The 72,089-nt window shown below is 37.3% G+C and overlaps 2 protein-coding genes across 2 annotated transcripts in view; one reads left to right on the plus strand and one right to left on the minus strand.

The window, feature by feature from the left end:
* The window catches only part of LOC125235434, a 12,255-nt gene extending 4,308 nt beyond the window's left edge, over positions 1 to 7,947 (plus strand). The window contains exon 2 of the mRNA XM_048142005.1: positions 3,679 to 7,947. Coding sequence (XP_047997962.1) covers positions 3,679 to 7,947 — 4,269 coding nt within the window. The remainder of the gene's footprint in view (positions 1 to 3,678) is intronic.
* Positions 7,948 to 19,176: 11,229 nt separating this feature from the next.
* Positions 19,177 to 21,264, minus strand: LOC125237893 (homeobox protein Hox-B5a-like). Its single transcript, XM_048145134.1, has 3 exons — positions 20,653 to 21,264; positions 20,155 to 20,620; positions 19,177 to 19,912 (listed from the first exon to the last, which is right to left on the minus strand). Exons 1-3 carry the CDS (start codon positions 21,034 to 21,036, stop codon positions 19,506 to 19,508), a joined length of 1,257 nt encoding a protein of 418 aa, XP_048001091.1. The 5' UTR covers positions 21,037 to 21,264; the 3' UTR covers positions 19,177 to 19,505.
* Between the last annotated feature and the right edge of the window lie 50,825 nt (positions 21,265 to 72,089).

A 72,089-nucleotide genomic window follows, 5' to 3' on the forward strand; every position in this document is an offset into this window, starting at 1 on the left:
CGTTATGTGATTTTAGTAACACGGGAAACCAACCTATTATTAGACGGACACGTAATCTCGCTTGCCCGTATTATATAAAAATTATTACCTTAATGATATGATAGATCATTTTGTCGACTTCTAATGAAAAAAGGATCTTCGTAAGTTCGATATTATTCAAGGCGATATAATGTGTTATTTAATTAAAAAAAATAAAGGGTAACTATATATAATATTAATTGAACACAAGTACATCTCTATAATGCATGCATAAATTCTGGTCTCATGGCTTATAATATATATGCAGTTCTTGGTTTTTCTTCAGAAAGCTTAAATCGCTCAAACTACATTGCGATGATGTTTCATAAAGCGGTTATTAATTAGTTTTATTCACATTATACCGCGAATATCGCTGCATTAGATAAGTTTTGATTTATTTATTTCATTAATATAAAAGTACACTTCAATCTTTAATAATTTATATTATGAACGACAATGTCAAATATTACAATTATGGCGACTTTTTGATTGGTTAAGTAGTACAGTAATTACATTTTTCTCTTTTGGCTACCCGTATCTAGTTCTTTATGTGTAATATAACCTTGGGTGCTCATTCTCAAAAATAAAGTAACAAAGAACATTATGTTTTAAATTATTATGCTTGAATCAGAAGTAACAATAAATTTGAATAACATACGCAACTTATACTTATTACTTAGCATATTTTGTTGGTGATATATTTGGTACATACTAAAAGTCAAGTACATATACCTCGTATCGGTTATGAAGAGACCTATCCAAGTATCTGTTATGACTCTTCGTAAGACAAATATTCTGCGATATACTTACATTCGTTAAGAATAATATAAAAGGTTCAATTGTATAAACCCATTTCATAGATATCAGGAATAAAACTAAAATGTAGAAACCCAACATAATATTCATTGTCTAAATTCGCAATAGCCTTTCATGGAAAATAAAGTTATACTTGATGTATATGTGGATAGACCTCTTGATAATTATATGAAAACCCCACAGCTTGAAAGCAGTACGAATAATGATTATTCATATACCTTATCTATGTCATTGCAGCCACATTGCTTATGTATATAATATCTAACGGCTGTCGCTATAATAAATAGCAATTCGAATAGCAATAGAAACATGTGACAATCATATTAACTTGTTGACAAAAATGAATTTCAAAAGTTCTTTGACAAAACCTTATTTTTACTACACCGTGTTTCACTTAACACTAAAAACCTGAAAACAGTTTGTTCAGAATCGAGAGTAGAATCGATTGAGCTATATCTTGATGGGGGTAATATTTTTATTTAAATTAGTATTATTAGTTATTTTTTACGTGCCCATTCTATTGTACTCGTAATACAACATTGTGTATATCGCATTGCTAGAGGTTGTTTATTTTTTTCAGTATTTAGGGGTATTAATACTGGCTGGTTACATGGACGATTATTTTTTCCGCTACTAGTTTGACGTTGTTTGTCAGTTCAATCTTAATGTTTATCATAAGAGATAACAAATTCAACTCTTACCTAATTACAACCTTGTCATTTTGAATATTGAGTTTATTTGCTTACTGCGATTACCTGTCCAATTTGAAGTTTACTGTGACAAAGCTTTAAAGTGTTTTACAGTGACATCTTAGCTGTCTATTGGTAAACCTTATGTCGTTGCAGTAACGTACACAAATAAATAGTCTTATGGTTTATGATGGTAGTTAGCAATTATTTTATTGACTGTAGAGCTAAAAGTCAAGTAGAGCTGTACATAAATCTAAAAATTCAATTAAAAAAAAGTAACCATCAGAATAAAACATGAATACTCTAGATGAGTTTAAAAAAATAAAAATCAGTTGGGGTGTCTGAGGTTTTGAGTGATACCGGAAACATCGTGTATAATCAGAAATACAGATCAATTTAATTCCACTTATATGGGCCTATAACCTAAATAAAATAACTTGGAATTAACTTACATTAATTATATCCCCAATATATAAAGAAGTTTTCTATTTCGACATACTATTGCATCAATCTTAACTAGAACCTAAAAAAAAAAGTAATAATGATAACAGAATAAAAAAATAAATAAAGACGTACACCGTGCACCATAGTCGTATTTGCGATGGTGCTTAAATAGTTGTTAAATATAATATGTATAATACGTTACAAATGGTAAATAAATAATTAGGCACGATATTTCATTAATCACGGGTTATTTGAGTATTTAAAGATTCTGCAGATGTGTATACTGCATAAATCAGAAAAATCTTAAATATAATTACTCAGTATAGCGATATATTAATAAGTGACGACAATAATTTATTTAATCATCACATTGGCATCACGACTATCAATACATTGTGACTTATTAAATTGATTACCGAACCATAATAATTTTACCATAATTTCGAAGACAGTCGAAATTTTATGTTTCTAAAGAAAGTGTTGCAAGTTTCAGATCAAGGACCCAGGAGCGTCCAGGTGAAAGGGCCAGGGTCTGGTATTCATTTACCACCCAGGAGTGCCCAGGTAGAGGGTCGGGGTGTAGATTCACTTCCGACCCAGGAGTGCCCAGGAGAGAGGGTCAGGGTAAAGATACCTCTTTCGATCGTCGACTGAGTCCTTAAATGCTGGCATGGTATGCGAGCTTGCGTCTGGCGGCGCAATATCCAGCGTCCATGATGAGCAGCTGCGGCAGCAGGCTGACAGAGCTTGGGTGGCCCATGATGCTATTGCCCCGTAGCGGCACGGGAATTCCGTTCAATCATGTGATGAGGTGGTGATATCATAAAATCGTGTAAATATGTTCTTTTTGCTTATGTTTCGCGAGTGAAGTGTGCAGTGAAGTGTTGCATTGTTTACTGAAATATGTTTATAACTTGTGAATGCCTTCTAATTAATTTAATCATCATAATTTAATTGGATGTAATAAATTCAATTGGATGTAATGAATTTAATTAAATGTAATGAATTTAATTGGATCTCAATAATTTAAATCGAAGTAAATCTTATTCATATATTTATTTTTCACAGGCCTATGTCTGATTAATGCTCTTTCTTTACACTTGATAAGGTTTATAGAAATATTTAAAAATCCATTTTTAGTATACGTAAGTTATAGTTTTATTATAATTGAGAATTACTTTTCCATAAATAAATAATATTCTGCTAATATCAGTCTTACAGCATATCGTAATTATGTGGTAAAGGTATCGGTATGAAGTGTTATATGTTTTGTATTTCTATTGTTTAAGAATTATTTCAAATGCATATTATACTACACTTTTTTGTTGTATAAACTGGTATTGTCTTTCTTTTGAATTATTTCACATTAAGCTTTGGCGAAGGGTCTCGCCTCGAACAGGATGGCCGAGCTGTAAGAGTAATTATTTATTAATGCCTTATATTTTGATTTATCTTACTGTTATTTATGATGAAAGTATTAAAGAATATCAATTGACTCATACTAGTCACTGGTTTCCGCCATGTTGGATTGTTATAAAAATGGCGGACATACAGTGACGGTGTCCAGTTCGAGTACAGACGAGTTGTAGTGAAGAAGTCTTGAATTATTTATTGTAAATTGGTTGTTAATATGTTTGTTATAAGCGAATAAAGTAAAGTGATGGTACAAGTAATAGTTTTCATCATCAACCCGGTAATGTCCCCAACACAACCATGTACCGCCGTCTCCGCCGCCGTAAATCCATCGCGCGAAAAAGGTGTTAAGTCGATTCAACCGCGTAGTGCCGCACCTAAACTACAAAGCTACGTTGCTTTCGCGAGCACTACTAAATGTATTTGTGACAATATTGTCCATGAACATTTATTCAAATGTCCTTCTTTCAACGACTTAACGTCTTCTGATCGCTTCAAACGCGCTAAAGAGCTTAAAGCATGTATTAACTGCTTAAGCATTAAACACCGCACCCGCGAGTGCAATTCCGAGGTGAAGTGTCGAGTTTGTCATCAAAAGCATCATACTCTGTTGCATTTTGACAAGAACAAGGATGAAAAAGCTACGACCTCTGATGAGTCAAATGCATCTACGAGCAACGCAGCTATTAAAACATCCTCGCCGCCGGAAGGCACGTCCTGTAACACGTCTATCGTGACGCAAGCACTTGCTGCCTCTAACAATAAAATGTCAAATCAAGACTCAGCATCTTCGTGTGACACGGTTTTGCTGTCCACCGCAAAGGTCATCGTTCGCGACAGTAAGGGTGAAACGCAGGTTGTCAAATGTCTGCTTGACACCGCGTCACAAAGTAACTTCATTACTGAAGAATGTTGTAGGCGCTTAGGTTTAACTTTTGATAGGAAACCAAGCTCTGTATTTGGCATTGGAAAAACCAAGAAAATTGTTAAGGGGAACGCAAACGTAAAAGTATTTTCGCGATTCGACGATAATATCAACTTCGACGTTTCGAGTTTGGTGGTCGATCGCATCACCGACGACCTGCCGTCAGTGCCCGTGGACATGTCAGCACTGACACATGTTCATGGTCTCCCTCTAGCTGACGACACGTTGGATACGCCCGTCGCCATTGATGTACTGGTCGGTGCAACTATATTTCCACATTTGCTGCTGCCGCACATCGTCAAAAGCGAAGTGGACTATATGCCACCAGCTATACAGACGGTACTGGGGTATATTTTAATGGGTTCGGTGCCTGCTTTACAGCCACCGCGTAAATATACTTCAGCTTGTTGTACTTCCGTGGATTCCATGGACCACCTCCTCAAAAAGTTCTGGGAACTTGAGGAAGTATCCGCTCCGCCCGCTCAAAGCCAGGATGACTTTGAATGCGAGGAATATTTCCGCGCCACCACTACGCGCGACGCTAGTGGTAGATATACTGTGGCATTGCCTTTCCGAGATGACGTGTTCAAGCTCGGAGAGTCGCATTCGGCTGCTAAGAGGCGCTTTCTTTGTCTTGAAAGAAAGCTAGAGTCATCGAGTGTGTTACGTGCTGCCTATGACGATATAATTCGTGAATACGTCAGTAAGGGTTATATATCGGACGTGACTAACTCTCTCAACGCGAACACCTCTTCAGCCCTCGCATACATAATTCCTCATCATGCTGTCGTGCGTGAGGATAAGACCACTACCAAAGTTCGTATGGTCCTGGACTCGAGTAGCAAGACAACTACAGGCCTGTCGCTGAATGATGTCTTGCACTCAGGGCCCAATCTTCAAGGGGATTTATTTTCAATCCTCTTGAACTTTCGCTTATTCAAAATAGCGCTTTCAGCCGATTGTCGCCAAATGTTTTTACAGATTGGTGTTCGCGAATCGGACCGCCAGTTTCAACGAATCTTATATAGATTCCGCCCGGCAGATCCCATTTCGACATACGAATTTAACCGTGTGTGTTTTGGTATGAAGTCGAGCCCATATCACGCGCTCCGCGTCGTTCGCCAGCTGATTGCAGACGACGGAAATAAGTTTCCAATGGCAGCAGCGATCGCATCGTCCTGCACATACATGGATGACGTATGCTTCAGCATTATGTCAGATGATTCGCAACAGCAGGATGAATCTGTTGCTATCGCTGCGGCTAAGGAGCTTATTGACCTATTCAAATGCGGTCAATTTGATCTTGTCAAATGGACCTGCAACTCAGAGACCGTGCTACGTGAGATACCTGCTTCTCATAGGGCTTCCGTAGACTTGGAAATAGACCCAGGAGTCTCGCAAAAGGTCCTTGGCTTGTGTTGGAATAAATCTGGCGATTATTTCCATTTCAAGGTGACAGAGCCAGATCCAACGTGCACTAAAAGGACAATCTTGTCTGCAGTGGCTCGCCTATGGGATAACGTCGGCTTAGTAGCTCCAGTTGTCCTTTACGCAAAACTCCTCATACAGGAGCTTTGGTTGATCAAATGCGACTGGTATGAGACTCCCCCGACCCATATTGTAAATTTATGGGAACGATTTTGTTCTGAGTTGCCAAAATTGAATGAAATTCATATACCGCGTCATCTCGGGGTAGTACAAGGTTGTACTATAAACCTCTTAGGCTTCGGTGATGCTTCCGAGCGGGCATATGGAGGTGTAGTTTATCTTCAGGTCATAAACGGGAATGAAGTGACAGTTCGATTGGTGTGTTCCAAGTCGAAGGTCTCTCCCTTGAAGACAGTCTCTGTAGCGAGATTAGAGCTGTGTGCTGCTGTCCTCCTGGCAAAGCTCATGCGGAAGGTGCAAGATAATTTCGAGCCCCGTTACAACATTAACGAGATCTACGCCTTTACTGACTCGAAAGTTGCGCTCTGCTGGATTCAGTCATCACCACACCGCTGGCAAACATTCGTTGCCAATCGCGTTGTTAAGATAATTGAAGCTGTACCGGCCAGCTGCTTCCATCATGTGGCGGGCTTAGAAAATCCCGCGGATTGCTTGTCGCGTGGCCTGACGCCTACTAAGCTTGTGGATCATCCTTTGTGGTTTACAGGACCGGCTTGGGCATCCAAGCATCCATCAGAATGGCCTTTAAGGGAGCTCGATCGAGAGTCCATCGGAGAAGTGCCGGAGCTTAAGCCTCTTGCACACGCTACTACTACGGATGTGTCAGAGTCACCACTTTATTCCCTCGCGCAGCGGATATCGTCGTGGTCTCGATTACTGCGCATCGTCGTATACGTGTACCGCATCCTTAACCCGAAACCGCTCCCCACGGCCCTTACCCGATCCGACTTAGAGTTTGCTGAAGGCAAAATTCTCTCATCGTTGCAAAACGAACATTTTTGTGACGATATTGAGAAAATTAAGAGCAAGAAATATTGCTCACCTGCTTTACAAAAGCTCAAACCGTTCTTAGACAAAGACGGTCTAATTCGTGTTGGAGGCAGGTTGACAAATACAGACTTGCAGTATTCTCAGAAGCACCCAATTGTGCTCCCGCGACGTGATCATGTAGTCAATATGATCGTTGACTACGTTCACAGAAAGCATTTGCATGCTGGTCCCGAGTCAATGATGACTATACTTAGGCTTCAGTATTGGATTCTGTCGGCTCGTCGTGTCATTCGCGACCGCATTGCCAAATGCAACACTTGTTTCAGAGCGAATCCACAATCGTCTTTTCCGCTCATGGCAGACTTACCGGGCTGTCGCGTGAATCAAGTGGATAAACCGTTTACGCATACAGGGTGTGATTATGCAGGCCCTCTGCAATATACGCCTACTCGTGGCAGAGGAGTGAAGAGTCGCAAGGCTTGGTTATGTATTTTCACTTGCCTCACTACGCGCTGTCTTCACATTGAGATAGCGACGGAATTGAGTACCGCCAACTTCATGGCTGCATTAAAGCGCCTTTTGGCACGCCGTGGTCCTGTCCAATGCATGTATTCGGACAATGGAACCAATTTCGTTGGCGCCAATTCTTATATGCGTGACCTCTACAAGTTCTTGGATGCTCATCGTCCACTTATAGAGATGGAACTAGCGCAGAACCGCATTGATTGGAAGTTCATCCCTCCTGCTTCTGCTCATTTTGGAGGCGCATGGGAGTCTATGGTGAAAATAGTAAAAAATCACCTTTTCAAGGTGATCGGTACGCAAATACTGACGTACGAAGAACTTCTAACGACGCTTGCTCAGATAGAAGCGCTCGTTAGTTCCCGGCCTCTAACAGCCTTGAGCAGTGACCCCGCTGAGCCATCAGCTCTTACTCCTGCTCATTTTCTCCATACTGCTCCACTGTTGTCGTTACCTACTCCATTGGTCGAGTCAGGTAACTTACGTGAACGACATGCCCTCCTAGATAGGATAGTGCAGTCTTTCTGGCAACGATGGCGAGCAGAGTATCTGTATCAGTTGCAATCTCGAGCTAAATGGACAACGCCATCAGTTCCCATCGCAATTGGCACAGTAGTCGTCATTAAAGTAGATAATGCGCCGCCATTCTCATGGCCATTGGGTGTTGTAGACGCAGTGTAAACTAAAACAATACTTTACAGGAACCTAACGGGTAAACAATAGACGACCGTAGCGGTCGTGGATTACGCAATAAAATAAATGTAACTTTATGGCTATACAATAAATGACCGTGTACGGGTCCAACTTGCTAACCTAACTGTTGCTTATTTACCTGAATGTTTAATTTATTTATTACTAAATTATTCTATATTTATAATCTAAAAATATTGTAGTGGACGGACACGTCGGCTACACATCCTTCAAAGGACGGCTCAACCCGCGTTGTTACTGTCAGGACAAGTAAAGGAAGTTTCGTCCGTCCTGTCGTGCGGTTGTGTCCTTTGCCTAACCAGTAATGGAATGGGTATTATGTTAGAATAATATTATTTTTTTCGCTATTATTTTACTCGAAGAAAAGGGTCATTATTTATTTATTTTATTTAGTACTTCTTTCCTTTAAAGGAACCCTTTAAAGCCGGGGAGAAATGTTCGCGCCCTTTTCATTCATTATCATTCATATCGTCCATTCCGCTCGCTCTTCCTTATGATAGGTTCAACCTCATTTTTAATTGTCATGTCACCCGCCTCTTTGCCAAACTTCTTAAAAAATATAAAATACGTCAAGTGTCAATCCGCAAAAAGAAAGTCGTTGTCAATGGTGAATAAAAATATCCGCAACGAATTAAGTTATTAATTAATTATATTATAATAGAACGATTCGCGAGTGTGCAGTGCAAGGAAAGAGAGAACCAAGCTTTACAAGGGTGGCCACCCGATAAACTCTCGAGACGACAACATCGGTGAGTTTGGCTCCCCATCAATCTCCATAATTTTATTTTCCGTTTTGTTTTATTTTATTACAATAGTTCGTTAGGAACTTCGTATCCGCAGGTCCTTCAACATTTCCGCCTCGGGGCGGGATTTGCCCGCCATGTCGCCGGACCCGGTGCCCGAACCCGACCTGACACCGGAGGCGCCGCGGGTTGATTCCGGTAACGACGGCGGGGACTTCGCGAGTCAGAGCGAGAGTGAGCCTGCCAATGAGCAACTGAGGAGGTCTTTGGAAGAGGCGATTACGCAGTATCGCTCCACAAACAACCCTAGGCCACGATTACCACGTCTGCCCATGAATAGACGCAATCTAGCGCTAATAGGAGCCTTAAATGCTTTACTAGATCCATATATGCGGACTAGTAAAGATCTAGATGATACACACTCGATCATGTACTGCGGGGCCATCGCGGCGTGCCGTGTTGCTCGAGTCAAGTTTCCGGACGCTGACCGTGCAACTAGGACCGCCGGAGGTGTCCCTGCATGGCAAGTACGGATCGAGCGTCGTATCAACTCGTTTAGGACTCTCATTGCAAAGCTGATCTGCTTCAGAGGGGGTAATAATCGCCCCCGAGTAATGCGCTTTGTGAACCAGGCGTTCGCGGGGACGGGCATCAGGCCCCGCGACTATTTGGCCAATGTCACAGAGCGCATCGACTTCCTGAAGCAGAAAGTCTATGCATGGGCAAGCCGTATTCGCCGCTACAGAAAGCGTGTGGACCGATTCCAGCAGAATCGTCTTTTTCAAAGCGACCATAGGAAAGTATACCGAAGGTGGGAGGAAACCGACCCTCGTGTGTCCGACGTGCGGCTACCGGATGCTACTGCCATGTCTGATTTCTGGCGTAGCATCTGGTCGGTGCCCGTTGAGCACACGGAGGGCGAGTGGATGACCGTTGTCGAACGTGAGTGCGAGAACATCGAGCCTATGGGGGCTATCACCATCAGCCCCGACGACGTAAGTTGTGCTACCCGTACGGCCCAGAACTGGAAAAGTCCTGGACCGGACGGATTGCACAACTTCTGGCTAAAATGGTTTCGATGCTCGCACTCGCGTTTGGCAACGCAATTTCAACAAGCCCTCGATCTTGGTTCTCTCCCACCTTCCCTAACAACTGGTGTTACTTTCCTGCTCTATAAGTCCGGTAGTACCACGGAAGCAAAAAACTACAGACCCATTACGTGCTTGCCTACACTTTACAAGCTCCTTACATCCATTTTGAGAGCAAAAATTAACGCGCATATTGTCGCTAACAACATTCTGGCTCCCGCTCAAAATGGATGTAGGGTTGGGTCCCGTGGTACTAAAGAGCTCCTCCTCATAGACATGACCATCTGCCAACAAGTTCGGCGGAACAGGGGAGCCATCTCGGCCGCTTGGATTGACTATAAGAAGGCCTATGATTCGGTGCCTCATTCATGGCTGAGAAGGGTATTGGAGCTGTATAAACTTGATGCAGCTTTAATATCCTTCCTGGCTGCATGTATGAGGCAGTGGACCACAGTCCTTCGTCAACCAGGAGGCAGGGATGACCCCCTGGCCCGCAGGACTTCATAAGGATTGAGCGAGGAATATTCCAGGGTGACAGTTTGAGTCCATTATGGTTCTGCCTAGCTCTGAATCCCCTCAGCACGCTGCTGAAGGATTCTGGGCTAGGTTGCCGGCTTCGGAGAGAGGGTGAAGTCATCTCTCACCTTCTGTACATGGACGATCTCAAACTATTTGCACCGAACACCCAAGACCTGATGGTGCTATTGAAAACCACAGAAGTTTTCAGTACCGCCATCAGAATGGAGTTTGGTGTCGATAAGTGTGCTGTTATGCATGTACAGCGGGGGAGGTTGTAAATTCAGAAAATTTACAACTTTCTGAGACGATGTCGTTCAGATCTATCTCTGAATCAGAAACCTATAAGTACCTTGGTATGTCACAGTCGTTGGGTATTGAGGATGTTGGCATTAGACGGTCGGTGAAGGAGCGCTTTTTCAGTCGGCTCACAAAAGTCCTTAACAGTCTTTTGTCAGGAGGCAACAAAGTGCGCGCCTTTAACGCCTGGGTAATGCCTCTACTCACATACTCCTTTGGCATACTACGGTGGACCCAGACTGAGCTGGACGCCCTGGATCGGAGGGTCCGTTCACTGCTTACCACACATCGTATGTTACACCCGCGCTCGTCTGTTATGAGATTGTACATCCCACGGAAGTGCGGAGGTCGAGGCTTCCTAAACGCCAAAGATCTCCACAACCGTGAGGTGTACAATCTCAGGAATTACTTCCTTAACAACGAGTGTGGGATGCATCGTGATGTGGTAGCAGTTGACGGAAACCTCACGCCGCTCTCCTTGGCGAAAGAGAACTGGCGCAAACCTGTGGTACTAAGTACTGCGGACCGCAAGGCGGTATGGGAGAGCAAGCAGCTACACGGGCGGTTCTACAAGGCCCTCACGGGACCCGATGTAGACCTGCTCGCATCGGTGAACTGGTTACGATTCGGGGACCTCTTCGGAGAAACCGAGGGTTTTGCCTGTGCAATTGCGGACGAAGTTATGATGACGAACAACTACCGGAAATATATCCTGAAGGACGGTACGGTCGACATTTGTCGGGCATGCCGCCGTCCCGGAGAGTCACTCAGGCATATCATTTCCGGTTGTTCTCATCTTGCTAACGGCGAGTACCTGCACAGACATAATCTCGTAGCTAGGATTATTCACCAGCAACTTGCTCTTCAATACGGCCTTGTGGACCGCGAAGTACCGTACTACAAGTACTTGCCTGCGCCAGTTCTTGAAAATGGTCGTGCCACGCTCTATTGGGATCGATCTATTATCACTGACAGGACTATTATAGCCAATAAGCCTGACATTGTGATAATAGATCGACCGCAACGCCGGGCCGTGCTCGTTGACATCACCATCCCCCATGATGAGAATCTCGTGAAAGCCGAGAAGGACAAGTCCAGTAAGTACCTAGACTTGGCTCACGAGATAACCGCCATGTGGGATGTTGATTCAACGATCATTGTTCCGATAGTCGTTTCAGCGAACGGTCTCATAGCGAAGAGTCTCGACCAACATCTTAAGAGACTCTCGCTAGGTGGCTGGATCAAGGGCCAGATGCAGAAGGCGGTGATCTTGGACACGGCGCGGATAGTCCGACGGTTCCTCTCTCTGCAGCCCTAACCACCGGCAGCTTGGGCCCTGCCCCGCTGCTGGCGGCACCCTAGGTTAGGTTTTTTATAATGTGTTTATATGTTTTTTATATTGTTTTGTATGTGTTTCTGTATTTTACTTTTATATTCATATTATAAAAAGCTTAACCTAAGAAGCAAAATAAATAAAGGAAATATTAAATAATAATATTTTGACTTCACTGGCCAAGGCCATAACGGCCGGATGACGGGATTTTTAGTAAGATTTAGGTGTTATGGTGACCAGCGTACGAAACTGTTGCGTACGTCAGATCGCTACATTTTTATAAATACTAACCTGTAAAGGCTGTAAATGTTAATTACAACTTATAATAACCTTGCTCAAACAGGCAACGTTCTAAACAAAAAGCCAACATAAATAAATAATAATAAAAAAGTCTGTAATTGATTTTTAGGACCAATGGTCAAAAATCTCAGGGAAAACTCGGGCAATTAGGTACTACAACTACGTTGCAATTTCGGAATAAGATTCTTTCAATATTCTGCCACAAAATATTTTTTCATGCTTTTTTGAACTAATCCAAAAGTACGAATTCCATTTGTACAAAAAAATTGATTTGCATTATCTATCAACAACGCATTTCATTAGGCTCGCACTTTAGCCGACGTTTGTAGGATACCATTTAAACGTCAATTCGTTTCATTTCATTTCATTTCTATGTTTTCATTTGCATGAAATAAATCCGGCAAAGGTCCGAGTATGTGTTTGAAATTTCATATTAGTTTCTTTACTGAAAGAGCTAAATAATAATAAGCTCTGAAATATTATTTCTTTAGCTGTAAGTTGTATTGGAGTCCTCAAAATACCCGAACTAAATCATCATGTAGCTTATGTCAAATCAATAATTAACACTTTCGAAACCGGGCTCTACGCGGCGCTACGACATTTTCGCTGCATACGGGGAAACCCATGTAATCGGCTACGCTTCTACGAGCGGTGTGCCCGACAGTCGGGTTCTTGGTAGCGAAAGTGTTAAACATCAAAGAAAATCTACAAATATCTATTCCTTTGAAACGTATTTAGAGGCTAAATTAATTGTTTATCACACATAATTACTCTTAAATTACGAGCACTGATAACATGGTAATCAAAGCAAGCCGAATAGACCACGTGTTGACCTTGTCTACTTAAGATAAGAATTATTACTATTATTTCCAAGTATTCTACTTCAAACCAAATTTAGTATGATCTCATAATCACTTTTAACCATTTATAGATGCTGTATGCTACGAAAAAAGAACGGTAATGGTAAGTACGTCACGGAAACTAATTATGTGTAATTTTTGGTTCTAGTAAAATGGCGCTACTCATTTTCTTCATACTATGTAGGTATGTAATTTTCCCTGATTTTCAAGCTATCGAGGTTCGTAGTATAGTAACCTTAATTCAAAAATGTGACGTCACGTACCTACTACCTAGCCAGTGGCGGGGCGTCGATACAACTCGATTCCCTACGGGTTCCCTAAAATTATTCAGTATCTGTAGAAGTTCATACAAAACAGATCCCGAAAACCCCTCCGGCTTTATCAACGAAAATTTTCACGCCCCGCCACTGCTACCTACCTAAATGTTTTGGTAAGCCTAGTTTTGTATGGGGGTTTGAACAGCGCTCCAAGCGGGATATTAGCGAGTGAGTAGGCGAGTATATCTAAACAAAATTAATAAAATTGAAAACGTAATATTCGAATGAAATATTCAGTAGGGGTTCAGATCTGTAATGTATCCCAAGATCTCATTAATATTGGCTGACTTGCCTTACGAAATAAAAGTAAAAAACGCTCTATGCAAGTGTTTTTCTGCTCATTCGAATACGACACTATAAGGCACTTGAAATAAATACAGTATAATTAATAGCACTGTTCAGATGTATTACTAAATGTAACTGCTTTTACTTCGCAAAGTGGATTTTAATTAATTAAGATAACATTTTAAACTACCTTCGATCGTAAAAAAATGATCTGTCAATTAGGATTATTCAGGCCATTATTAAATGCTTTTTTTTATATAAAATACATGTAATATGTATGCATACATACATACGATATTATCCTAGACATACATGTATGTCTAGGATAATATCGTAATATATTTTGTAAGAATTGAATTTGTATTGTGCTATCAGTTTATTTATAAATAGACTTATTAATGGCGGTCCATATTTCACTGTTTGTGGACTTTGTGGTGTTAATTTTTGTTAGATTATGTCAACACTATTAGAACTAAAGATAAGGCAAAGTTTTGAATGATTCACGGTTATTTTCGTTAGACTTATATTGACCGGGATATAGACCGTGGTTTGATTTTTGTCGAGCTCCCGATATTTCGAACGCAGTTGTAGGCATCATGATCACGGAAATATCAGGAGTTCGACAAAAATCAAAAAGTAATCACGGTCTATATCCCGGTCAATATAAGTCTAAGGCAAACCTTATAGTCCAAAAGCTAGGCTAAAAGAAACTTGACAATCAAAAGAAAACGAATAAAGCAAAAGTTTCTTAGGTACCAGAGTAAAATGGTGGAAGTTTACTTAGACAGTAATTTAGAGACAGCAAACTGAAGCGATAAGGAACAGATATACCTACACACATAATTTTCTAGTGAAGAATGCAAGAAACAAATTCGATAGGTAAGACGACAGACGTTAACGTGCTTCTTTTGTTTCTAAATGTTTGTGAGCGAATTGAGTGACCTAAGAAAACACTATTAAGAAATCATTAATGTATATTAATGATTTCTTAATAGTGTTTTCTTAGGTCATTAGGTACCTAATGGGAAGATAAAGGCAAGGCAAGACTTTGTAACAATTGTTTATTACAAATTAAAATAATTTTGCAAGTTTTATTAATACATTAAAAGGCAATGGTAGTGCATTTAAATAGGCAGGTAATTTGAGACTTAAAAAAACAAGCAACGTTGTCAGTCCAATTCCTAAGCCCTGACGCATACGAATCCGGGCCCAAAGAACTATAGCCGTATTCAAATATCCATTAGGAGGTTTCTTTTGATCCGTCCTCAATGAAGGCAGCCTCATTCGACTAGGATTAATTAGAGTCTACATTCAAGGGAACTGCTCAATGTGTTGATCCACAAACTTATATTTACCATCGGGGAATCAGAGCGACTCAAGAAAATAGTACTATATCGTTGGGATAAGACGCCAAGTTGATTACACGTGGATTTTATCAACAGAAACGGTAATGTTGTAAATAATATTGAGGTGTTGTTGCTGTATTGATGGTAAGACGAAAGAGAAGGAACAAAAAAGAAACAATTATTGGAGAACTTTTGATTCAGTGGAATAAAATAAAATTAATTCGTATATTATTGTTAACAATGTGAACAATTAGCTGAAGAAACGTCATGAATTTAGTTGCAATGGAAAAATGTAGATGGCGCTAATTTTAATGAACATTTTTGCACCGGTTTACAGTGAAATGGGCTACAGCAAATGTTTATAAAAAGTTATATCTATTAACAACAACAAAATAAAATAGCTTTCATATTCATTTTTGATTTAATACGTAATTTTTGAAAGAAGAAAAATAACACGAGTAACTCACCGTTGTCGTTCGTTGGTTGCCTTCAGACCTTCTTAAACTTGTTATAAAATAAAACTCACTTAAGGTATGTAATAAAGATAATCAAATAAAAAATACTACTATGTAAATTGTTTCAGTAATCTAACGAAAAATAGAAAATAAACAAAAATATCAAAACAGACACTGTGCTCAAGCAGCCATTTTGGTAGAATGTCCACGCAAGCGTACTGTACTGAGGGTCTACCCCTAAACAAAGGGATGCTGTGTCCCTCTCTGTCTAGCACGTGTCTGGGTGATGTTGTCGTCCCTCTCGCACGCTGTATTGTGTTTGTCTATTGAATAGATTAGAGGGTCAACTTTCTAAAGAAGGGTCCGATCGCTGTGAAGTTAGGTGCGGATTTTGCAAACTGTTGCTCTTATGGCCTACATTTTTTATTTGCAGGTTATATTTTAACCGATTTTAGATAAAGAGGCTGTTCGACGCTACAGTACGATTATGACTGTAACTTAAAATTACATAAAATGACGAGTTTATTCTTCATTTCATGTTATCTATTATATTTATATTTTGTAAAGATTTTGCTTAATATTTAGGTATGATTTTTTGCCGGTTATGATTTTTTTATTAAAAATTAGGAAGGATAAAACTTGTAAAAAAAAATATTTTACTTAAGTGTAAACTGATATTATTGTATTTCATACACTAAACTTTGGTGACTAAAGAAATAATGGCCAAGTCTACAGTTTCAATAACATAATTATTTATCTTTGAATTTGTCTATTTGGCCCATAAAAAAATACGATGTCTAAATAATTTTTCCTTTCCTATTTACGCCATCATTTTGCCTAGACAATTGAAATCATCTAATAAAATCATGATTTTTTTTAATAATCTATCGTTTGACATTGCAATTTAAAAAAATGATTTCACTAATGATTTTTTTTACTGATTTGAGCATCATCATCAAATGTTAAGTTAGGGTTTCCAATGATATTTTTGACAACCTATTAGCTCAAAAATACATTCCTTATGATGGGTAGGCAGTATAACCATGCCTTTTGAATACCTATATTATATCCGTGTCGTGTCACGTAACACGGTATGTAATCAATCAAGCAGGCAATTAATTCATTACCTACCTATTACAATCCATACTAATATTATAAATGGGAAAGTGTGTGTGTCTGTTTGTTTGTCCGTCTTTCACGGCAAAACGGAGCGACGAATTGAAGTGATTTTTTAAGTGGAGATAGTTGAAGGGACGGAGAGTGACATAGGCTACTTTTTATCTCTTTCTAACGCGAGCGAAGCCGCGGGAAAAAGCTAGTATCGTTATAAATTCTATGAGTATCTAAAACCAGGACCAGAAATACATAATGACTTCGCGCCATGTTGCGGAATTTCATTAGAATTATTTTCTTCATACTATATTGAACTGTCATCCCATACATCAGAATATTAACAGGATCCTTTTGACAATATTCTGTATATACGAGGGCGGGATGATAAATAACTAGCCTAATAAATAAAAGGGTATAAAAGTGTAAAAAGTATTTCTGGTCAGGGTCCTGTAGCCGAATGGCATTTCTGCGACGCGAAACGAATACGAAAGGTGCCGCCGCTCTGTCGAGCCAATACTCAAGAGCGATAGAGACAGATAGCTACGAAAGAGATATTATCGTGAGCGTTTTTGCATTCGACTACGCACACAGGCTTTACGTACGGTACGTATCATCATCAATAGTAGCGGATGAAACAACGCACCAATAAGTATCTGAGTCTGAATAACGTTTTTAAATGGAGATAAATCTGTAGGTACAGTTCGCGGTCAGAAATATCAAAGGTAATTTTATGTAAGGTACAGCGTTCAACTGGAGAGCAAATGCAACTGATCCATTTTCTCCATGATTTACAATGTTTGCATTATTAAATAGTGTCCAACGGTTAAATATGCTAGGCGTAATATGTATTGTCTTCGGTTACCGCGATAGTTACTCATGAAATAAAACTATGGAAACGGATTAAATCGCGTATAATGAATTTGAATGAAGTGTTCTTTTTTTTTTCATATGCTAGGCGTGTTCAGTGGATACACGTGGAACTCAACTTAATAGTGTAGTAATGGAAAAAATGGATCTGTTACATTTGCCCCCCGGTTGCCTTACTAGTATTATGTATATGTTCAAATATACATTTATTCTTGTTTAGCTGTTACAGTGGTTACTTTTGATGTTGACTATACCTAATATTATTCACTTAAGTACATTATTAATCAATGTAAAATCAAAACCCTAAAATATACAATCATGCAATTTACACTACGTGGTTTTTTTTTTCAAGATCTTTGCGATATATTTTCCCGCAAGTCAATTCATCTTTGTATAGGTAATACGATTAACTCAACATAAACCGCTTAACAAAAACACAATTTTCGGGTAGCCAAACCCTTTACAGGATTACTAAGCAAAATTCAAGTCGGCAGTCAAAACATGTCAAAATTGCCGTCAACATTCGACATCCCTGGGGAGCAATGAACTTCTGTTTAAACCCTTTGCAACTATACCGAAAGGGTTACTGTTATAACTAGAACTCGATTTTATTCCTTAAGTCTATAGAAAAAGGTAACTTTTTGTGCCTTATTGTCTAGCTGGCAAACACATTGTTCGGAACTTCGATTTCAAATGAATGCCCGTTAGAAGTAGGTAGGCAGTTTTGGGAAATTCGCGAAAATAAGTTTAAGTCTCATTTGTTTTACAATTGGCAAAAATGAAATGAGTTCCTACCTAATGAGTTTTAAAAATGTTGTGTTAAATTTTAAGAAATAGGTGTACCTACAAGGTAGGCATTTCATAGGTACACGATGTGAAAGAAGGTTTATTGATAGAAATCCTGTGTGCATTTAAACCACCTACCTATATATTTTATTTTGTAATAGATAGATTAAATAGTAAGGATTCGATTTATTTATTAATGAATAATATTGCTTAATAAATAATGAATATTGAAGAAATGAGCCTGAACTATTTCCATATTGTAAGAGTTCCAAAATACTACAGATAAATAAATGCAACTTTTTTTTTCATTCAGGAATCAAAACTCCTCTTTTATTATTAGCGCCCTTTAAATGACTAGAGAAGTACAAAAATATCATTCATAAATAATCATCCTTAAAAATACTCCATAATATATCTCACTAGGATATGTAAAATAACTTACATTAATAGGAACCCTTTTTCTTAAAATTATTATTTACATCATTATGTCGAAAAGTTACAATTATATGTACAAAAAATATAAAATATGTACCTATGTTAAAAAGTAAAGACTAAACTAAGAGATTGTTCTTACAAAAAAGCGGATTCATGCTGAAAAATAATTAAAAATATATTTTTTTTGCAATACCAAATCAAGAATATTAATTTTACAAATCACCAACTTGAAAATATAGGTAGGTATTGTTTTCATAACTAATTAGACAATCAAATATGGCAAAAAATATCTTTCTTAATGATTTTAGTACATAAGTCATAACATACGTTGCAGTCATATTCATATTATCATACCTATGCCCTATTATACATAATCTTCGTTTTACTACATATTCCGAGAACCTAAGGTTTATGACAAAAGATGAGTGCTTCGCGCTAGCAATTTATACATTATATTGATCAAGTTTTTGCATCAAATTAAAATATGTCCTATTATAATTGAAATTGGCCAATAACACGTGTTACCGTGTTACCAACTTGATGACAATATTGACAATACGCCGCGTTTAGCGCGTGCACTTGCGCAGTATTGTGCACGCGTACGCGAGCACTACCGCTGATTAAAAGAAAACTAAAATCTTTATATACCTCTACATCGTTCGAATATGCAAGTGTGATATAAAAAAGAACCCTCTAACATTGGTTCAATGTTGGATTGACTTTTTACGCCAATCGCCAAAAGAGCGAAATAATAAATCAACTTTTACTATAAATATAAATCGTGTCACATTTTAGGTAAGTTGTATGGAGGCATCATACAGTTCTGCGGTATCGCAGGCATATGAGCTAAGTTTGCCTGTGGGCCCATATGGTATCCAGGATAGTCTACACCTACAGGCATTTGCCTAGTGTCCATATATTCAGGCATATTTCCCAAAGATGTAGCACCAATATCTTCAGCGCCATATGGGTCTGGAGAAGCGTTCAGTTTTCCATCTTTCTTCGCTTTCATTCTTCGGTTCTGGAACCAGATCTTGATCTGCCGTTCAGTCAGACCGAGGGCGTGGGAGACCTCTATTCTTCGTCGCCTAGATAGATATTTGTTGAAGTGGAACTCTTTTTCCAATTCCAATGTTTGAAACCGGGTGTAGGTCTGCCTGGTTCTCTTTGATCCCTCTTTTTTGTCGTCACCTAGAACAAATGACATACAAAATTAAATCCCAATTTTCATTGTTAAATCATTGTCATATACCTACCTTTTGAAGTCATTATTAAATAAAGTCAGTACCAACATAATAAAAAAATATAATACTCAGTAAAAGTTTACGGATAGTCTAATAATCTTATAAGTTTAATGTCTCTTGTTTAAATATTAAATAGTTTAATTATGGAAGTAAAGTACACAATTGAATGTATCGAATAGTGTAACATACCGCCAATAGTCTTCATCCACGGGTAGAATCCTTGTACATCAGCAGCAGCGGCCATCTTTGTATCGGCGTAATCCGCATTGTCCCCGCCCGCCTCGACCCTCGTCACGTCCTGACAGTCTCCCGATGACGGCGCTTCTTTCGCCCCACCAGCACTCTTGATCGACGTCTGACCTTCCTCGTATCCACCATGAAATTGCGACAAATTGCATTCCTTATCCGCTTTAATTTCGTTCTTTTTTTCCCAGTCCGTGATTGGATCCGCTTGGTTCATCATTCGTTGCAATATTTCTTGCGTGTATGATTTGTATGGTTCGTTTTTCTTTGGTTTTGACAGCAGGGCGCGTAGCTTCCCTGAATCTGCCTCAGGGCTGGCTGGCTTAGCACTTGTTACACTTTGCGGCGACCCGTAGCTGGTTTCTGGTATACTGCACTGACCTGGAGAATTGATTGATCGAGTGTCCTCTCTCTCACGGTATCTAAAGGCACTTGATTATTAGCCATCGCATTACTTCTCTGATCATATCCATAAGCATTCTGATGTTGCTGTTGTTGTCTATAATAGTTCATTTCTCTCCACCTGTTCACCATTTCCATATTGGCGTGACTGTCGGTGTAATTCGAATGATAGTTTTGCCAATTAGGCTCGGATTTGACTACGGTATCAGTTTGATCATTCCCGTAAGCTTTATAAAAGTCAGCACTTTGCATATACGGGTGATAATAGTCTGCGTTACCATTGTAAGCATTGTTTTGGTAATTATACAAGCTTGGCATCATAGGATGTTTGTAATTGTATTGCTTAGTTTGCAAGTCACCTTGATTCATGTCGGCACAATTGTTCCACATTTCATGCGCACGATTAGTAGTGGCCGCTGACGTCATTTTGCACTTATTCACTCACTGTCACTAGATCACTGCATAGATTTAGCACTACACCGGACTGCGTGGGCGACGATCCTTCTTCTATGTTGACTGCGAAACGAATGCAATAAGTGAATGCAGGCAGCACGTCCCCATCGAATGTAATACTTTTATGTGACCTAAAAAAAAGTTTGGGGTACATTCAACAATAGCGTCGCCATTGTCCCTCTGTAAAGTTGTAAAGCCGCTCTCCCCATCTCGTTTTCACTATCTCCCGACTGATTCACCCTCGGATGTAAGAAAGAGATGGGTTTAGTTTTAGCATTTGCCGAAATACTTTGCAAATATCCTATAAATGTTTACAATGCCAATATTACCGATAGCCGATTTTGGATTAGCTATGTGCGCGTGTGTAGGGATAGGAAAATCATTGATTGGTATGTGGTGGTGTGCGTGGAGAGGGTGTATAGATTGATTTTATTCTATTATTGGTTTAGTGTAAAGCCGCGTTTTTGCGCTGCGCTGGCGATTGCACATTATACAGGGTGTCCAATATGTATTGCTCAATTTTGTGGTTGAGTCTAGTAGGTAACTATAAACTTAACAATATTGAATTCAAATATTATTGATGTGCTATAATTTTCTATAGCTTAGGTATTTACTGTGTAATTTCTATTATTTGACATATTATCTTTAAAATTGGCCCACGGGAAGAAAGGGGGTGGTGAAATTCTTAACCCGTCACCACACGGGGTACAAAGACAAAGTACATGTACATAGATATTGTATGTACGTATGGTAATTGAGTATATTTCTCTATTTTGTTGAGTTCATGGGTACAATTATGCGCCAAGATTTACGTTTCGCACGATCACGAAGTAGAAATTTAATATAACTACTTATACTTTACATGCACGATAAGGTGACCTCAGAAAGCGATACGCGATACCCAGTACCCTTTCACACTTACAGAACCCAGACAAAGCAAGCACCCTGTATACTTCGTGTAGAACATATCTCATCTCGTAACAGTTCAATCGGGGGTCGCACAAAAGCGCAGTATGCGGCCGTGCGCGTGCGACGAGGCTATTGCGCCTTCAAATATCACTATGTGACGAGTGACCAACGATTTGGAAGTCAGAGGGCTTGACTAACTGTGCTTGATACTGTTCTAAAAGTCCTACTTTAATCTAAATTTTAATTCTATTTTGCAGGTTTGCAAGTTTTGCAACCCACCTGACGCAGCATAAGTATGTTGCGGATCTGAGTTATTAACAATTTATGACTAAGTGTTCTTAAATTCCATCGTTTTTATTGTCCAAATTCTTGGTAAACGGGGTAAGAAAACGAATCCTCTTCGGTTATAGTTTTATTTCACGAATCCATCTATTATTTATTAATTACTTAGCCAAGTTGTTAAATATAAAGACGTTTACCTTATCATTAAATTTAAAATTGTTTAAATTCATAACTAACCTCGTAGTAGCCTAGAACTCCTAGAAGCTTATTCATTCTAATTTCTAATATTTTAAGAGCCCAAAGTAACCAGTGTAACAGCACTCTCTATTTCAGTACAATTGATTAATGATCTGTAAGTAGTCGTTTATGTTGGTCTTTCGAAAACTCGGCTAGTTTGCTTTCTCCTTAGCGGTGAGATTAGCCACTTTTTACCGTTAATATTTACCATTAGAAATTAGATTTCTATATCTCTCAGAGTCATTATTCTGGGTTATTTTGATAGTACAAAATTGAATAAATCTCTTACTAATAGTCAAGTCAGCCTAGCCCATTCTTAGGTTTATCTATATCGTTATTTGAACCAGTACCTATACTACCAGTAGTACCAGTATTACATATATTTTCTAGACGAAAGTCAGGGGTAAACAACAAATGGTCTCATCACAAAACAATTACGATTTCAAGTCAGTTTAAACTTTCCTCCCAACATCCCTACATGATCTTTGTACCTAACACATACTTAAAGTGCAAAGTCACGCCACGTTCGCGTTTTTCAACGCCCAATAGCGTAGCGACATATGCGCGCATTGTCGCACACCTCCCGACCTCGCATCTGTCCACAATACAATCCTACATGCACACACCCACGGCTTTATGGAACGGCCTTTATTAGTTTTCATCTAAATTATGTGAAAGGAATTAGAAAGGGAAACTGAAATAGTCCTTGAGTGCGAGTACATACACCTACAGGACCTAGAAACTTGCTGAATTTGAAATTATTGATACCGGATTGCAAGGGCAACTTGTAAGGCTCATGTTGAATCACCTAAATCTGAGTTCTGATCGTACACCCACATTGAAACACACTTTTAATAAGTATGTACAAATCCTCTGGTAATGGATGTCCATGAGCGACGATTAGTGCTTACCTTCAGGCGCTTATCAAAAAAGTCTGATGATAGCATACAAAAATGTAAACCAGTAAATAAAAACTATGACATCTTATACCTTTTTATAACATATTATAAACGCACGAATATGTATCACAATTTATGATAGTAAAAAAATCTTAAACTTCAAAAATTTAAGTCCAATTTAATATAACTAAGAAACAAAACATTTAGTACATCTATAAATTAAACTTCCAGGTTCATATCAAAAACTTGCTCAGCAAATAAATCATGCACATTTTGCAAATAATTTGCCCAAAATATTTGCTTCGATCCATTAACTTTAAAGGGCATTAAAATTAAAGCTCAATCTAAATAAAAATATAGGTTTATGAGGCCTAACAAATAAATATTTAATGATCAGATTAACCGTAGCAATATTCCACCTTGTGCCCTACTGGGGATAAAAAAAGTTTAATTTCAATTTCACACTGAATTCTAAAACCTATTTCAATCGTAGCATTTTAACACAGATTCAAAACATCATACGTTTCAATAACTACTGCGAAGGATTAAGAACTTGATCATTTGTAGGATAAAGTTGGATTTAGTATTAGAGGTTATAGGAACACTGCACCATTCATTGCTCCGTCAACTAAAAAGATTTCAAAAATAAGCCTCGTTAGTTCTTATGTAAAGAGGCATAAAACACATTTCACTTGCGCAAATTCGACCTTTCCCGTCATACAGTGCCGCTGACAATGTAACACCATTAATCTTACGAAATCAATCGATGGCTTATTCAGAATATTGTATTTGGTTTTGCCGCGGGCCTTTTCGCTGGTATTTACTTTGGATCTTTTTATTTAATTTATGGTTTGCGCAAAAAAGGTTTTTGACATCTGTCGCGTCGGCTTTGTACTGACTGGGTCAGCTTAGACGACGAACCAAAAAAAACTTTCTGAGTGTGAAAATTCACGTAGAATTTTTGGACAAATTATTATTCCTAACTTAAAATCAGTTTCAACAGTGGCATTTATTTAAGCTTGTATTTTTCTAAGTCGTTCAATCAAAGGTATTCCGACTGCAGGTCAGTCTTATCGTTATCTAAACAAAGATCAAATAAAACAAATGCTACTACACAATACTATCGAACAGCATGCTCTTTTCTAATAACTTAGGTTTTATGCCCACGTGCACTATTGTACTTATATCTAAGATGTCGGCGCGTCAAACGTGCCGGTAGACTAGGTAGTAAACAGGAGGCGGCTTCTTCAAGAAATACAAACATGTTTTGCCGTTTTATTGGGGGTGTTAAAACAATAAACTTTCTAAAAATCGCACGACTTGTGAAGATGCCGCTGTCGTAAACGGCTCTACCTGCTTCTGGGGTTTGCGAATTCCCCGACTCTCGGTTATCCGTTTGTGAAGTTGAAAGAATCTTCTAGAATTTATACTCACATAATATAAATTGCTAGACAAAGTTAATGAGGTATGGGTCACGTAAAACAAATGTGTTAAAATACCACGACGTTTTTAGATTTGGTGACAGTATAAACTTCGCACACATGGAAATGTACCATGCGGAATAATTTATGTATTGAAAATAACTTTTCGCCTAAGATGGTTTATCGTTGTTTTCAATGTTTAACGTGAATTGGCAGTTTGGTATTAATTACAAAAAGTATAAGATTATGAAAATATACAAGCTTAAAATCGGACCACCTTAGCCGCAAGTTTTGTACAAGCTGTTCAAGACATTAGGTATGCTTTTCACACATCAATAAGCGTTCGTCTCCAAGACACACGCATCCGCTTATAATATGTATACAAAGAAAAACAAAAGCAAGTTAGTCTCACCTAATGTTGACAATTGGATAATAATCGGAACATTGTTTCGTTCCATTATTTTGTCAACTTGGCAACGGTTCTCTCGCTGATCGAAGATTTATGGTCGTAGAACGGGACGGGAGTACCGTTGAAACACTTGAAACGTTGTTAGCACCAATATCGTAAACTAAAATTTACATAAAAGTACGGCGTCGTTAGATTGTGCTACTGCTTTTTGACATAGTTATAAAAGTAAAAGGTGCTGCTGTTTTTAATGTTGTGTTTAAATATTTAATCCGGAAATTAACAAAAGAATGAATAACATCTTTTAGATATTTATAAACTGTTTTTTTTTATCAAGGATTTAATATTTTATATTATGTCTAATTTTACTGCGAGGAAACTTTTTATTGTGAGTAATATCACCATGTGGCCGATTCTGACACCATAATATGGAAAAAACTACTTAGTTAGACTTAGGTATTAATAAAATAAATGTTAATTTTCTTGCAGCAAAACCATACGTTTTAATATTTCCCATGGCTTTAACTGTCTTTTTTTTAATCAAAAACAACAGTACAAATTTAGAAAGTTGTCGTTTCCGAAAATCCGTTCCTTTTACAGCATCCATCGTTTTCGCAAAAACTCGACATCTTTGTTTTGCACAACCTTGACCAATATTTCACAACAAAGCTAAAAATAGGACAATGCGATATTTACGGATAATTATGACTTTAAAAAAGAAGTAAAACATCGGCATCGTAAAGGAGAATATTTTTAAGAGACAATGGAGACACGCTCCTCATCCCTTTGCTTGTAATGCCATTATGCAACTATTGTGACTCCCGCTTTTTTAATTCTGTAAAAAAAAACGGGCATTTGCTTTATAAAATACGACGGCTAATTGGTTTAGACTAGAAGAAGGTGGTTGTATGTAACTCTTTTTAGGGTTCCGTACCAAAAAGGTACAAAAGGAACCCTTATGGTGCGACTCTGTTCATATGTCTGTCACATTGCTAAATATCTCAAGAACTACTTATTTTAATAATAGATAGCTAATAGCAGCTACTCGTCTCTAACTAAAGTAAAATATATACATACCTACATATTTGTTAAATTCATAGTCGTATATAAAATTATAAACTATATTAAGTATAAATTCTAGGAAGTAATGGTTGATTTTATATAGGAAATAAATCAGATACGTTTATTAGCTTTATATGACATTTTTTAAAATCCATACTAATATTATAAATGGGAAAGTGTGTGTGTGTCTGTTTGTTTGTCCGTCTTTCACGGCCAAACGGAGCTATGAATTGATTTTTTAAGTGGAGATAGTTGAAGGGATGGAGAGTGACATAGGCTACTTTTGTCTCTTTCTAACGCGTGCGAAGCCGTGGGCAAAAGCTAGTATAGAATAAACAGATAATCCAATCACCGTGAAGCACTTTGAATACTAAGCTAAAATATTTTCAGGATAATAGAGATTTTAGCTCATCATACACAAGTAGAGAAATGGATTTATGAACTATGTACTTGTTTATACTACAAATATTATGAACTACTATAGGTTTCAAATAATCATATCAAAAATTTAAAGGATTCATAGATCAACTGTTATCGGAAACGGAAGATTTCAGCTCTGTCCATTAGGTAGGTACCTACTCGTATTGCAAATAGTCGAACATTTCTCTCCGTTTTGGTACGAATACGAAATTAATTTCCAAAAATATTAAAGCAGTTTTTAAACGACCCATATGACACGGAGGGAAGAGTAATTATTGTTATTCTAATGGTTCTACATTCCCCATTGTAAGGAGTCCGGCATCGAAGCCTTGATTAATGGTTGTGCAGTGAGGGGCAGCGCGAGTTGGGGCGCACAGGGAGCAGGAACATTTTAAACAATTTGCCTAATTTATGTTTTATTTTTGCGCCTGTATCAAGCTAGTTAATATTTGTCGTTAAATGATCCTGGCCGAAAATCAAGTCTATAACTGTGGTTTAAACACACACTTTTTTTTTAATTACGACACGCGTAAAATATTAATGCCCAAGACGGTTTGGTATTTTCGCTTTTGCTCCAGCGTTGTATAGGTATTAAGTAAATGGTACTAACTTTAATAATAATGTACAGTTAGCATCAAAAGTAGCGGAGCGAACTACGCTTCAAAAGTGTCTACTGTTCTGTAGCCGCTAAACAAAACGAGAGGTTCAAAGCTGGATTCGAACCAGTGTCCTCCGTTATCGCGACGGATGTCTAAACCACTCGGCCATTCGGACACGGTGGCAAGGGTCGAAATTTTCAAGTGTATATGACAATTATGACACAATTACCGAAGGCTTATGTGATTTAGGCATCAATCGCGATATACTTTAGATGCTGACTGTACCTACATTGCATGTATAATTGTATATTGTATATCGCATTTCGCACCATGATACACATTTAATTCTTATTACAAATTTTCATATTTTTTCCAGGGTAATGACAGTTGGCTCATTCTTACTAAATTCGTAAAAATGTAATACCTAACACATAAAATGAGTCTAATACTGAAGAATGTTCTCCGTGTAATTTATTGTAGGTACTCTTGAATAATTTTATTTTTTGACCTCTACGCCTGTTATAAATATATGTATCCACTAACGTAGGTAAAAAACTTTCCAATTGCTGTATAAAATTAAATTAAATATAATATTTGCGTACCAATTTTAACAAAACTACATAAAAAGCTAAAACTTTTCTTCCAGAGTTCTATAACCTTGATCTGTGCGTAGAATTTAATTTGGAGCATGCTCCCAGTGTAGCGCGGCAGTGATGGTATCGCCGCATGCGCCGCGAGAGATTACTGCGCATGTTTGCAGCGGCCTATAGAGCTGGACCCCTCTGTCTCTGATAACAGCTGATCAACGAATTCTGTTCATTTTTATACTGCGTCAGTGGCAAACAGGCATAATGACCGCCTAATGGTAAGCAGGTTCAGTAGTCAATCAACGCTTGCAACTCCAGAGATGTCAAGTTTTCCGTCTCTAACATTCCTCATCTTCGTTGAGCTCTGACAACGTCGCTTACTGGCAGGGTGAACACCATGAGCAGGATATTAATTTCAGGCATGCTTTCGGTATAGCCGCACAGGAAGTAGGTACGCCGCGACAGATTACTGAGCGTGTTTGCAGCGGCCTACAGACTCTGTAATTCTGTAAAGTGTGGCCCGTGCATTTCTCAAATCTACACTTAGAGAAAATACAACCAGTTTTCATGTTCGTTCAACAAGTTTTTTGGTTAAAATAGCGCCTACGTGCTCTTTGGTTTAAACTTGTCATTTGAATCGGCAATATATTTGAATCAACAAGTCGATTTTATAAAAACAACCTGACACATATTGTTTTAAACATACATTTGGCTGATTCAAACGGATAAACCGCAACAAGTCGAACTTGTTAAATTCACAATGCAAATTTCTCACAGTGTACAAATTGCAAGTGGAAGTCTCTTTCAAATATAAAAAGTTAAAAAGAGATTTCCTTTTGTAAGTTGTACCACTAACGAATTCAATGAATCGGTATTTTCATACTGTTTTCCGTCTTATTTTCAAGAGGTTTACATGTCTTATAACTGAAAACATATTCTACATACCTTGAACATAATCCCACTTTAATTCCAACTAGTGAAACTCAGTTGTAAATCACAATCTGAAGCAACAGTCCGCTGTGCGTGATCCTAAACAAAACACGGCGGCTCCAAGAAAAACAGCGCCGACTGATTTACGACACAATATTCATTCGAAAATGTGGCCAGGCGAAATTAAACACGAAAATAGAAGATTAACATAGATTTGCATACCAAGCTAAAAAAAATTATCTACCGATATCAAATTACCAGAGTAGGAAAAATATTCAAAGCAAACCTGTGCACTTATCTATAATGGGTCAAACGGACAAAACATAAAGGTGGCTCCAAGAAAAACAGCGCTAACTGATATACAACAAAATATTCATTCGAGCAATGTGGCAAAAACAGGCGAAATTAAACACGAAAATATAAAATTAACATAGATTTGCTTAAAAAGACTACCAAGCAAAAAACTACAGACCCATCACGTGCTTGCCTACACTTTACAAGCTCCTTACATCCATTTTGAGAGCAAAAATTAACGCGCATATTGTCGCTAACAACATTCTGGCTCCCGCTCAAAATGGATGTAGGGTTGGGTCCCGTGGTACTAAAGAGCTCCTCCTCATAGACATGACCATCTGCCAACAACTTCGGCGGAACAAGGGGACCATTTCGGCCGCTTGGATTGACTATAAGAAGGCCTATGTTTCGGTGCCTCATTCATGGCTGAGAAGGGTATTGGAGCTGTATAAACTTGATGCAGCTTTAATATCCTTCCTGGCTGCATGTATGAGGCAGTGGACCACAGTCCTTCGTCAACCAGGAGGCAGGGATGGCCCCCCTGGCCCGCAGGACTTCATAAGGATTGAGCGAGGAATATTCCAGGGTGACAGTTTGAGTCCATTATGGTTCTGCCTAGCTCTGAATCCCCTCAGCACGCTGCTGAAGGATTCTGGGCTAGGTTGCCGGCTTCGGAGACAGGGTGAAGTCATCTCTCACCTTCTGTACATGGACGATCTCAATCTATTTGCACCGAACACCCAAGACCTGATGGTGCTATTGAAAACCACAGAAGTTTTCAGTACCGCCATCAGAATGGAGTTTGGTGTCGATAAGTGTGCGGTCATGCATGTACAGCGGGGGGAGGTTGTAAATTCAGAAAATTTACAACTTTCTGAGACGATGTCGTTCAGGGTTCACCCTGTTGTGGCATAATTTTTTTATGAATAATTCTATTGTGCATAATCGATTTAGTCATAATTGGCTTTGTGCATAAACTGCTATGGCATAGTCAAGTTTAGCATAATCTGTTTAGGCAGATTGTGATTTGTCCGAATATTCTTTGTACATAAATTTGGTGCTCCGAATCATTTTTACGCATAAATTTTATGTGCATAAACTTAGTGTTCCGATTCAATGTTTTGCCGAATTTATTTTGGCATAACATGAGTATAGGTCGAATCTTACCATTATACATTCTTTTGTATATAATTAAAAAAATGGTTACTACCAATATTACAGTAATAATATGACATTTAGAGACTTTATACATCTCTAATTCTATATCAGTGTATAGCTACTTTGCTTATGATTAATATTTTTAGTTAATATTTCTATTAATTTCATTTGTTTAACTTTAATGAATACTCTGTAATGTTGACATGTAAAAGTGCCCCCGTGGCCTATTTGCTGAATAAATGATTTTGTATTTTGTATTTGTATTTTGTACAACATTATTGGAGCAATAACGATCTAATTCGTCTTTGCTCAGTAATTATCAGGTTAAAATTATAAACGTTATTGTTTTATTTTTGTTTCACTTTTACCTAGCAGTGCGTTTTTGTTGTGGTCGCAGTTGTAACCTAACCTAACCCATGAAATAAAACTATGGAAACGGATTAAATCGCGTATAATGAATTTAAAATACATCCCGACGTTTCGAACTCTTTACAGCGTTCGTGGTCAACGGGTGACTGAGGAAAAATTAAAATGTGCAAAAGCTACCCACTTACAAGAAATATTAACGAACCATGACCACAAATAATATAGATTTCTAAGGCAGGTTCACACACTATTAATAAAGCTAGTTATACAATATTCAAAAAATTTTACCATTACTCTGTTAAACTATCTATGAGTAACTATCGCGGTAACCGAAGACAATACTAACCTAACCCACTTTTTCCTAGCGGTAATTTTCTGTTGTGGTCGCAGTTCTAATCTAACCTTACCCACTTTTCCCTAGTGGTGCTTTTCTGTTGTGGTCGCAGTTCTAACCTAACCTAACCCATTTTTCCCTAGCGGCGCTTTTCTGTTGAGGTCGCAGTTCTAACCTAACCCATTTTTCCCTAGCGGTGCGTGTTTGTTGTGGTCGCAGTTCTAACCTAACCTAACCCACTTTTCCCTAGCGGTGCTTTTCTGTAATAGTCGCAGCTCTAACCTAACCTAACCCACTTTTCTGGAGCAGTGAGTATCTGTAGAGTTCGAAATTCTAACCTAGTGTAACCATTTTCCCTAAAAGCGCATTTCTGCTTAACGAATAATGTATGCGAAATAAGTTTCGGATAATGGGATGTATGCCAAAAATATTTATGCTCATCCAATTTCTTCCTAATCACACTCGGCCTCAATAATAGTAGGCCAATATATTTTCGGACAAAATAATATTCGAAATATCGTGCATTATACCAAACAATGTTTATGCTACATTAACATTCGGCAAAAATCGATTATGCCAAATCTGTTATGACAAAAGCGTTTCGGACAAATAAAGTTATGCCACATAGAGGGAACCCGTCGTTCAGATCTATCTCTGAATCAGAAACCTATAAGTACCTTGGTATGTCACAGTCGTTGGGTATTGAGGATGTTGGCATTAGACGGTCGGTGAAGGAGCGCTTTTTCAGTCGGCTGACAAAAGTCCTTAACAGTCTTTTGTCAGGAGGCAACAAAGTGCGCGCCTTTAACGCCTGGGTAATGCCTCTACTCACATACTCCTTTGGCATACTACGGTGGACCAGACTGAGCTGGACGCCCTGGATCGGAGGGTCCGCTCACTGCTTACCACACACCGTATGTTACACCCGCGCTCGTCTGTTATGAGATTGTACATCCCACGGAAGTGCGGAGGTCGAGGCTTCCTAAACGCCAAAGATCTCCACAACCGTGAGGTGTACAATCTCAGGAATCACTTCCTTAACAACGAGTGCGGGATGCATCGTGATGTGGTGGCAGTGGACGGAAACCTCACGCCGCTCTCCTTGGCGAAAGAGAACTGGCGCAAACCTGTGGTACTAAATACTGCGGACCGCAAGGCGGTATGGGAGAGCAAGCAGCTACACGGGCGGTTCTACAAGGCCCTCACGGGACCCGATGTAGATCTGCTCGCATCGGTGAACTGGTTACGATTCGGGGACCTCTTCGGAGAAACCGAGGGTTTTGCCTGTCCAATTGCGGACGAAGTTATGATGACGAACAACTACCGGAAATATATCCTGAAGGACGGTACGGTCGACATTTGTCGGGCATGCCGCCGTCCCGGAGAGTCACTCAGGCATATTATTTCCGGTTGTTCTCATCTTGCTAACGGCGAGTACTTGCACAGACATAATCTCGTAGCCAGGATTATTCACCAGCAACTTGCTCTTCAATACGGCCTTGTGGACCGCGAAGTACCGTACTACAAGTACTTACCTGCGCCAGTTCTCGAAAATGGTCGTGCCACGCTCTATTGGGATCGATCTATTATCACTGACAGGACTATTGTAGCCAATAAGCCTGACATTGTGATAATAGATCGACTGCAACGCCGGGCAGTGCTCGTTGACATCACCATCCCCCATGATGAGAATCTCGTGAAAGCCGAGAAGGACAAGTCCAGTAAGTACCGAGGGTTGGCTCACGAGATAACCGCCATGTGGGATGTTGAATCAACGATCATTGTTCCGATAGTCGTTTCAGCGAACGGTCTCATAGCGAAGAGTCTCGACCAACATCTTAAGAGACTCTCGCTAGGTGGCTGGATCAAGGGCCAGATGCAGAAGGCGGTGATCTTGGACACAGCGCGGATAGTTCGACGGTTCCTCTCTCTGCAGCCCTAACCACCGGCAGCTTGGGCCCTGCCCCGCTGTTGGCGGCACCCTAGGTTAGGTTTTTTATAATGTGTTTATATGTGTTTTATATTGTTTTGTATGTGTTTTTGTATTTTACTTTTATATTCATATTATAAACAGCCTAGCCTAAGAAAGAAAATAAATACTGAGAATAATAATATAATAATAAGCTACATATATATTGGGAAAATCTAATACCGATATCCATATCACCAGAGTACATGAAATCTTTTTCCAACTAGCCAAAAATTTTGTAATGTGGTAGAATTTTTTTGGCCATTGGTCACATATGGCACGCGGGTCAGTAAAACATAGAGCACATAATTTAGACTGGTTGAAATTACTCTTATTAGTGGGGTAAATTGTGGCGTAGGCGAGAGGCTGGCAACCTGTCACTGCAATGTCACCGTTTCGTTTTCTTTCAACCCCTTATTTGCCAAGAGTGGCACCTTAACTTTAGCAGTTTCATGTGCTCTGCCTACCCCTTTATGGGAAACAGGCGTGATTGTATGTATGTATGTATGTATGTATGAAATTACTCGCCAGTCGACATTGACCCCAGGGTACGTAGCCGAAACGCTCGTAGATATCTATCTCTATCGCTCTTGCCTATTGGCGCGACAGAACCAGACTACCTTTCGCGGCGTTTCGTTTTCGTTTCACGTCGCAGGAATGCCATTCGGCTACGGCACCTGTGCTTTACCTATACCGATATCATTCCTTAGAAAAGAAAAGTTCTTATTCTCACACAAGTTTACCTACAGAGAAACGGACAAGATGAAAATTAATATATTTGTTCTATTTAGTATCTAATATTTTTAGGTTTATTATTTATTCCGCCTTGGTGCGATTGTCTCGTGCATTCGGAATAAGGATCCCATAGAGACGCATGGGTGCAGTAATTTGAACATGGCCATGCGCTTGGCGAGGAATAGATGCCTATGGAGGGAACTAGTCTTCAACAGAGTGACATGATGTCACGATCCTCAGCATTGAGGGACCGACTGAAGAAGAAGAAGAAGAGACGTAAATAAAAATTTAAATATAAGTTACTATGGTGAATAACCTGTATAGCAATGGTGACTATAAATTAATTCTATAACACAGAGTCAAGGTATTTTTTGATGTTCCTGACATTTAGAACCACATAGAGATTTTTAAAATCTACCATACATAACATTTACTTACGATTTACATGCATTTTAGCCTTTGTTTTGTTTTACTGCCGTTTTGTTGAAAACTAACGATCAAATGACATTATTTACAAAAAAAATACAAGTAGCTAATGTTGTACTAGGTAGGTACTCTTCATAATTATCTCCTTTTGTATGCGCAATACAAATTAATTATGAAATGAATTAAATTAACTACATATTTATATAAATCACTTATCTTTTTTGAAAATGAAAAAAATGAAATGAAAATGAAATATTTATTTTTCAAGTAGGCATATTACAATGCGCATATGAACGTCAAATAAAGCTACGCCGGCTCTAACCCTACGCCTCAGCCTCGAGAAGATTTCAGTAGATTCGAGAAGGTTGCAGTTTTTTGTTGTATTATATCGCCATTTATTAATATTACAAATTGCTAAATACATTGTTACTAAAAAGTTTAAATAGAAAAAAGTCATATCTTAACTCCACACATTTCTCTGTCCAATAATGAAGTAGGGGTGCAAGGAGGTCGTGAAAACGATATTACCGGAATACACTAATGTACCCGATATCTCCACTCGCTGGAACAGTGATCAATCATAATGTGTGACGAGTCTGCGGTAATAAATGAACATCGGTGTCACGAAAGGCAAAGTAACATTAAATAAGAATGGGAATTATATTGTTACTATTCCACTGTACTTTTCTTGGGGATAGTCCAAGAGATGGACACGGGAAATGTCGCTTGAATATGGAACAACCCAACTGGGGAATATTACGAGTATTTAAAATATATACAATATTTCCGATTCAACTCAATTATAATCTTAATAATAATAGATTAAGAGTTTTAAATGTAAAATTCTATAAAAATTACTGAAATAAACAGTTTATTTTTTTTTTATTCCGACTTAGCATCACCCAAGAATAATCTAGGTGAAGCCAGTTCGATTTCAGTACGTTGAGCTGGAAATTAGTCTTGTGTTGACTCAAGAAAAGTTGATAGCTGGGGCATACTCTGAGTAACTCAGTCTTTTAGCAGAAGAGAGTTAATATTGCATACTTCAAAAATCCTTCGGTTCACTTAACACGTTCCCTGTGCATGTATCATATACGTAGCATTTTAGGGTATACATGATACGTGCATGCATCATGGGTGATGCACGACCCCTCGTGAACATAAGGCATCGCCAAAAATTGCACGTGTGAGCTAGATGTTTTTTATTTGCGTGCACATATTGGGTACCAAAACTTTGACAGAAAACACGTGCGTCCGGAGGACATTTTCATAATGTTGCCAGGTGATGGCTGTTTAAAAAAAAATATGTTTTTTATTTTAAATAACTAAACAATATTAATTATTTGCATTAATGTCACGTTATATTGAAAACAAAAGACTAATCAAATAAATTTGTAAACTGTAATGCAAGGATTCAACTAGATAAAGCTCCAGGTTGTCGGTTGTCAGACGTCAAATTTGGTACTGGCAGTACACATTCTGCATTTTGAACTAGAGGCGGTAAACCTGGTTCAGCCTATGTCTTAGTAAGTTTTTGCAAAGCCACGTAATCTTCAATTGTTTGATTCTGGAATCTTTAAGATAATCACGATTGATAAAGTATTTTATGTCATCAATAGTCCAAGGACGATACAGGTCCTATCACCAGAAATGTTAGAACCATCAATTTGCTCCAATTCGTCCATGATCTTTTCTATAATTCCCTCTAAAATTATCTATATTTATTCATAAGTAGGTATATGGCAAAAAATAACTGATCGCATTTAGTTTTGAAGAGTATTTCATGATTAACATCCGTCTTACCAAACACTTCTGACAATTGACTAGGCATATTCATATACCAATCAAACTTATGTGAAACTTTCTTCCTTCAAAAAAATGGCATAAACAAACGTAGGCCACATATATAAAAACAAAAATAACGTCAAATTACTTAAAAATATGTATATAAATATAGGAGTGATGCACTCAGCAATGAGATAATACGTGCATGCATCACATTGTGGGCACTAGTTTAGAAGCCTATACGTGTGTGCATCACATGTGGGTCACTCGGAAAAATGGGAAAATAGGGAAAACGGTCGTCATAAAAGATGTGTTTGTATATAAATATAACAATATAATACAGTTCCGAGTTAATTTACAAAAAAATAAAAATGCACGTGAGGAGTCAATTTCTGGTTGTCGGTTACACAGGGAACGTGTTAAGATTGCGTTCAATATAAACATTTCCTATTCAGGAAAATATCTGAGTTGCTGCTGAAACACCAATAATCGAAATGAAGCCAGCACATTTAGCGCGGCGTTGACTCAAGTGATGTGTCAAAGAAAATTATCGGCAAATAAACAATTGTGGATTATGGAAGTTTTGTGAATTTTTAAGATAAAGTTAGGTATTTTTACTCCAAAAGCACTCATCAATCCTGGCGCTTACTTAGGAAACCGCGGGCCCAGGCATCAGCCATCAATAATCGGAATGAAGCCATCACATTCAGCGCGGCGGCGGCGTTGACTCAAGAGATGTGTCAACAATGTTTTTATTGGCGAGGGAATTATCTCAGGTTTTAAGCAAATTATTGGTATTTTTGCATACTCCAAAACACTCACCCGCCCTATTATCCTGCCGCTTACTTAGGAAACCGCGGGCCCAGGCATCAGCCATCAATAATCGGAGTGAAGCCAGCGCATTCAGCGCGGGCGTTGAGTAACGACCTGCCAATCAGGCCCTAACTTAATTGCAAATCCGTGTTTGTGGAACCACCCCGCGTTGCCTTTTGTTGGAAAAATTAAACATGTTCGATATTTCGAATGCTCCTTAAGGAGCTTGGGAATGTGAAGGGTTAAATAGTTTGCTGAACTGATAGTGTAATAGGGTATGATTTTTTTTTTTTGTTTAAATATTATAATAAAATATTGTTCACAAAATATTATTTTAAATTTTTTTCCAGTTCCTTGTAAAAACAAGTAAAAAACTCAATTTTCATATTCTCATTTTACTGCATTTGCTTTTTATAAGCAATATAAATGACCAAGCAAGAACTGTCATGTTTTAAAAATTACTTTGCAACTGACTACCTGAAGTCCTACTCCTACTACTAAAAAAACGGTCAAGTACATGACGAGTAAAGCAAAGTAGAGGGTTCATATTTTTTATGTACTTAGGTAGTAGGTACCGGTAAAAATTCATGGGTGCTGTAAAACATGACTATTTCGTACAATAATTGATATTCCGCTGTAGATAACAAAAACGCTTTTTTAATAATTTGACAGTTTGTACAGACTACAAATTAAATATGTTAGTCGTATCGTAAAACCACTTTGTTTTTTTGTTCTACTAAGTTGGGATAAATAAGTATTTAACGGTATCGCTTAGAAATTCTATATACTGACCTACAGACCGCTGATTGAATAATTGACTGATGTAAAGCGAAGGATTGCAGTTGGGACCTACAGACTCGCGGAACTCTAATAAAACAAAGTAACTAATATATTCGCTTACCTGAACCACAAGCTGCACCTTTCGCAAATACTATAAAAATATAAAGTCGTCCAACAAAGTTGACTAAAAATAATCGTCCATGTACACAGTATAAATAACACGAGTAGGTTAATATTGTTGACATTGGCAGCTGACAGCAGCCGACGTCAAGTGTAGCATTTGTATGTAAATGTCGAAACTCCTAGCGCTGTCAAAGTCGCTCGCGGTTACTGCGTTTGCAATGATGTGGACATGTCCTGACTAAAACAAATTAATCATTCACTTATAATGAAATAGTAAATTGATTAAACTGAAATATGAATTTGAAGAAAACTATAAATCAATTAATTCCCGCATCGATAAGTTGGTCAAGTCACTGAAACTATTGCTGAATTAATTTATTTTGTTCACGCAGTCAACACCACGCTAAAATAAAATCAAATACAAATATTTTGTTAATGATTTTTTGACAACATCAAAAGACACAAAATAAACATGATTGTTATATAATTATAAAAAATATTGTCTACGAATAGGTATGTGAAGAAAATAATCCATCACATTTTTTATTTTCCTGAATTTAATAATTTAAAAGTTGGTTACGCATTTTTAGGGTTCCGTAGTCCTTATAGTTTCGCCATGTCTGTCTGTCCGTCCGTCCGTCCGTCCGTCCGTCCGTCCGTCCGTCCGCGGATAATCTCAGTAACCGTAAGCACTAGAAAGCTGAAATTTGGTACCAATATGTATATCAATCACGCCAACAAAGTGCAAAAATAAAAAGTGGAAAAAAATGTTTTATTAGGGTACCCCCCCTACATGTAAAGTGGGGGCTGATATTTTTTTTCATTCCAACCCCAACATATGATATATTGTTGGATAGGTATTTAAAAATGAATAAGGGTTTACTAAGATCGTTTTTTGATAATATTAATATTTTCGGAAATAATCGCTCCTAAAGGAAAAAAAGTGCGTCGCTCCTAAAGGAAAAAAAAGTGCCCCCCCCTCTAACTTTTGAACCATATGTTTAAAAAATATGAAAAAAATCACGAAAGTAGAACTTTATAAAGACTTTCTAGGAAAATTATTTTGAACTTGATAGGTTCAGTAGTTTTTGAGAAAAATACGAAAAACTACGGAACCCTACACTGAGCGTGGCCCGACACGCTCTTGGCCGGTTTTTACGCTTCTTTACTGTTAGTAGTGTTTCCGTAATTTATTTATTTAAACTATGCTGGACAAAATATTTAAATGTTTGTATGTTGCCTGTCGTATCCATGTTGCCTTTTGTCCGAAAAATTAAACATGTTCGATATTTTGAATGCTTCTTGAGTAGCTGAGGACTGTTAAGGGTTGAATGTTTTACTGAAATGATCATGCAATCGAGTGAGGCTTTTAAACAGCGCGGTATTTGTTATAAAGGAACACTTTAAATTGATTTGAAAAAATTGATCTCTAAGGTGTCGTATCCACACTGTTCCAAAGTCAAACGCGTCGCGTTCCTTGTTTGGGGATATTAAAAAATTGTTCCGGCGAGCGTGTCTAATCGCGAGCAGCCGTCGACCAACCTTATGCGGTTCACTTTCAAATACGGAATTAGAATAAGACTGGAATATTGGCATAAGTTGAGGCAGTGGCTTTAGGTCGATGTTTTTTTTAATAATACCAAGGGCGATCGATATATACCGGGACTGACAAAACCCATACAAAAAAGTGTAACCCTGAAATGTATGGGCCTTTTAGGTATAAAACTAGATGGCGCTGTTTCGTAGCCTGGAAGTGGCAAAAATCATATTTTCCCCAAATAAATATTTTTGCGTGTTTTAACTTTTTTATAAAAACATATGACATAATTATTTTTTTATTTTAATATCACGATATCACATCAATACACATTTGAAAAAAAAAAAAATTGTAGACATCATCAGTGTAGTTATAATAGTATTTAATAGGTGGCGCTAAAAAAATGAGGTACGATTCTTAGTATGAAGATTGTACTCCTGGCCTTAGCGTCTACTTCAGACGATTTATGGTGCAATGTCCGAGAGACATCGCCTTTGATGACTAAAGAGACCTATGCGAGAGCGACACATTTTGCCACATAGCTGACAAGGGAAGCTTGCAACCGATTGCGACGTTTCGCTATGGTGTCTTCTTTCCCTTTTGTCAGCAAGTGCCGCAAACCAGCTCTCATCGACGAACTTGCGACCATCCCCAACGCACTTTCGTCACTCCGTCCGCTTCTCCGCAAGCTTCTCCCAGTTTTGGTAGTCAATAATTCTAAAGGCTGCCATGTCCCTCTTGGCGCAGATTGTAAATCCTATATAAATCATCCTTGATAATACCTAAGTATTTGTATAATACATTTACGTTAGGTTAGGTTACTTAGGTTACACACACACTATACGGCGACCGATCGTAAGAAACGGCAGGTCGAGAATTCTTAGGTTTATAGATAGTAGGTAAAATGACTGTGACAATTTCCCATTCCTTGAATCGATCTGATAAATTTTGACAGTTTGCCCTTCGGGTACTTGTAGCATCCTAATAAAATAACGAACCCAATCTGCATATAATGTATTAGTTGAATGTAATAACCGAAGACATAATAACCACGAACTATACGATTTATAGCGGAACTTATGATCGGTCGCCGACCATATTTGCACCTAGCTTATGTCATGTGTGGACACATATCACATTTTTTTATTTTATAAACAAAAATAAATTAATAAAATGAAAATGATATGATAATGCAATTAATGAAGTTTTATAACCTAAACAATACCACGCTAACACACAAAATATTCAGATCAAAAAGACTAACACAGTTCTTTATTCTAACAATTACTAAATGATCGCTCCGAAGAAACAGCGTTTAAAAATTAATACGCTCTACTTTTACTGCCAACAAATTGAATCTCATTTATAATGCCCCACCAGCGACATCTTATCTCTCCTACAGGAACTACCCGCTGCGGCGGGTGTCAGCGCCATCTACACGTTAACCTTAGAACTACAACTCACCCTTAGTCGCTAGGGGTTGCGAAGAAAAATCTGCAAACTGGCGCCACGCGAAGGGTAGCATGGGTGATTCTGAGGAAAAACGCGGGAAATTTAAAGAAACGCTCAGCAAAGATTTAATTTTACAAAGAATAATAAGGAAAGAAAAGGGTTACATATAATTGAAATTTTAATCACGGGTAAGTATTTAAAAAAATACTGACTGGTATATTAGGTACTATGATTTGTTAAGGCCAAAAATAAACCAGTTATCTGATCAGTAATAATTAGACCTGTTTTTACCAATTAGTTTTTCTAGAAACGAGTACAATTCGTACAAAACTAGTTGCAACATTCTCTAAAAGACTTACAAGAAACAGTACACCTTGTGCCCTAATCCTGGACATCGATTTGCCATAATAGCCCTCGCAACAAGGTCCGACATTCGAGACTTGAATTTAAATCGTTGTGATGTAAGAAAGTTTTTGTTCCGCCTAGAGATGGGCGCTGACGGGTAAATACCGGGAAAATACCCATATCTACCCAATCTACCCGGTATTTACCCGTATCTACCCAAATGAGCGGGTATAAAAAATAATCTATGAAATTAAAGATTATTCTTAATTTACATGACTGAAATATATTTTTCTACTAAAATAAATATATATATTTGACTAACTAATATTAAAATGTTAACAGAGATTCCAAATATTCCATATATAATGTGTAATTTACCACATTCAATTAAAAAGTTGTATTCCCCAGATGTTTCAGGCCCACTAAGTATTCAAATAACTTACTTAACTTAAAATACGGTGGACAGACAAATTCAAATTCATTAGCCAATGAGGTCACAGCTTTGCAAAACGCCAGGTAGGTGCATCCGTATTGAAAGGATGCAATAAGTCACTTGACCGGTCAGTTACTTTTTTTTATTTTTATTTATGGGATACTTATACTTTAGTTTGTACTTAGCTAAACAAGCGCCACGTCCATGTGTGATTTTAATTAACACTTGCTTTGAATTCGGACTGTAATAATGCCTTCTATGTGACTTCGGCTAGATACTGGACTTCGGCTAGATAGTAGGCTTTACCAAACAAACAGCAAGTAACATTTTAGTGCTATAATTTTGGTTTTCGACGCTAAAAGCTACTATAGATGTCGTATAAAGGTTTTCGGCGTGACCGCCTGTCGTATAAAAGCCTCCAGTAACACCTTTTAGCTCTATAAGCTTGTACCGCTAAAAGGTGTTATTAGGAAGTCATGTAAACGTTTATATCACCATTTTATAGAGCCGCTATAGGCCTGGTCTATAACAGGATCAAATATGACTACTATAGGTCTATATTATTGTATAATAGTGTTAGGAATCACTGATATGCAATCAATTTGCGCTATTAAGGTTCCCGACAAGCCGCTATAGTTGTTGCGTTATACAGCTAAAAGGTGTTATTAGGAAGTGATGTAAACGTTTATATCACCATTTTATAGAGCCGCTATAGGCCTGGTCTATAACAGGATCAAATATGACTATTATAGAACAATATTACTGTATAATGGTGTTAGAAATCACTGTTATGCAATCAATTTGCGCTATTAAGGTTCCCGACAAGCCGCTATAGTTGTTGTGTTATACAGCTAAAAGGTGTTATTAGTGACCGGCCACACCAGAGCGTCGCGTGTCTCGGGGCGCGCAACGGGCGTCCGCGCCACGCCGCTTCAGTGTAATTCAAAAAACGCCTCCTCAGTACATTTTGTATAGGAAAGACGTAAGACGCGCCCCAGGTGGCGTGGCGGCGGCGGGGCGCGCGCCGCGCCGCTTGGCGGCGCGCCTTACGTCCTTCCTATACAAAATGTACTGAGGAGACGCTTTTTGAATTACACTCAGGTGGCGTGGCGCGGACGCCCTTTGCGCGCCCCGAGACACGCGACGCATAAGTGGGAACGCTGCCTTAGGAAGTGATGTAAACGTTTATATCACCATTTTATAGAGCCGCTATAGGCCTGGTCTATAACAGGATCAAATAAGAACAATATTATTGTATAATAGTGTTAGGAATCACTGTTATGCTATCAATTTGCGCTATTAAGGTTACCAACAAGCCGCTTATAGTATTTTTAGTAGTTGTGTTTTAACAGATTTAAAACCTAACTATACCACTATTTTTGGATATAGTGGCTTTGGAAAACACTGGTATAGTATTTAACACTGTATAGTAGTGATATGAATACCATTATAGAGCTATTTTGCTGTATAATGAAGTTTTCAGGATACGTTTATATAGCTTTGAAAAGGTTATAGTCGTTTTCTAATGCCTTTTATATCTCATCGCCGTATACGCCACAATGACTCTTTAAATATCACAGACCTGTTGAATAATGGTTTCGGTATCTCTTTTAAAACACAATAGCGTTATAGCTGAGTTTACTATATGTTTTATAAACCAAATCAGATATATAAGAGTAGAAAACGATTACTTTTAAATGACAATTTTGACCTTAAAAGGCTGCTTTATGGTGTTTATACATCGTAATTATGAAATCAGGCCAAAGATGCTGTATCTGGTTCCGTACAGTGTTTTTCTAGAAATTAACTTTAAAAATACACATAGCGACCAATTGTAGTTTAGATTTGTCATACTAAAAAGTAAACAACATTTATTAATACTGTTTAAAAGATCTTTCTATAGTAAAATATTGAAAACAAGTATTGTTTTCTATATAAAGAACTTATAAGTTAAACTGGATCATAGTTAAATTCTCATGCAACCCTAATTGAATCCACGATGGCGGGCTTATGGCAGTGAATGCGTATGATAAGTGATATAGTCGAACTATAAAAGCGTATGTTTTACTTCTTGGATCCATAGTAGAAACTAAGCCAATAATTTTATTGTATTAAATTATATTTATTTATTTTATTCAAAACATGTATAAATCGAGGGCGCATTTATAATACTCCATTAAACTAATATTCTTTTAACGGTAAAATTTCCATCGCATACCTTTTTGCAGTAATGATGATGATGATGATGATGATTCTAATGATGGAAGTATACGAAATCCAAATTATGTTAATTGACACTAAACTTCACAAGTTCACACGCCACTTTTCGTTAAGTTCCTCGTTTAGAACAGTTTTTGTTAAATTTACACACATTAAATAATTTTAGAAATTTCGCATTAAAAGGGACGGCAACTGCTATTATAGAACAAAATAACCTGTATAACGGAATCTCAAATGCTACTATAGCATAAATTGATACTATAACTGTGTCCTCTATGTCAACAAATTAGCACAATAGTCATCATGACACTCCATTATAGACCTTAAACGTCACGGATGATACTGCTATAGGCCTATTATATCACTAAATGGCTGCATAATTGCGCCAAATTGGCTCTACAGTACCAATATAGACTATTTATAAGACCATTTAGTGTGATTTAATTTGGTGTCCTCGACCACTATAGGACCAAAATACAAAATACAAAATCATTTATTCAGCAAATAGGCCACGGGGGCACTTTTACATGTCAACATTACAGAGTATTCATTAAAGTTAAACAAATGAAATTAATAGAAATATTAAGGTGGATGTACTAGTGCTCGACGCGGTACTAGTACTCGTCACCCATGGTTTAAATAGCGATTAATAAGATAAGATTACCGTTACATTCATCGCAATTAGATTTATTAGATGAGAAATGTTTGTAGCCTTCACATTTCATACGCCATATTATAAAATATAGAAACTTTTTTCAATTAATGAATAATATATGTGATGACATTGTCATGAGCAATCAATCTCTCAATTTTGTTAGCGATTTGGTTAAGCTTTGCTCGTATTTGCTGACTTATTTAAAATACTTTCACGGTAAGTTGTGAACATATTCTATAATTGTGTTGGTGCTAGAATGTGCGGGAAGATATTTAAGTAATTAAATGTCGATTTCGTTCATTGTTACTGTGATAAACAAGCGTGTCATTTATTAGGACTGAAAACCGTCGCAAGTCTAAAACTCGACACGGCTGGCATTTATTGGGACTGTTACGTTATTTTCCAAGTCCCAATGTTTGTCGAGCCGTTTTTTCAGGATATCACGATTAAAGTAGCCAAAACGAATCGTTTACAGTTTCATATTATCAGCATATTTTTCTGTAAGTCACATTAACTTTACTGAAAAAAACAAATTACATGCACATAGACAGTTTTTTGTATATCTTTTACGGTTTTATTGATATGTTTTCTCGTTAAATGTAGTGAAATCTGTATAATTTCTTTGGGTAGTGCTTGACATGTCATTTTTCACAAAACTTTAGGTATATTTTCAGAAATGCCGCCTGATAAAGGTCAGTGGAAGAGATATTCTCAAGAAGACTTAGAAAAGGCCATAGAAGATGTGTTAAGGGGTTCGTCCATCGCCTCCTTATTGCTGTCCTGGATTTACCGCGTCACATTTTCCTGGATCTGTTCTTCGTGATGCTTCCAGATACAGAGGTGGATTTAAACGACGAAGAAGTGGAGCCGGCAAAGTATTGCAGAACCTGTGGAATACAATTTTTATTTTGGGGGAATCCCTATTTTAGTTCATTACATAATTTATTTTGCTCAAAATGCGGAGCCGACTTATTCTATTTTATTACATAAATGTAACACGTAAAAAGTAAATGTTATCAACAGAATACGTTTTTTTTTATAAAATTATTTAATTTTGTAGTAAATTTTAACCCAAAACACTTGTTTTTTACTGTTTTTCCTGAATCATACTTAGATGTCATCTATTAGGACTGCCAGCAAAAGCACCTGTCAGTTATTCGGACAAGCGTATTGACTTACGTTTTATTTAATTTTGAGATTTTTTTATATTATCACTGTATGAAACTAATTGCATTTAACAAAGTTAAAGGTCACATCTCCCAAAAAAGATGGATATGTTTTGTATAGATGGGTAAATTATCGTAATATCACGAAACACATAAATATTTTCCCTTAACCTGTCAAGCAGTGGTACATCCACCTTAACTAAAAATATTAATCATAAGCAAAGTAGCTATACACTGATATAGAATTAGAGATGTATAAAGTCTCTAAATGTCATATTATTACTAACTATAATCAATACATAAAGAAAGTGCAAACAGATACAAAGATAAAAGAAATCTATAATACTTCAATAGTTGTAAAAGACTGAATATTACAAGTAAAAATATTATACTTAATCAAATAATCCATGGAGATGTATAGCGTCTCCAAGAGTCAAATTTTATAAAATTAAAATATTTAAAAGTAAAAACCTTTGTCAAATAATACAAATTGTTACTTGAGACCAGAAATTGTTACTTGAGAGGAACTATAATAAGCACACAAAATTTCATCCCCATCGGTTCAGCCAAACGGCTGAGGCTTCCTAAACAGGAAGAGGAGGTAACTAACACACAAGCATGTCAATGATATTTAACAAATTCCTTATTCAATACAAATACTTCGATATATGTTTATAGAACTATATTAATAAAATATAAATATATTATACAATGCCAAGAAAACATTTTTTCACGATTAAATTCAATTTATGACCCATTTTATTACAATATTTATTTATACCCACCCATTAGGGTAGAAAAGGTAAATATCGGGTAGATTGGGTAAATACCCGGTAAATACCCGATATCTACCCCGGGTATTTTCCCGCCGCCCATCTCTAGACTTCCGCCAAATGCCAACGTTGAAACGTTGAAGTTTTAGAGTTTTAATACGAGGCAATGCCGAAGATTTGTGGTTTAACGAGTACTCGTTAACGAAAGCCTCGGTACGTAGTAAGACGGTAATTGAGTAATTATAGAACTAAAATAGACATTTGAAGAGTTCGAGGACATTGTTTTGTTTGAAAGAAAACGTCTTTGGGAAGGCCTTTGTAGCAAATGTCACGCATTCAAAAAAGTTTTGTGGAATCCGACTGAAGAATCAGAAACAATACCAGTATTAAATACTATTTTTTAACCGACTTCTTTACCCAGAAGAAGAAGGAGAAGCAACATATCCGGTTGGTAACGCATATTATGTAATTCCACAATTATAATATTTTATTTCTTCTTTTTTGAAGTCGGTTATCTTTTTTTGTAAAAAGTTCTCATTATTCTTTTACACACGTTGTTACAAAACACTTTCCAACGTAATTTTCTTTTAAAAAGAATTTAATTCACTTGGGAAAACCGTTTCCAGCGAGATTTATCTTACTAGCCCGATAGAAAAGGGATCTGATAAGGGGAAAGGATGTTGTCATCCAACTGGAATTTAAAACTAAAATGTCTTGTTTGATTGCTATCAGTTAAGGTCTAACTGTAATACAAGTTTAAATAGAATATTTTTTATAAACTTATTCTAAGTAGGATTCAAGTACGTATGAGTACAAAAATTCTTCCCGCCACTCTTAAACACAAGTATCTATTATTAGTTAATCAGCATGGCAATCAAGAGAGTAACATCTGAAATGAGCCAACAACATAACACCAGATCTGTAGCTGCAGGTAAATATGCTGTCCCCAGAGTAAGCAATTACTATGGGGATAGGCTCATTAAAAAACGCTTACCTTATTTACTCAACTCTTTACCTGTGGCTATTAGAACGGAGAAAAACAAAAATAGATTTAAGAGGGCTTTGTTCAATTCAAACACTACCTAGACAAAATTTAGATGCCTCATTTATTTGTGAACTACCTAACCATCTTTGGCAATATACTTATGTAGATCTGTATTCATTACCATGACAACTAATTATAATTATGTACCTTTAGACTCACCCAGATCCCACAGTCAAACTGTGTAAACAGTTTTGGGGGACATTGTATTTACATTTAAGTTTCTATGTAAGATGTTTTATTAAATAAATAAATAAAAAAAAAACATTTAAGAATTTAGTCTGAATCCAGACCAACTACACCACCATTGTCATCCAAATGAAAAAATCTACATTTAATTTTTTCGTGTTCTACTTTATGATTGAATTAATGCATCGCGGAATTTATTTATTAAAATTTTCTGTAACTTCACATTTTCACATTTGTATTTGGTTGGAACGTTGATCGTAATTGTTCGTTTCAGAAATGAAGGGTATATTCATTTCTGAAACTATTTCCCAAATATGGTTTTCCTGAAATTACGAAAAACTGTTCCATATTTGAAACTAAGTCTAAAAAGAACCGAAATTAAGTTGCCTTTGCTTTCTTCACTTACAACAGTTCGTATGAATTTCGAGACTCTACTGAAAGCAAACAACATATCAGTTGCAAGAACCTCCATCCCCAACGGACACGTGACGCAATCCGAACTGTTGAAATTGGCAAGCTCTAATTACAAACCACATAACCATAGCGAGGTGAGAGAGGAATTAAAACCTCTGGAGAGCAGGCCGGTACACCACAAATCGCTTAGTGCTTCCCGCCCGTACTAATGACGGCCAATTAAAAGTTTGCTCGGGCTCCCCCGGCGGTGGTGCTGTAAAACAGCGTAATGTAGTTGCCTGCAACGGCGATTAGCATTTTGATGACGTGAGTTGTTGATAGATGAGATATCTGATTAGCTTTGTAAGATCAACTTGGGTCTGCTAGCGACCAAGACAATAAAATCTTTTCCAACAATTTCTTTTGAAATATATTTAAAACTTCTGCGAGTAAAAGTACAGTTTTTCGACGGCTCAGTGGTGAATAGTGATGTAAAACAGCGTACAATGTAGGTAGTTGCCTGCAACGGCGATTAGCATTTTGATGACTTATCTGATTAGCTTTGTAAGATCAACTTGTCTTTGCTACAGACAATAGAAGTGGTTGATCTTTTCAGCTTATTTCTTTGAAATATTCTGTTTAAAAGGGCAGTTTCTCGGCAGCGGTGGTGCTGTAAAACAGCGTAATGTAGTTGCCTGCAACAGCGATAGCATTTTGATGACGTGAGTTGTTGATAGATATCTTATCTGATTGGCTTTGTAAGATCGACTTGGGTTTGCTAGCGACCAAGACAATAGATATTTTTTCTTTAAAGTTTTTAAAAACTTCTGCGTACTTGTTTCTTTGAAATTATACAATTTGTTTAAGAAATTTCAATGGATCTGTTTAAAAAATAACACAAGAGACGGTCGAAATTCCTTTAGCTCTCAAAAATCAACCATACAGGTGAGCTCAACGTTTAACAGAATTCCAACTGTCCGCTAAAATGACGTATTCCATAAAATATTTTTTGGCAGTGGCACGTCGGTCTCTCACTTCCCGGCAGCTAAGTGGATTTTCGGGTCGGCCCGCATTTGGCTAACGGCTACACAGACTCGTTAGTGACGCGCCAGGGATGCCACTGTCACGTTTTAAACTGTTGAATATGTGCGGGTTTCCGTAACTTGGCAACAGACACGCTTTTGACACTTGTCGTGTGCTGAAAATGTAAATGCTTTCGTTTTATAAATGTAATTTCTGACAGAGAGAAATTCCTTCGCGGTCATTCAGGAAGATTACTGACAGGCATATTCCAAATTAACGACACAGTTCTGGTATTTTGGTATAGATTAGATGTGACAGTGTCAACAGTGAAGTTTCTTCAACTAAAAACGTTACTTAAAACGAACTTGATAAAACGATGTAATCGTAAGACTGATTGAAAGACGTTGTAAAATTAATCTATCTATCTATCTATAGCAGCCTCTAAAGCGCCCGTCTTCGGACATAGGCCTCCTCTCCATTCCTCCACGCTTGTCGGTCCATTGCTATCCGCATCCTGTTATCGCCAGCTAGTTGGCAGATGTCATCTCTCCATCTAAGGGGGGGCTTGCCGCGACCACGGGTGTTAGCAGGCTTCCACACCATTGTTCGCCTCGCCCAGCGACTATGGTCCATCCTGGCAATGTGCCCAGCCCATCTCCACTTTCTGTGTCCAATTTCCTCCACCACGTCTTTAAGTTTTGTGACCTGCCTGATCCACTCGTTCCTTTTTCGGTGCATGAGCGTGATTCCGAACATTGACCGCTCCATGGCTCTTTGTGCAACACGCAGTTTCTCAGCCGATTTATTTAAAATTAATAAAAACCCATAATTCCATTTTCCATCAGGTGAGATTGAGGTCAAATGATTTGCCTGTCCCTCATTAAAAAAAAACTACTGTACTGAAATTAATGTACTGAAAGAACCTTTTTGGTGTATTCTTTGTAGTTCCTAAGTACCACTCAATATTCCCTTGAGCTGTTTTTCTTGTTACTTTCGCGTGCCATTCTAATCTAACATTAATACCTAAAACAAAACGAACTTATCCATCAACCGCCGAACCACAAGCATGACCTTTGAGCAAACGCGTTCTCTTACCAAAGATATCAACTTTCAGCCGTATATGTTATGCAACCCTATCCAAGAGTACGCTGGGAGGCAGTTTGTCATCCGACTAATTATATGTGACGAACGTTTCACTCTCGGTGGATCTATGACGATTTAAGTGGTATTTTTCGGGGTTTTTGCTAGGTATAAGATTTTGAATTATGTTTATTCAGTAACAGACGAATAAAGTAACATTTAGGTATGGGAACACCGCAAATTGTTAATATAAAATAATTATGTATTCGTCGTATTTCATCTTCGGAGAAACATGAATTCATAATTTCCTTGTGCTAAATAATATAATATATGTGAAGGTTTGATACCGGGTATCGTCGCATATTTTTTATTTACTATTCGCCAATTTATATATTGATATAAATTATTGTGATTGGACTTAATTTGTACTTATGAATGTTTCTGTTCTTTGTCAAGGGATTAAATAAAAATGTGATTGTGATACGTAGATTTCAATAACAATACTTACCTACTTAGTTGAAAGAAAATGCTACTTGCTACTTGTATCAATAAGCAATTACTTACCTACTTAGTTGAAATAAAATGAGTCGTGACAACTCCAATAAATATGAAATACTTGTTGCGTGACTTTAAACAGACTGGTAGCTTTCTTCAAATGAGGCCTATAATGAATACCGGCCCATAATCCACGCCTCATTTATTTTTTGGTTATTAAAAATAGCCACGAATTGCACAAGTCCAGTAAACAGTAACAGGAAATGTATTAAAGTAACGAGCCTCGATCGGTTTCTAAGCCGCAGCGGTCTCCTGCCATCAACGCAACGCAACGTAAGCCATCATGATAATGCACATTTATTGAGTGGCGCGAGTTACAAGTGAAAGCCACAAACCGAGTACTTACTTATCTGAGTACTTAAGACGTCTGCATAAAACCATAAGCACCTGCAGGCTACGTATCGTTAATTCTTTACATTTACTTAAGCAACGTCGAACGAAAAATAGGTATGCTTTTCTATCTTCAAGAAAAACCTCATGCAGCTTCAACTCTGGAGAGAATTGGGTTTCTGAAGGAATATAACCGCCTGTGTCCGACTAGCCTTATCTACAATATATCTATAACTTAATCATATTACTATGAATGAGGATAAATGGTTACCTTAGCCATACATTCATACCGGGCCCAGGATCGAGTGGCGTGGAGACAACTGGTGAAGAGCATCCACATTCGTCACGTCCCTCAGTCATGAGGATACGACAAAGAAGAAGAAGACATTCAAAATCAAAAATCATGTTTCATTATACCATTCTTATGTCACTTGCATCTCATAAACTTATCTAAATATTTATTGCAACTTTTACTAGCCTTTCACAATAACAGGCAGTGGTATCGACACAATGTTTTAGGAATTAGCTTCAGGAACCTGGGGAAGTATCCCCAAATACTAGCGCGAAGATGGTATTAATCGCTGTCGCCTGTAACATACACCTAAATTTTCTTACAGAAAGCGCACACCGCAAAATGGCGAGTTTCCACACCTCATTGGACCCCGACGCGGCTCTGACAAATAGCCCCATGATTATAAGGTATTACTGAAATAGGCGTAATTAGAACAATTCACTGCAACTGCTGAAGTACTAGTAAGTATTGTAAAAACAACTGCAACGCTCAACTGGTTGACAGATGGCATGGAATTGTTGGCCGATTTCTAAAGTCTTTGGTATATTGTATTTCGTAGTCACTTCAGAAAAAAGTCTTTCCTGGAAAAGAACTCCTTACATGCATTGGAAAAATTGGAGAGGTGAGTATGAGGATATAAGCAGAACGTATCCATCAGAAAAGGAAATCATGACATAAATTACTTATGTTTAGTAAGTATAGGCAAGTCTTATGCGTAACCCGTTAGATCACATTTATGTAGATCTTTACGGACAATATAATTATTATTAGAATAAAATATTACTGCAATGGGCTTAATTAGAATAATTCACTACAACTACTGAAGTACTAGTATTGTAAAAACAACTGCACGGCTCAACTGGTTAACAGATGGCATGGAATTGTTGGCCTATTTCTAAAGTCTTTGATATATTTTAATTTGTTTGAAGAATCATGTTAGAAAGAATTGCCCCTCCTGAAAAATATTCAGTGATCTCAGCGTCTTAGGCTGAATTTAGGATCATGCGATTTCGCATTGATATTTTCCCTGAAAATTGCCTCCTCTTCCTAGTTATTGCTGTAGCCGCTGAAGGTAACGTATTCCTACATTCCACAGGAGCAACATGAAATTATATTTATTACTTTTTAGGGTTCCGTACCAAAAAGGTACAACAGGAACCCTTATGGTGCGACTCTGTCCGTCTGTCTGTCCGTCTGTCACATTCCTAAATATCTCGAGAACTACTAATGCTATCAACTTGAAATTTGGAATAGTTGTGAACATTGTAAACCTCTACAAATAGAAAGTATAATTTTTTTAAATATATTAATTTTAATTGTAGAAAATGGCCAAAATGAAAGGGGGGCAAACTGTAAATTTCAAGTTGCTAGGTCAAGTGGGGTATCGTTGGAAAGAGCTCAAATTGAACGTAAATAAACTATTTTTTATAATTTTTTTGTTGTGGAAAAAAAAAGAATTTTGAAGGAAAATGTAAAAAAAAATGATGATGCGACAACTGACTGCAATACTGACTGCTGGTGAATAGAGCGTATGATCTGTGTGACCCTGAATATTTGAAGGATGAGTTGTCACATATTCAGGAGGTGCTTAGAAGGAACGGGTACAAGAATAAAAAGTGGCAACCTAGACGGAAGGCAAGGGGGAAACGTCCTGAGGTGTCCAGACAACCGGCTTTTCTGCCGTATGTTAAAGGTGTGACGGATAAGGTTGGTACAGTACTTGGAAAGTACTCTATAAAGACGGTGTACAGGCCATTATCCAAAGTTGCAGGAAGCCTAAGATCACCTAAGGACGTTATACCGTTTCAATCACCTGGCGTTTATAAAATTGATTGCAGTTGTGGTAGCTCCTACATTGGAGAAACTAAGCGCACCATAGAAGAAAGGGTAAAGGAGCACATCGCGGCTGTGAAAAATCGTCAGGTCAACAAGTCTGCCGTGGCTGAACATTTGTTAGAGTCAGGGCCAAACCACTGGAACGAACTACATGACTCTAAAGTCCTTTCCACGGAACGCCATTTCTACAGTAGAAAAGTACGTGAAGCCATTGAAATCAAAAAACATCGCAATTTCAATCGGGACGAAGGTTTTAGGATCTCATCCACATGGAATCCTGTCATTAATAAGTGTAAGCCGAAAATAATATCGACAGTCGTTAAATCGAATATCGTCAGTGTTGTATGTCGACAGAGTAACATCCCTAGTGCGCAAACAGTTCAAGTTGATAATCAAAACCAAGTGCGGGTAGTTCGAAAAACTCGCGCGGCTGTCAGAAGGTGTTGATGTCATTTCAAGCCAGTCTTCTCCGAGATCACGGGGACAACGCCGTCCTTGAAACGTTGGAGGTCAGTTTAATATGTAGTTATACGCGATTAAGTCCCGGTTTTTAAAAATAATTATGTGTAATAATCGTGAAAGTTTAAATCGATGTATATCGTACTTAAAATTAATACGAGATGTTACGTAAACCATCTTCTGTCCAATAAAGTAAAAACTCTTTAAATCGGTTAACATTATAAAGAATTATCCCTGAAAAACCAGGTCGCGCAAATTAGTTAGCAAATTGACCGGGAGACGGCGCTATACACTATAATACTCATTAGTGCCTATACTTTTGTCTTCTAGTCAAGTCATTAGAGTTATATGAAAATATGAGATTATTTTTACTAGGTAGTTTGAAAGAAAGTTTGTACGGAACCCTCGGTGGGCGAGTCCGACTCGAACTTGGCCGGTTTTTTTTTATTAGCCCGCTGTAGTGTCCCCACTGCTGGGCAAAGGCCTCTCCCCTTGAGTTCCACAACTCCCTCTGGTGTGCTTTTTCCGGCCAGTCACTCACAAAAGTGTTCAAGTCGTCCCGCCATCTTCGCCTAGGCCTGCCACGTCCCCGCTTCTTTATCGGCATCCACTTGGTGGTTATATTAGTCCACCTACCCTGATGCATGCGGCAGACGTGGCCTGCCCAGTCCCACTTCAGCCTGGCGGTCTTTTCCCTTATGTCAGCTATGCGAGTTTTTGAGCGCAGCGTTTATCACTTATATAACAAAACATGTCATATTTACGAGCTAGAAAAACAACGGGAAACGTGCATTTCTGTAACGATATTAGAAATTTGCGTAACGGTTGCTAATTAAGTATAACTGAATAAAATTACCAAATTCTTAGATGATTTCGCATGCATTACGTTACAAATAATAATAAAATATTTAATTAACTTGACTGAATGATAAGATTTATGAATAAATAATAATTTCAACTTACTTCAACGTAGGTAGGTACCGGTACCTAAATGTGAGAAAAAAGTAAACATTAGAAAGGTGGCAATGAGCGGGTGTTGGGAACTAATCGGAGCGCATGCGCGACGAATGGATGACGAGACAATCGCGTCACGGGCGTCACGGCAGCGCTGGGTTGGGTGCCTAATGTGGGAAGGCTGCGACGGTTTTTAAATTCGATAAAAAAGCGGTAGTAGGATTGTCAAATGGATACGTACCGGAAAATGCAAATCTAGATTGGTTGGTAGCCTGGTAATTGTTAAAGAAGAACATCCATCTGAAGACGTAACCACACCTTCAGTCTAACAGTAGATGTCAGAGTAATTATGCTGTTATTAATAATTCCCATAAATTACTTGATGATATTTATTGAAACACTGATTTAAACTTTCACGATTATTACACAATTATTTTTAAAATCGGGACTTAATCGCGTAGTCTTCTCCGAGACCACGGGGACAACGCTGTCCCTGAAACGTTGGAGGTCAGTTTAATATGTAGTCATACGCGATTAAGTCCCGATTTTAAAAATAATTATGTGATATTTATTGAGAATTGGAGGAAATCATAGTCAATATTTGAAATATAAAAAGTTCATTTACAAATCAAAAAGTGTGTGACTGAATAGTAGTGGATAATGATAGTGATAAGTATACCTATGTATTTACGTCTCAGCACAAAGAAATACTTAATCAATTATAAGTAGGTACTAATAGAGGGAATTGAACTGTCTGACTCGAACTTTCATAGATACAGGACACATATCTATTTTTGACGTACCTACTCGTATAATTGAAGTCACGTTTGGCTAAACAAATTGAAAAAATGTATATCCAATATTATTTAGTGTGTATCAGAATGAGCATTCAAAAAGTATTTTAATACCTAAAACTTATGAAAACGGGACTATAAAATACCGCAGGAAGCGGCTCAACTTTCAAAGTAGCTGATTATTTATCATAACCCAGTACATATTTATAAAACCCCTAATGCCGTAGTTTTTATACGTCAAACGGTAGTGTGGGAGAGAAAATGACCAAAACCGTCAGTAAAAAAGTGGGCAGGCCTCCGGCCATCATTAGGGGCCAATGGTCGTTACCTAAAAGTCATTAGCGGGAACTTTTACAGTAATCTACAGAGTATTTACCTGTGTATGTATTTACTTATGTAACGAAATTATGGTAGCTTTTTTGATAGACACTTTCAAGAATTGAAATATGAGAATCGCGAGGAAATCCTTTATATTTGTCGTACTTAAGTTGCTATTTGAAACCTAAAACTTAAACAAGTTAAAGATTATAATATACATGCCCTTATTATATCTTCAAATAATAGGTAATCTTAATTGATGTCAAAATCTTGATGCTAAATGTAGCACCAGAAGCAAGCGTCAAGTGTATCAATTTATTTTGTAAGGGTATTATTTATGGGAGAAAGACTTATAGCAAGTATTACAGAATTATAGCAATCACGCAAATTATGTTAATTTGGAATCACAACTCAAATCGTATTTGTTAACTGTCGCGATTGTTTTCACCGTATGGAATCGGAAGATCAGCAGTAATATGCTGAGCAGAGATTAGACCATTTCGTGGCACCTCCTTTTTATTTTTCCTTTTGTGTGTTCATATTTTAAATCAAATTAGTTAATTCACGTTATACATATTCAAATTGTTTTTGCATGATATCAAAAGCAACGTTGAGTGACTCCTCGCTATAACCCAGCCTGTAACATTACCGCCCAGATTTCACTTCCCTGTAATTTGTTTCTTGCGAGGCATGAACTTTACAGTTTTAAGCCTAACGCTGAACACCCATTTACTCTTTAAGCCGACTCTCACCGCCGAGGTGCTCATGTTTACGACATAGAGTAAAAGAGGAAAGGTAGAGTGGTCTATGGATATAAAACATCAACATTTTCACATCACTTATTTGGAAAAGGGACTTCACTTTAGGGAACAGAGGGACACTTTCATGTTCAAGTACTTTATGTTGCCAGTATAGAAAATATAACACAACGATAAGAGTATGCACAGAATAATAATAGATTACATTTTAAGTCTATTACCTACGTGCACATAATAATTTTCTCATAAGTGATGTGAATAGCAGTACCTACTTGTCATAATTATGGTAGAAAAATAATTATTGTACTAGCTTTAATGTGTAGGTATGTATAAGTGCTTGTATGTATAAATTGGGGGACATCATAAATATAGGTTCGTTATTTTCATAATAGACGCAATAAGTTATTTTTTGCGTATTATTTTTTGGCTTCCATTAGAGTTTACACGTGTAGTAGCTAATTTAGCATGACAATACAGAAGTTATAGTAATTTGAACTGTTGGAAGGTCAGACGGCAGTCGCTTTCGTAAAAACTAGTGCCTACGCCAAATCTTGGGATTAGTTATCAAAAAGAAAACCCCCACGCTCACATGAGCCGTCATCGTAGCATCACCTTTGCGTTATTCCGGCATTTGCCACGGCTCATGGAAGCCTAGGGTCCGCTTTGACAACAATAATATTGGGTTGGTAAGAAAGTAATGAGCGAATCATAACCAATATTGTAATTTTTACTTAATTTATTATTTTAATCATTTATCAAAAATATAACGGCCTTCGTTATCTACTATTTGTCTCCATCGTTCTGGTAAAGAATGAATAGCATCGGCGAAGAAGTTCTTAGGTTTAGATTCAAAAAACTCAGCTATGTACTGTCGTAGATGGGCTTGATCATCGAACTTTTTTTCATTCAAGGCATTGCTTAGCCATCTGAACAATGCGTAATCCGTAGGTGCCAAGTCCGGAGAGTACGGTGGATGAGGTATCACTTTCCAACCTAGCTCCAATAGCTTTAGCCGAGTCACTTTTGCAATGTGTGGGCGAGCATTGTGGTGTAAGAAAAAACTTTAGCATGCTGTGGACGATTCTGACAGATTTTTTGGTTTAAATTTTCAAGCTGATTACAGTATACTGATGCGGTAACAGTCATTCCACTTGGTAGGAGTTCCCAGTGAATAATACCATGAATATCCCACCAAATGGACAGCATAACTTTTTTCGGGTGAGGCTCTGTTTTTGGTGCCTCTATTCCTTTTTCGTTTGGAGCTAGTCACTGACGTTTGCGTGTGTGATTTATATATAAGACCCATTTTTCATCTCCAGTGATAAGATGGTCCAACCAGTTGAATGTGCGGCGAAAAGACAGAAGTTGTATACAGATATCGGCACGGCGGTTTAGTTGATCTCTATCAAGTTCGTGCGGTATCCAAACACTGTATTTGTAGTTTTTTCCCAACTCGTGTAAATGTGTTTCTATGGTGACATGAGAGCAGCCTAACTCGGTAGCAAGAGTACGACTCGTTAGCCTCGGATCTCCTTCAATTAAGGTTTTTAATTTGGCTACATCAATCTTCACCGGTCGACCAGACTTAGGTTGATCTGATAATGAAAAGTCGCCACTACCAAACCGCTGGAACCATCGTTTCGCCGTGGCCTCAGACACAACTTCAGGAGCAACACGCTGACATATATTACGCACTGCTTCGGCGGCTGAATGGCCAGACTGAAATTCATATAGTAAACAATGCCTTACATGCACTTTTAATTCGTCCATTTTCTTCCTTATATTAGCTCGGCGACAGCTAGTGAATGACTGACGAGAAACTGTGCGACTAGCCCTTTATATACTTTCGACCATAGAAGATTCTAGAACTCGCTCAAAAATTTTATGTGGAATTCAATCGATCGCTCATTACTTTCTTACCAACCCAATATTTGTTTAATTTATTTTTAGATATTTTTCATGAGAATCTCTCAGAGGCACCCCCGCCAAAGGCACATCAGCCTTAATTCCTAATCCTCTACCCACATATTGTTTGCTATGCCTCCATCCCCCATACATCAGCGCTCACTCGCGGCTTGATGAGAAGATGATGACCATAATTTGCGACGCACCGAGACGTCTATGTCCCGCGTTTTTTTGAGCCAGGTATCACACGAGTACGAAATTACAAGTAATTTATCCTCGCGGGGATACGGAGTATAAATACTTGTTTAAAATACTTTGATCGTAGATATCCGAGTAAATGTTGAATTAACCTTGTAAGGATATTTTTAATGCGGATGGGAATGATGTTTTGTAAATGCTAAAAGGCGCACGCGATATGATATATTGTATTACAGTATTTGTAGGTAATTTTGTTACCACACAAGAATAGTGTTTTACAATGGCAAAATAAATTCTGTAATTAGAATCGGATGTTTGAATTTTAGATAACTATCGTGTTGGTATTCATATATAAATAAAGTAGCTTCAGTAAAAAAATATGTTCGTAAGAATGTACTCCTATAAATAGTTAGTATGGGGGTTCATTTGTTAATGTGCCTAGTCATTTTTTGATGTAAATACATAGTGCGTAATAGTATTTTATGCAACTGGCGTTTAAGTGAGGTGAAAAAAGACGAGTGGCGTGAGTAACAATTTGAGGCGAAGCCGAAAATTGTTAATAAAGACGCCACGGGTATTTTTGACTCAGTTAAACACCGTTGCATACAATACTTTTTCTACGACCATGCACTTACTTTTTAATAGTTTTCTAGAATAACTTTCGTGAAATTCGCACTCTTTCCTGTATTTTAATTTGTTGGCCTCCTCTCTGTTCCAGCCTCACCCTGTCGCTCGCACTCCCCCGCGCCGCCGCCGCCTGCCCCCGACCGGCGCCCCGTGCCCCCGCTATATTCCTTAAAGTCTTCCTAACAATGCTTTAAGAGCTATATCGTATACGTGGGTGCGCAAGGCGCCGGGCCCCGGCTGGCATCTTTTATGTAGGGTTTTAAAGATCTATGCACGATACTGTAAATGACGAATAACACAACGGGAGTAGAAAAACATACTAAAGATACGTATTTTTAAAAATCAATTTATAAAAATAAGATAATTTACAATTATAAAGATATGAGAATTTATTTAATACTAGCTTTTCCCGCGGCTTCACTCGCGTTAAATTCGAAAATTGCGGAATGCTCCATACAAGCTTCCACCCCCCATTTTTGGGTAGTGGGGGGTTATAAAGAGACAAAAAGTAGCCTATGTCACTCTCTATCCCTTCAACTATCTCCACCAAAGAGGATCGAGTATTATAGAGTTACTGTCGAAGTAAAATGTGTAATCACTAATCACAGTGCATAGACTGCCATCTCTTGACACAGACTTAAAACTTTTGACCCTCAGTTTTGACAATTTGGCCCATATTCTTAGCTTGATATGTGTTAAAATGTCAAATCAAATATTAATATTAGCGCCATATAGCTGAGCGTACCCCAAAGGTGTAATGCCATCTAGGCCACCGTACTACCTTTTTCTGTATGGTACCTACTGAGGTACGTTTTTTTCTTAGACTTTCTGTCTACTTTAGACGGACAAACAAACAGACACACACACTTTCCCATTTATAATATTAGTATGGATAAGTATCGAGCTAAGTAACTAACTTTCGATCGAAATTTCAAACAAAATAATGTACATTTACCGTGATTTCTCTTATGGACTTTAGAAGTGGAGCTTGTATTAAAAAGCGTTTTAATTATTCAACTGAAACTTTCGTATAAATCGGATCTAATTGGCTTTATCTGATAATTATCGGTGTTTTTCAACACAACCATTTTAGTAAATAAGTTCTCCTTATTAAATAAAGCAAATAAAGTCAGCCAGAAGTTTTAGTAAATGTTTGATTAAGTAATTTTTTGTGTTCATATTTGGTAAATTAAATAATCATTTATTTCAGATATTTAAAATCAATTCACTTTGTTACTTAATCTTGAAATATATATTTGAGTAAATAAATAGTTTTTCCGAGATCGATCACTAACAATCTTCAAGCTGGTCAAGAAAAGATATTAAAAGGAAGTTAGGATAGTTCGATCGGTAGAGGGCGTGCCTGGCCATTTGTTAGAGAGCTCATTAGGGTCAAATCTGGCGATCTCTGGGGATTAAGGTCTGGCCATGCTGGAGAGCTGTACAGGATCTGACAAAGTTGTAATGCTATTTCAAAAACTAATATTGTGTTTGAAGTTTACGTTAGTAACAGTGATTTCAGATCACTTCTGATCACTCCTGAGTCGTGGATGTTTTCTATGATATAAGTATTTGTATATCTGAGTACCTGCAACACAAGCCTTCTTGAGCTTACCGTGGGACTCAGTCAATCTGTGTAAGAATGTCCCATAATATTTATTTATTACTTTATTTAGATTTCTGACTTGGAAATATTATCCCATGGACATACTTAACACTTAAATGCATATAATGGTATTGTAGTTCTGAAATGTACCCTTAAAAGGTAAATGGTACCCTTTACTGTAGTTCTGAAATGTCTAATGTGCAAAAAATAAACATCGAATTTGAGACTGAGTTGATGCGTCACAGTCTAAATATTGACATTGACTGATATACACTGAGAGAAATTTGCATTGTGAATTTAACAAGTTCGACTTGTTGCGGTTTATCCGTTTGAATCAGCCAAACGTATGTTTAAAACAATGTGTGTCATGTTGTTTTTATAAAATCGACTTGTTGATTCAAGTATATTGCCGATTCAAATGACAAGTAGCTTGTTGTTTGAACCAAAGAGCACTTAGGCGCTGTTTTAACCAAAAAACTTGTTGAACGAACATGAAAACTGGTTGTATTTTCTCTCAGTGTACCCTGACATGTGTCGCTTAACTACAAACTCGGGTAAATCCATTCTGCTTTAAGGTTGATTATGTATAAAAAAAATATATTAATACATAATCTGAAAAATACCTTATAGCAGAATGGATGGCCATTTCAGTAGTAGGCTTGCATTAAAGGGGTGAGAGGCATGTTTATGTTATATACCGTTAATGTATTCAGGAGGTAGATCGACAGTCAACCGACAAAACCCAACTCAGTGAATCAGCTAAATCCAAACCCACGTTACGTTGTTGCTCATGAGTCTGACATTAAGCTCTTGATGTCTTTTAAATTATTTCTTTCAGCTCATGATATGGCCAAAAAGATAACCGCACATGCTTATCCTCTGACCATTTACGGAATACGCAGAAAATCAGAAAGCCGCGATTAAAAAAACATTACGATAGATATAAACTTATCGTGGCCGCCAATCACAAACGAGAATTCAAAATAAATCGATGTACCATCCAATCATTACTCCACGTCGGGATCGACTCAATTAAAATATCGTTAATGTGCACAAACTACTTCAAAATGAACCTTAATAGTGGTTATTTTAAGTTATATTTCGTGCGTAGGGTTATTTACCTTGCAATGGTCATTATGGTAAATGTAGTATACTATGAAACCACGAAATCGGCGGCGGCGTGTCGGAATCGGAATGAAGGTAGAATAAACAGTTGGTAAAAGCACGCGGCCGTAGGGGGGTTGAATGTGGTCATTATAAATGTATTAACTTGTATGCGTGAAGGCAAAGTTGTACTGAAGTTATACATACCATTTCCACCCAAGGCTCACTTATTTGAAAAAAATATATCATAGATCTGAGGGATTTTCATGACAAATAATAGTTCTAAAGGCTTCAAAGGCATGTCAGTCGATAGTTGAACTCGTGAACTTATCGATTCCTTAATTATAAAATGTCCCATCGGTACTGAAGCTATCTAAATTAATTTTTCATCACATTTGTTGTTTAAAGGTCTCATTGCATCTAAGTGTACTGAAGAATAATGTACTATTTTATTCCCAAGGGAGTTAAGGATTTAGTTTTAAGAAATTAATATGTACTATCCGTACAATACAAAATTCCACTTATAGAGGTAATTCATTGCTAAGGGACTGGAACCGAGAACTTGGGTCCACTTAAAAAGGTTTTCCACTTACCCAGGTTCCACTTATGCAGTTTCCACTGTACTATCCGTACAATTACTGATGTGCCAACGGAAAGTTTCCAAAATTCTGAAATTTTCACATAGGAAAACTTCGGAAACTTTCCATACTTTGTATGGACAATTGTATTGATGGAAACTTTCCATTTCATAAATTTAAATTCCCTTTATTTTTCGTGAAAGTTTCGTGAATTTTTCAAGAAATTTAAGATATTTTTGGAAAGTTTCCGCAACCTGCACATCACTACGTACAATACTTCAGGCAAAGGATGTTTCAATCAGCCAAGGATTTTTGTTGCACTACCAGACTTTGACTATTAAGCTATAAAAAAATATTACACATTATAAAAATGCATTTTATTTATGTTTTACAATTATTTCAGTGCATGTGCTTTACATTTGTTTTGTCAACTTCACATAGATAAATCGTTATTATTTGCAATTTGACAGGAAATTGTGACGGCCATCTCGATTCGAGCTTGACCGCGTTGCCACGGGCGTAGCAACGGGCAGTACAACAGAAACTTTAATCAGAAAATGTTGACAAAATATTTTGACGGACACGTAAAATGAGTTCAATTGTGTGCTTCTTTGAACATTACATTTAAAAATATTGTGTGTAACTCAGGATGCCTGCGGCTGTCATGAGTTATTAATACTCGTCGACAAAATCCCCGTTACCTCCCTTGTTGCACAATATACTATTTTATAGCGGAAATATTATAGTATAAGAAAATGCGATATCGTGACATGTTTGATTAGATGTATAGGTATGTACCTACTCACTGACATAAAACATACGCCCAGCGTCAATATAATTATATGTATTTACAATAGAACGATGCATCTTGATAGGTATACCTTTTATTATAGTATTACCCGTCTTTTGTTTGCTTTTAAAAAAACTTATTGACCTTTTAAGTAACATTTTTACGTAACTTTATTCTTCATTATTAATCCTGACCTTCACTTCAACTCAACGGCACCTACATCGCGACAGATCAAAATCATCGCCATCAAAATTCAAGTAAAATCGCGACAGATCAAAATCATCGCCATCAAAATTCAAGTAAAATTGCCAGCATCCGTCTACAGCTACACGCGTCGCGAAAATCTTAATTAACAGATAGGCAAGAGCCATTCATCTCCGGGCATGTGATAAGACGCCCCCGCTCAGGTAACGAACAAGTAATGATGGATTGGATGGTAATGATTCTTCGGTAGCTGACTGGTAATGATGTTTGCTTTTCAATTATTGGTTGTGATGTTTGCGTGATTGATTTTGGTTCTGTTGGTTAACAATATGAACTGATTTAGACAGCATTTTCATTACAATTGCAAGTAATTATTGCAGGATTTTACGATTGTATGCATATTATGTATGTATATTAAAAATAGGACCTGTAATTATTTTACTACCTACAACTTCGTCAGTTTGTATGATGTATGATGATTATTGACAAACAATATCATGTTTTATCGAACCTCGAACTATTTCCATACCAAGCTTCATGAGCTCACTTAACCTATTTAACCATCAAACGGCTGATTGAACTTAATTTTAACTTATGATTGTTTCTGTTCTTTGCCATACGACTAAATAAATAAGCTGTTTAACCGTGAGAAAGGGCAGCAACATGAACACAGGGTTTACTTTTTTTGAGCATATTTCAGTAGATTCAGTAGGGATTATGTTTAGATGCTGATATCATAAAAAAACTCACTCGCTGACACCTCAATCACTCATTGTTTACACAAAACTAAAATTAGACTAAAACTTCTAAAACCAGAACGAAAACATGACGTGTCGAAGTCTCTCGTTTGGGGTGCTCTTTATAATTAAACATCAATAGCTTTACAAAAGTAAATATACAGGGTACGTAGGGGGGAAGGGGGGCGACGATGACTAATGCCCCGCGATCCGTCAGTGTCGAGCTGAGGGGCCAGGGCCGAACCGGGATATCCTTTCTGAATAACATTTTCCCTATTTGGATTTTGGGTGATACGTATCTATATGTAAATTGTTGTTTGGAGTCGATAATTTTGATGTTACTTACAAGTTTTTGTGGCGACCTGTTTTTAAGAGAAAAAATATTTTAGCCTTAGAAGAAGTCCAAGTAATTGTCAACATATCGACGCTTATGAATCAATATTGTCTAACTAACATTAGATTACATGTTACTTAGACAATATTGATTCTTAAGCGTTGATATGTACATATTATGTACCTTAAATAAATCAAAGTTTTTACACTCCACCCATAAACAAATATCTAACTCGTGTACGGTACGGGTAGGTAAATATATCGTAATCGTATCGTAATAAGACAACTTCAGAAAAGTTGCGCAAAATACGGTAACTTAACAAATATAGATTCGAAGTTCCTATACAATAATTATGTTATGTTATGTTTACAATAATCATGTTCTTACCTACCTGGTTCCGTAGCCGAATGGCATTTCTCCGGCGCGAAACGAAAACGAAACGCCGCGAAAGGTAGTCTGGCTCTGTCGCGCCAATACGCAAGAGCGATAGAGATAGATATCTACAAGCGTTTCGTTTTGTGAGCGTTTCGTGAGCATTTATGCCATTCGGCTACGTACCCACAGAATAAGTATTATCATCCTGAACTGCTAGTATGTGCTTTAACATCTTGATAATCTAAAACGAGAAGATTTGAGGAGAGAAGTGTGAGAGAGCAGCCGGGACAGTAACCTGCAGCTCCAACTCCGGGGAATTAGGCTGAATAAAGGCTTCATGGGATCAACAGCCCGCCTGTTTCCGGCCAGGCGTCCCTACATTACATCTACATCTATACATCTTGATAATTTAGGCTTATCTCACAAATTTCTCATCACATACATATTTGACAGCAACTGTACCAAGTATTAAGAATGAAAAAAATTGCTCCCTTAATTGAATTTTGTTTTAATCCACCCACCCGCAATTGGTTTCGCACGGGGCAGATAGCGACACATCGCTGCCCCCAGGGCATAGCTGCAATTATAAAAACCAAGGGCTAGCGAAAATACAAACCAATTTTCAGTTCTTCATTTACCAAAACTAATTAAGTCTACCAAACTGGGTAAATGTGCGTACTTATACTTATATGCCTACTTTTACACACATACATACATAAATACTCACGCCTGTATTCACAAACGGGGTAGGTAGAGCACATGAAACTTGAATTTTCAGTGTCACTCTTTGTTCTTAGGGGGTTAAAAGAAAACTGTGATACAGTGACAGTAAAATGTACTTGGGCATTGAAGTAACTTTGCTGAATGCAAGCCGTGATAATGAAAAAACTATTTTTTTTTTACTAAAATACTTAAGAGTTTGCTGGTTTTATAAATGTTAGTGTAGGTTTTTAGCACGTTGGCAACTCGGATTTGAACCCAACACAGAAACAAGAAAATATTAACTTTTTCAGTAAGAAGGGTAAATCATTATCCACATATCATGCCCCATCTCCAAAACTACTGAAGCGTTTGAAAGTGTGAAGTGTCCATTATATTTGTTTTAGTTCAGTTACATAAATCGTGTTTAGTGTGTTAAGATTTTAATTTTAGATTTTAGATATGTGTACAAGTTAAACTAAGCTGTTCTTATTTCGCAATTTTGTTCACAGAGTCGTTAACGACATCAGAGATTTAGGTTACCAAATATGTCGTAAGTAGGGCACATTTTTCAAAAAGTACAAATTAAACGCTTCTACGCAGAATTTCATATAAATTTTACTCATACCAGTGCGCTTACATCATTATTCATCTGCTTTTTCGCTTTAATTTCATCAAATTTATTTCACTCGAACAAATGGACGACCATTAATTTTACATTTACGGGTTCCGATTATTTTATAGCCCGAAAAACAACTTTAGGATATCCTGTATATATTTTGGCACATCTTTATGATTTCCTTTAAATACACACTAATAAATTATTATTATTTAATTATTATGTGAATTGATTTAAAATTATGTAATATTGAAAACTGTTCAAATCTTACGTAATTAAAGGTTTAATAAAGTTCGTTACTTGCTTAAAAAACGAGTAAATTTTTATTCGGTATATCAGGAACGGAAGCGCCATCATTCTGTAATCATGAATTTATATTTATTGAATAAACATGCGCACAATGAGATAAATAATTAAATTAATTAGTAACGTAGCACAAATAAGGTAAGTTTTAATTCAATACTCATTGAGAGCCAATTTATCCATACAAATTTCGACCAAAAGACTCCGTTTCCACGTCTGGTATTTCATTGGGGGAACGTTTTTGGAAGCTTCTGAAATGAGTTTCCGTTGACGCGAAGTGAAAAAGACTTTAAGACGAGAGGAAAATGTTTGATAATAGGTTAATGGAAGAGTAAAGCAAATTTTGGGAATCTGGTAAAAGAAGACCGATGAAAACTAGACTTAGATGCGTAGCATTTCGGTTCAGTTTGTAAAGGCGTGTATGTTTTTCTTCCCCGCCCGCACCTTGCCTCAGTCCTATAGACAAATGACGTAGCATTTGTCCAAATGATGGCGCGGGCGGCGGAGAGAATGAATTTAAATTATCATTCAGTGGTACCAACATACACAACAGTTATGTCCAAAATTGGATTTGTGTGGGTTCTTGCTTGCCTACTAGTATTTTTACGTGACTAAATATGAGTTTTATTAAAATATATCAATCAGCACAGTCAAATAAACATTGGTTAATAAAATAATGTTATGGTCTATACTATTAGGGTGAATAAAATATGTAGATCATACTGATCAATCAACTTTTACTACACACATATAAAGCCAATTTTGTGTCTACCTTATATGATACTATCCATCAATATTTGCTCAATATTACCCAAATAAGTAGACACATAATTACATATTCACCTCTCAGATGACAAAAGTACAGGTAAAAATCTCATTCATGAGCTAGAAAACAAAACGAATTATTATCTATATAGATGCAGTATATGACTGTTAACATATTTTTTTTATTTAATAATAATAATATGTCCCACTAGATCCATTCTGGATCTAAGTATAGATAATAATTATCAAGGACCTACGTATTAATTAGCTTTTTATTTACTTACCTTGTCGCACACCATAAACTAAGAAGCACAATCAAATAAATTCTACCAAACATCAAACAGGAATTAAACCCGTTTCCATACTATCTTCCAACCATATTGGAAAGGTGGGCCACTAATCTACTTCTTGTTTTTATTTTGACACATGAAGAGATAGTGTCCATTACCGCGACAAGACTGAGTAAAGCCGACACCAGTTGGGGATCTTACATAATATAAATATTCAATAGGGGTTGAATATGTTAAAACTCCTCATTGGCTTGTAGATTGCCCCGTCGTTTTTATCTTATACGACATTTAACTCAAGTAATTCAATTTACCGTATTTGCATAATGTGCCTTTATAAAGTAGGTGAGTATGGAAATTCGTTTCGAATGAGAACGCTCCTTGATGTTATTTTTGTGTACTGAGAAAATATATTGAGGACAGTGTTATCTTGATATATATTTTATTGCCTTATCATTATTTTACATCTGTAGCTAATGAAGAAATATAACAGCAAGAAAGTAGTATGTGACTAACTGGAATAATTATAATAGTAGTCAAACGTTTGTACCAAAGCTATGTTGGCAGCAATTCTGATAGGCTCGCTCATATAAGAGTTAAGTAAACGTCATAGTTTCATAGAAGTTTGACGTTTAAAGTAACACTTGCACCGGCTGTCAAAACAGCTGTCAATGTACAGTCTGACCAAAAAGAGTAGAAATTAAAAAGTGGCAACATTGTAATGTCATCCCTTTCAAATCAATATGTGTGAGAAAACGGGACGACACTGCGTATGTCGCCATTTTTAACCGACTTCAAAAAAGGAGGAGGTTCTCAATTCGACTGAATGTTTTTTTTTTATTTTTTTTATTTTTTTTTTTTGTATGTATGTTACTCGATATCTCCGAGAATCGTAGACCGATTTTCAAAATTTTTTTTTTGATCGAACGGGTATAACCCCCAGATGGTCCCATTGGCACCAAGTCGTGGTCTGATGATGGGATCTTGGAGAAATCGAGGGAACTCTTCAAATGTTATAGGCACATGTAATGTTTTTTGTGTATTTTTCAAAGTTGCACCAGTATTTGCGCCTGATGGTAATAATTTTATGTGGCTGAGCTGATGATGGAAGGTCAACTCCTCAATAGTTAGGAGTTAAAGGACAATTCTTTCACTACTGTATATATATTCGGACTGATACATATAATATCACTAGGAACCACTAAAAATCAACAAATAAATTAACTTTTTAACAAAAAATAAAACCGCCTTCAAAAAAAAAGCGTGTTACAAAACACGGAGAAACTAAAAAGCCAAAAATAATAAACCTTCGAATTCAGATTTCTTATCGGATTGCAATAATCTAAACATCCAAATTATAAACAAATCAATTATTTTTGGAGTCGGGATCAGCCTGCGTATGGTTGGGTAGGGCAAACAGGAAATAGCAAGGCGACAAACAGGTCTGGTACCGACTACAAAAATAATTGATTTGTTTATAATTTGGATGATTAGATTATTGCAATCCGGAAATCTGAATTCGAAGGTTTATTATTTTTGGCTTTTTAGTTTCTCCGTGTTTTGTAACACGCTTTTTTTTAATTTCTTTTTTTTTTGGTCAGGCTGTAATCTCCCGCACGTGACATTACTACTGTACAGCGTAAAAATGTTGTACCTGATTTTATTTATGAAGAAGGCTTAACAATCAGTGTGTCCGTACATCAAACCGTCTGTCGTCGAATTTAGCCTTCGCATATTTTTTTGTATGGGAATTTCCATAGACTGCTGCGTGACGTTAATGTTTCTTTTAACTGGGGTTGATGCAACTGGCCCTAAATCAGTCTTATATTGACAATGAACTAAAAACCTAAATGTGGCAGTGATGTGTAATGGAGTTGTCTCACGAACGCAGCTACATGTAGACATATATTTGATCTAGCTTATTGACAGATAGCAAAGTCAAACAAAGGCTAATGATAAATATTTCATACTTGTCTCCGCCCACGGCCGTTGTTAACGCGCAGATCAAAAAAGGTTTCATCACACTATTTCGTATAGGCGAATGGAGATATTTAGAATTAATCGGGCTCTGAACGCATACAAAGCCGTGAAATATGGCTCGCTCGTTGCCCACAATGGCTACGTCTTCATCACGACCCTATTGTTTTTTTTCCTAGGCACCACCGCGTTGTTTTCTCTTAAGAGGATCGTATGTGATCACTTCGCTACACAAAACTAGTCCTGATTTTCCTTCCTGTTTGCTTACAGAAACATTTTATTGTAAAATAATCGGAAATCGCTTATTTATTTTTTATTACCTACGTGTATATGACAGTTTTGGTGGGAACAATAAGCTCCTAGATTTATTTATACTACTCGTACTTGTAAGCTAACCGTGATTTAGACAACCCCGCCAATACAAATGTTATTGTTGTAAATGTTAAACGTCAACAGTTCTATATAAATGATATTGCGATTAATCCGTTGCAAAGGCAGCTCTATCAAAATTGTTATCAATTTAGCTTGGCAACGAGTATACGACACTTATACCTAATTATATTTTTTTAAAGTTGACAATAAACAAACGGACATAGCTGTGATTGATACACAAATGAAATGGTGTCTTTCGACATACTGTAGCTAATTTCAGGGCAGGAAAAACGGACTACGTTTGTATAGCCAAGCGGTCGTCCCCTTTCCCTCCAAGGCCTGTGAGTCGGGAAACGTGTTCCTGCGTCTCTCATATCATTTGTCAGGGACGCATCGACGGCTTAGCTGCTTGAGATAAAATGTGGCGTTCTAAACCTATAGGGCCCTTACTTTACTTCTGTAAGAAGAACCAATTTATATGGGAACTTCAGATGAAAACATAATTACTGGACTTGAAGTGTAGGGACCGTTCTGTGAGGTAAAGCCACAAATGGTACTTACTTTAAAAGATATTTAGAGATAAGTAATTTGATAGCGATATTAAACGTATGTCGTCGGGCGGTAGGATAATTTACATTGCACTGATGATATTTATATTAGTTTGGAAATAAAACCTAGTAGAAAGATTTAATTTCCATTCAAAATTTGTATTAAAAGTACCTATATATATATCGTACAGTTATCAACTAAATGAAAGTACTTACTATTTGGGTAATTCCATGTAACAGAGTAATGTAAGTGACCAATTATTTGCATGTTTTTTTATTCATGGTGCTAATTTAAATATCAATATATCTAAGGATTAAAAGTAGGCTTATCTAGAGATAAATTAAGACTTCAATTTGCATCATAAATAAAAAAACATGCAATGAAGTGGTCACTTACATTACAGTTACGTGGAATTGCCCATTTTTGTATTAGAAATATTAGAATATTAATTTTTACCATTGTATCGTATTGATTTTTTTCAATAATTGATGTACCTATCTAAGGTAAGGTAGCGTTAACTTGTAATTTTAAGCATTGTGTATGATCGATCTCATTCAGTTGTGAATTAAGATCAATTTGTTTCTCAACTGCGTAGTAAAATTTGCGTTTTATTCCCTAAAACTCGCTCTAGGCTCGAAGTTTATTTTATTTTAGGTACTAAGAAAGTAGAAATTCGTTGGCGTTTACGTTTTTAAAAATAAAATGAACGACTAGGCCATACGAAACTAAAATTTTCCAGTCATACAACACTTAATACTAAAAACATGAGTCTATAGACATCAAACACGACATGTATTAACGAAAGTATCCCTGCCCCTCGTAGGTATTTTATACATGTAGCGTCGGCACAATAGAACGGTACGCTCTCATTCCCGTTATCAATCTACCATGATGCCATCTGTGACGCCGCCATTACTCAATTTCCTTCCCGCCAAAAAAGAACCTAAAAAGAATTCAAAGAAACTCGAGGAAAGAATGAATTCAAATAGGCGTTTAGACATGGAATAAGTCGTTTGGCGTTAGGAGTTATTTTACTGAGATTTGCTTATACCTCTTATATTAAGTATTATAAACAATTAAATACTGGGTATTTATTGTTAAAAAAAAATTAATACTACATTATAGTCCGTAGTATTAACTTTTTAATCGTAACCGTTAAATCTAACCGTAGTTTTAACTGACAAATATTGTCGAAATTAAAAAGTATCCTTTCATTGAGTTTTACAATTTCTTTTCGAACAGCCTACTACTTTTTTCATAATATAATGTCAAAACATGTTAAGAAGATATTTTTCATTAAATAAAAATCTATATATTCAACAAAAACTATCGAAACACGCATTTTCGGTTGCCGTGACCAAATCAAAACGTCGTGTGTCTATATAAATAATGCTCAGTCCAACTCCATATTCGTGCGGTTATTTAAAAACCGTTTAGAAGTCGTACCATAATTCATGTTTATATTATAATGCTCGGCGACTTATTAAAAACACATCATGGCCGCCCCGGGCTAGAGACGATCCACTTCTCCAAATGAAAACGCTTTCGGGTTCTTGTGAGATTTGAGGATGGTTCCACTTGCTACCGATGGTATTTTGTTTGTTTATTTGTCACGTAAGGCCAGTGGGATATTACACCACAGTGACATTGACATTTGAATTATTTTTAACAAGCAGAAACGTCTGCTTATGGTAAACATTTTATATTAAAGTAAAATTTGGAAAAAATGGGATTGGACTTACAATTACTGACAATTCTGTTCCTATTTCTGGGTTGATAAGTAACATTGTTACTCAGCGTCAATATTTCCTTGTCGAATAGGCAATTAACGGCAAAGTCTCACTGTAAGGCGACAATT

The sequence above is a fragment of the Leguminivora glycinivorella genome, chromosome 2 (assembly GCF_023078275.1).
Source record: "Leguminivora glycinivorella isolate SPB_JAAS2020 chromosome 2, LegGlyc_1.1, whole genome shotgun sequence".
Classification (NCBI taxonomy): domain Eukaryota; kingdom Metazoa; phylum Arthropoda; class Insecta; order Lepidoptera; family Tortricidae; genus Leguminivora; species Leguminivora glycinivorella.

Bases quoted from the DNA above. Each gene is read 5' to 3' on its own strand.
- LOC125237893 (XM_048145134.1), bottom strand. From the start codon at position 21,036: ATGACGTCAGCGGCCACTACTAATCGTGCGCATGAAATGTGGAACAAT. The intron at 20,621-20,652 runs GCTAATAATCAA...AGATACCGTGAG, and splicing joins ATCAGAGAAGTAATGCGATG to AGAGAGGACACTCGATCAAT. The intron at 19,913-20,154 runs GTATGTTACACT...CATTTGTTCTAG, and splicing joins GTGGATGAAGACTATTGGCG to GTGACGACAAAAAAGAGGGA.